At 33.6% G+C, this 72,089-nt stretch overlaps 2 protein-coding genes across 2 annotated transcripts; both read left to right on the forward strand.

The window, feature by feature from the left end:
* Positions 1–4,206: 4,206 nt before the first annotated feature.
* Positions 4,207–44,748, forward strand: LOC127852496 (hemicentin-2-like). Its single transcript, XM_052386453.1, has 13 exons — positions 4,207–4,219; positions 8,777–9,034; positions 13,348–13,605; positions 14,847–15,104; positions 16,626–16,883; positions 18,426–18,683; positions 20,199–20,456; positions 21,372–21,629; positions 23,082–23,339; positions 25,599–25,856; positions 26,975–27,232; positions 43,610–43,900; positions 44,361–44,748. Exons 1-13 carry the CDS (start codon positions 4,207–4,209, stop codon positions 44,744–44,746), a joined length of 3,270 nt encoding a protein of 1,089 aa, XP_052242413.1. The 3' UTR covers positions 44,747–44,748.
* Positions 44,749–45,993: 1,245 nt separating this feature from the next.
* LOC127852497 (uncharacterized) lies at positions 45,994–47,148 on the forward strand. The gene is made up of 4 exons (XM_052386454.1): positions 45,994–46,236; positions 46,409–46,445; positions 46,732–46,802; positions 47,132–47,148. Exons 1-4 carry the CDS (start codon positions 46,053–46,055, stop codon positions 47,146–47,148), a joined length of 309 nt encoding a protein of 102 aa, XP_052242414.1. The 5' UTR covers positions 45,994–46,052.
* Positions 47,149–72,089: the final 24,941 nt, after the last annotated feature.

Below are 72,089 nucleotides of genomic sequence, written 5' to 3' on the forward strand. Positions count from 1 at the left end.
TTACCTAGGGATCCAAATTGTTCCGCCCAGTAAGAATATGTTACCCTTGCATGCTTATATTAAGAAGCTAAAACAAATCTCGCAAAATGCTTTAGGTATTTATTTTTTAGTAGCATATTGTGGTCCTATAAGTTAATTCAAATAATGCTTACGGGACGATTCCTTATCACACCCCTAGGGGAAACATTTTGATTTTAGATTAAAATGACTTTAACAATAATTACAATATTCATTCTTTTGTTTGGCGGGGTTTCATTTTTTGTTGAAGATTTAAGATTGATAAAATGGAAAGGCAGTTTTAGACGTGTAGTACAAAAATTGCTGTCTTATTTGTATATTTACGTGTCTGTGCTGTCGTTTGGTGACATAACAGGTAAACAATTTCACAATAATTTGGGCATTAGCTTTCTTTGTGGTTGTATATTTTCTGAATTCTACACAAATTATTGAATATGATAAATTGCATTATATAACATTGATAAATCAAAAATATGTGTCGTAACTGTGTTCGTGCATATATGCAATTTTGAAACATTGAACGTAATTTCCCAACAACAAAAGTTTAATCCGATGAAATCCTGTGTTAATAATAACCTCGCATCCGCCCCCTCGTACAGGCAATAACTGTGAAGGACCATGCGTTGGTTATCTGATTATTAAGTGGTTTGACAGGCCAGACAATATTTATTGGGAGAAGAGTATACGTTATGTAAGAAATAATTCATGTACGTTATGGTTTGTTGTTGAATAACCCTCGGCCGGAAGTTTAGATGCGTAGGGATTAAATCACGAATGCGAATCCGGTTTGAACCGTTCAAAGTCGGCGATCCCAGTTATAATAATTGTATATTTATAATTGATGTTCTGTTGTTAAAGTTGTGGATAATTGTTCTTTGGATTCTGAAGTTTAATTGACAGGCATCGATAATTTGTAAATACAGGGACAAACAAAGGAAATTCGTTGGTATAAATATTTATCTACTTGTTATTTCTCTCTCAATGATCAAAATAAGCACAAGTATAAAAACCAGACATTAGAAAATGGGGAGCAAGACATGTTTAGATTATTAATTTCATAAACGCTAGCTTGTAACATTGTGACGGTCTTAACATTAAGGCTTGTTTGATCGGACTTCTTATTTCAATGACTCATCTCTTAGTAGGGACATGTTCCAGGCTGCAGTCTGGCCTCAGGCCGATTATGGCCAAGGTACCGATCCAATATGGCTGGATGACGTGCACTGTAGTGGTACCGAGACGAGTTTGTTCAACTGCCCGGCCAGAAGCTGGGGTTTGAACAACTGCGGTCATAACAAAGATGTTGGAGTGGATTGTGGCTATAGTGAGCATTCTGCTGTTTTGTTATTTGTTCTTTGTCCAGCACAAACATGATCGAATATGCAATTTCTATAAGTTATCGCTTGAAGCCTATCACTTTAACAATATTTATATTTGCAATCGATATCCTTTTGTATGTATGAAATTATCATGGACATGTATATGGAGCCAAAATGGAACAAAATACCCAGATTATGTTACAGAACAGGTTTTACTTAAATTAAAATTTACAAAAGCAGCGCACGTTAGCCATTCACTTATTTAGCAGATATATAGAAAAGACGTCCACTGCTGTGCGTTTAAAAAATATGTAGTGGTTGTTTTTATTATTTTAAATTTGTAAATCAACTTTAACATTGAACCCACGATGTCAATATACGCAACGAAAAAGCATACTGAAATAAGGTATACTATATGTAAAGAGTTTGGACGATTGTGACAAGAATAAGGAATTAAGTTGCAGCTATGTCGCTTTATCGTATAATAACGACGATAAGCTACCTAACTCTTGTACGTTATAAAGCATATATTTGTAGTATCGCTCTTAGGAAATGTGTTTGTAGTGTATAAATACATTTCACCTTCTGAATGTTTTCAGAGAAGAGATATTAACATGTGTATTTAATGGACCACATTTGACAAGAAATGAATTAAAATTGTGTCGATACGATGACACAAGTAAGGCATTTCACAGTTTATTAACTCTGGTCATTTTAACAAATGGAAAAATGGAAAATAATATATATTCCTCAACGTACAGTACTCCATGCAAAATAGTCTCGTTAAATCTTGAATTAGGTGACGATACTTTAACAAAAGTTATTCCGTATTGGAATTGAGTTTGTTAGGACATTACGTTTGAGTAAGGAATCTGTGATCGCTTGTCATTTGCTGTCATACATTATACAAATGGGAAATATATTCACGCTGTTCACGTATACCTTACATAGTCTCTATTTGTATTTGATGGACCTGATTCAACTAGTTACATTAAAGTTTGAAAAGACACGATGCCAAGAGCCAGAAATCTGACAGTGTATGTATTCTTCTATTTAAGCTAACGATTGATATAAGACATGTAATCATAGTTTGTGAGCACTCTTCTCTCCGTCACAATCTCGTAATATTTTTATTAAGAGGTAGACTGAAATAATTAAGCTGGTAAAGATACGATGATACGCATATGATATCAGTCGATTTATAATGTGGTGTAATTAAACACATTATATAATTGTGTATATATAGTATATAATGTAAAATCTTCAACTAGACAGACTCGATACAGGATTTGTCGACATGTTGACAAAATTTAGAAATCATTTTGTACAGGCATAATGCGAAGAGAAAAAAAAACCTATCATTTATTAAATCTTGCCATTGATTATATTACGTATATTAATATATATTGTTAAGTTTAGTTTCTTTGTACACTTTTCTCTCAAAAGCTGTTTACATTTATTCTCACGTGTATTTCACGCGTTTGACTTTAGATTGTATAAATGACGAATATGAAGAAATGACCTTGTCAGGCATCTGTGGGCTACAGTATCTTTATATTCAACAAATGCAAATTTGTCTTTTGTCGTATAATGGTAATTATTATACATTCATGAGGTGTGTGTTAAAATGAACAATATCATCTTCTTAAAAGTATATGCACATGTATATGTTATGTCTCAAAAATATATTCAATCTGGAGACAATTTATTTTTCAGTTGAAGTTTCTATTTTTTAAATGCGCTTACTGAAAGCTTATTTTTAATATAAAGTCAGTTGTTATAGCCACATATGAAATATAATACGATCTCATACTGATATCAAAATGCGTTTTTTTCCTGTCAAGTGTTTTGATAAGATATCGTCGATATAAATTATGTGCTTGAATTTCCAAAGTTCGTGGTTTCTGACTTGTTTGCTTCTTGCGATGTCCCGGAGAACGCAAATATTATCTTGTATTAAAGTATAGAGAATATTTATTTATTTTTACAAGTTGTTTTAGCATTCATACTGACAGAGTCCGTCCCCTATAGTCCATTCTCTTAAACTCAGGTCGGGGGGGATGGCTAATATAAAGACGCGTATTTTATTTGCATTTGATTCATTTATGCATCTTTTTTTGAATTCGCCTATCTACAGCCAATATGAATCACTTTTAGTACTAAGAATAGGATAGGTATAAGTCGTCGTATTTTCCAGAAATATGTGCAATATTTCCGCGAACGGTCAACATTAAGTTGCATGCATATTATTAAATCGCTTATTTCTACAAGACGATCAACAAAAGTGAATGTTTTCCTGTGATAGAAACATTATTTTGTGTAAATTGTGAACACTATGTTAGTGCTTCTTGTATACATTAATATATCTAATCAGTTTGGGCCAGGTAAACATTGCTTTTCGGACGAAGCAGACGTTAATTACCCGATATGTAGATATGCATTCTATTAAATGCAAGCAATACATATAAATATAATTCGTTCGAATGTCAAACCAATAAAGTATCAGTCATACTTGTACATAACGCAAAATTGTTGGCATTTATTTTAGGACGTGTAGTTTTGGCTGGTTTCGTTTCCTTAATAAGCATAAAAACCATAACCAATTCAAATGTCTATTTTAGATCAATCTGTTTCGATAACTGGCAATCGGCCGGTGATTGAAAACAGCAGCCTATCTCTTCGGTGCAAACTTTCAACATGTTCCTCAGCCGACTGTACCTACAGCTGGACTTCATCGAATGCGATATCTGGAAACACATATCAACAAAACATAACGTTGACAAATATAACACGAGACTGGAATACAGCAACAATTTATTGCCAAGTCTATGTCACCTCGCCTTTGGCATTCATCGTTGGGTTAACCACAATGAACGTGCAGTGTAAGTATATCAGTATACCTATTTAATTCATGTGCGGTATTTAAAGGACACTTATTTAACATGCCAGAAGTAAAGTGTTTCTTCTTCTGAACTTGATTCTTATTTGCTATTCATTGACATATTATCGATGTTATTTTGCTTCCATTAATTTCTATGAGAGTTTTATGAAAAAGCCGTGTTGTTGATTAGTTAAGGTGGCTAGATACTACAATATAACTATAACGTTTTTGGAGGGTTTGAAGGTCGCCATCACGACAGCTCGCCGGAACCCAAAGTGTGCGCGCCAATTCTTTTGTATTGTCGTGCTGGCGACGTTTGAACCCACCAAAACAACAGAAAAACAAATAAGAGGCACACATACGACCTACAGTGTACCTATTCGCTTTTGGCGTGTTGGAAAAGCAGGAACGAAACATGCGCCAATTGAGACATTTGTCGTTCTTTCGTGTTGACTTGGTTTAAGGGCTCAAAACGAAAACACGCTAACACGAAAGAACAAGAAATAGCACAATTGTCGAAAACGTAAAATCAGAGGCGCCAAAACGCCAAACTTAGGATGAATTTGAAAATTTATAAACGCAGTTTCTTCTTAAATCAAAACAACAAATTTCCATTGCACAATGCATGCATAATCATTCAACAATATGTATTGTTTGCAAATGTTGTTGTGCGTCATGTTTAAAGAATAAAACAGAAAAAGCATTACAGAAAAAATACAACATACAGAAAATGTATTGATATGTGATCATTTTTATGAAATTCATATTGTTAAAAGCTCAACTTAAAGTTCGACTATGTACAGCACAAACGCCCTTTCAGTCATTTCGTGTTACCCTTTATTCTAGTTAACATATCATTCGCCACAAATTTGTTCAATTCATGTCATGTTAAAAAAATCAAAACGTAAAATTGAACGCAGTATGACCATATATATTCACACAGCCTGTGATCTCTCCTCTATTTTTACCTCTGATTAATAAACGTATACACTTTTTGAAAAAGTCATAGTGTGTTCTTTTACATAAATGATGATTCTGGTAAAAGTTAATATTTTGAGCTTCCACTTTCATTCATGTCGATTTTTATGTGAACAATCTTAATAATTGTTTTAAACATAATAGAAATAAACATGGCCAAAATTGACATCAATATATTTTTGATTGGAATATTACAATATATTATTTTATTTTAGCATTTTTGTTCATAGTCTTGATTAAATACATGCAAAGGTCACGTCAAGTGCACATTCTTTTTACTTTACCGCTGTTGTATGCTGTGTACAATAAATCACTTGATTGTGTAGAGACGGAACGTCCGAAATATCGATTAATTTTACCCAAGCCACCTAACCTTAGTGTAAGGCATCATTGATCAGAACATAATTTGCAGCGTATGGGACTACTTTCCGTCTTGTCGAGTGCAGTATTCGCGTATGATATCGACAGTCAAGATATGAGCGTCAATGGTTCCGGAATTATTGATCTATTACTGTCCTATGGAACCGTTTCTAGATACGATACAAACATGTACATGAGTACAGCAAAGAACTTAGAAAGTTCCATTTAGATCAAGAGAGAGATAACCATGAGTTTGATCGTGCTTTTAAAGTTTGCTTAAAAATGATTTCCCGTCTCGCCCAAAAGATATTTGTTGTTCAAAAATACACTAGGTTTGGGACAATATGCATGTACAAAATTATAATTAAAATTGGCAAGAAACATCACAATACTATAAAACCATGTTTATTATGTTTTGCAAAAAAAAATGTATGGCAACTAAAATATCTGTGCGTTTTCTAACCTGGTCCACATCTTAGCTACCAACGCATGACATGTTCGTTTATAGAACAGGCCATCTTGCAGATGGTCCTTTGTCAGCCACCATATCAGTCAGAAGCCCATTGACCGTGACTGGGAACTCATCGCCCCGTACCGCCATTACTTGTTCAAGCCCCGTCTGCAACCCTAGCTGCAATGCATACTGGTTCAACCCAAATATTAAGCACAACGCTTTTTTTTACACCGGTCAGTCGATACTTCGCTGGATCGTACTCTTGTTATGTGTCCAATGAATTTCGGACTAAACAGTTTGATGTCATCGTTCACTGAAAGTTATTTACTTGTTGAATGTGTCTTTAATATTGTTCAAAATATGAAATGGCATGTTTATCATATTGAAACTTATTATTCCAAGCATGTGGGCCAAATATGTATCGAAATATATATAAAAAAATACACTAATGCAAAGTGGTCTACAGTTTCAACAGTCAAAGCATTGTCTGTACATAATGACATGTATGCTTCTGATTCTTCTGTATGGACAATATCATGTATTTTGTTATCTTTACGTCTCCCAATATTTACCTATTATCATAAACAATAAAACATAATTGAATTTAAAAAAATCAAAATGTAAAATTGATCGAAGTATGGTCATATATATATGTATATATATGTAATAAGCACAGTTTAGATCATGATACCACGGCATAGGAAAGTAGGTTTATTTGTGTTTAACCGTTAAATTACTTAACAATTGGGCATTGCCAAAATTTTATAAATGTATTCCATTTTTATCTGAAAATTAATCCTATTTAATTACTATTTAGATCTTTAAGTGCATACAAATCATGTTATTGTAAACACATTCATTTGAATTTAACAACACAATAAATGAATGAGTATAAATACAAACACAATTTATTAAAACAACTATTAGTACTTAACCAATCCTATGCTTCATGAACTTCGTCAAAGCAATTTAATTGTGTCCCAATTTTTAGGCCGATACGGACATTTTGTTGCAGAAGCATACATGTGTAATAAACCAATATGCAATAACACAAAAACATTTATTTGGGAATTTCAAACATTGTACATGTCCTATTTTGAAGATTTTTCGAATAAAATACGAACACTAATTTAATATTGCTGAAGTCAATTGTTTCTTCATCTGAAAGTGATTCTAATTTGTTATTCCTAGACATGTTATCGGTTTTAGTTTACATCCATTAAAATCTATGAGAGTTTTATGATATAGCCATGTTCTTGGTTAGTTAGGGTGGCTGATTTCTATCATATTGCTTTAACGTTTTGGCGGGTTTGAAGGGCGCCATCACGACAGCTAGCCGGAAACCTAAGTGTACGCGCCAATTCGTTCGTGTTGAGGTGCTGGTTTTTAAATCCGCCAAAACACCATAACGACAAATCAGAGGAACTTAGTGTGTACTTATTCATATTTTTCGTGTTGAACAAGCAGGAACAAAATGCGCCAATTTTAACATTGTTCGGTCTTGCGTGTTGCCTGATTAAAGGAACACGCCAACATGAAATAGTAAGGTAGGGCATAATTGCCGAAAACGTCAAATCAGAGGCGCCAACACGCCAAACTGATGATGAATGTGGACCTTTATAAACACAGTAGATTCGTTTAAAGCTGCAAAAAAAATTATTATTCTCAAAAAATTGTGCATACATTTATATTTTGTTTTTCATGAATTTAAAGCAATAAACATAGCCAAGTTATCACATTGCTCTACAATATTTGTATTTGTTTTATTTCATATGCCATAAATGTAGACTCAGTACAATTGCGATAATTTCTAATGCACGTATATGCAAGTCTTAGTATTGTATAAATGTGGGAAAAATGCAGGAAAATAATGTCCCTGTAAGTACCGTCCACAACAAAGTAAACAAGAATCACACAAAAGTGTTTCATCTGGAGAAAATCATTCTTCTACAGACATTTCTGACATACTAGTAATGGTAAAGAAGCATACTGAAGTAAGTTTTAATTTATGTTAAGAATTTGAGACGAATGTGACAAGAATTAGGAATTATGTTGCAATTATGTCACTTTATCGATTTAAAACGACGGCAGGCTTCTTTAATCGTATCGGTTACTAGAAAGAATATGTATGAAGTATCGCAAAAAGGAAATAGGAAATGTGTTAATATTGTATAGATACATTTCACCTTCAAAATGATTTTAATCGAACAAATATTAACATCTGTACTTAGTTATCATAACATTGTTCGGTCTTGCGTGTTGTCTGATTAAAAAGAACACGCCAACATGAAATAGTAAGGAAGGGCATAATTGTCGAAACCGTCAAATCAGAGGCGCCAACACGCCAAACTGATGATGAATGTGGACATTTATAAACACAGTACCTTCTTAAATAAAAAATAAAAATCCGTTACACAATTCAGGCATAATTATTCAGCAATGTGTATTGTTTGTAAATGTCGTTTTGCGTTAAGTTTATATAATACAACATAAACAGTATTACAGAAAAATTTCATCAGAAAGAAAACTTCTTTTCATGTGATCATTTCGATAAAGTTTATATTGTTAAAACCTCAACTTAAAGTTCGACAATGTACAACAAAAACGCGTTTTCAGTATTTCCTTGTTACCTTTTATTCTGCCTATTAAGTGCACATATCATGTACCATAAATGTGTAAAGTGTTTCAATTCATAAAACGGAGTGCTTAAACGTTAATTGTGCTTACATATCGATTTAACGTTTTTAAGTCAATGCTTTCTTTAAGATGGACCATCGTCAGCCACCGTATCAGTCAGTAGTCCGTTGACTGTGACTGAGAACACATCGCCCCCTACCGCAATCACGTGTTCAAGCCCCGCCTGCAACCCTCTCTGCAACGCCAACTGGTTCAACGGCTCGACCAAAATACTTAACACAACACTGTTTAGTACACCGATTAGTCGATACTTCGCGGGATCGTACATTTGTAATGTTTCCAATGCAGTTGGATTTTGGACTACACAGCTTGATGTCATCGTCAACTGTAAGCTATTTACTTGTTGAATGTCTCTTTGATATTTTTCAAAAGATTCAAAGAAATGTTTATTGATGTATTTAATGTAGTCGCCGTTTTGATGTTACTACTCACTTGTACGAATTATTGTAATTTTATTTCATGAACGCAGTTGAGCCTATAATGACAAGCAATATAATGCGAGAGCTCTTGATACAGTTACTAAATGATTATATACCAGTAAAAATACTATAACATTTTCTGACGTGTATAGATTGACTTTTCAATTAATGTGGGTACGATATGTATCGAAATGTATATTAAAATGTGGTATTCAGTTTCAACATTAAAAGCTCAATCTTTACATAATGATATTTATGCTATTTATTCTTTATAATGCAATAATATCAGTTTTTATTCCCCATTGACATATTTCTTTTTGACATCTACGCTTATATATTTATATATATATATATATATATATATATATATATATATATATATATATATATATATATATATATATATATATATATTTATATATATATATATATATATATATATATATATATATATATGCCATAGTATTCTAGAAAGTCCTTACAAAATTAGGTGCAATATAATATGGTTTACTTCATCTAAACAAAAAACTAAAATTTGATGCATGAGTTGATTCAGGAATAACAATTTACCTAAATTGGCAGTAAAAACAAGAAATGATTCCCACTGTATCTTCACATGTTTCCTTGATCCCTCAGCAAAAGCTCGTCTTTTTTATCCTTCCAAATCCCTACAAAGCCAAGACATCTGTTTGTCTGAAACAACATGCAACACTACCAAAGATTACAAATTGTGAAATACTTTTCTTGTACCACATGATTATAAAACTAACGTCTTTTGTAACGTCTTCAATTTTTTTTATATGGCTATCATTTAAATGGCATCTAGACAAATGATCGAATATCCTGTAATCAAAACCAAAACGTTGTACCGCCTTAATTTAACATTCGTTTAAAGCTGCAAAAAAAAAATATTATTATCAAAAAATTGTGCATAGATTTACATTTTGCTTTTCCTGAATTTAAAGCAATATACATAACCATTTTATCACATTGCACTACAATGTTTGTATTTGTTTTATTTCATATGCCATAAATGTAGACTCAGTACCATGGCGATAATTTCTAATGCACGTATATGCAAGTCGTAGTCTTATATAAATGTGGGAAAAATGCAGGATAATAATGTCCCTGTAAGTACCGTCCGCAACAAAGTAAACAAGAATCACACACAATTGTTTCATCTGGAGAAGACCATTCTTCTACAGACATTTCTGACACACAAGTAATGGTAAAGAAGCATACTGAAGTAAGGTTTAATTTATGTTAAGACTTTGGGACGAATGTGACAAGAATTAGGAATTATGTTGCAATTATGTCACTTTATCGATTAAAAACGACGGTAGGCTTCTTTAATCGTGTCAGTTTTTAGAAAGAATTTGTATGAAGTATCGCAAATAGGAAATAGGAAATGTGTTAATATTGTATAAATACATTTCACCTTCAGAATGATTTAATCGAACAAACTTTAACTTCTGTACTTAGTTATTATAACATTGTTCGGTCTTTAAAGGAACACGCCAACATGACATAGTAAGGAAGGGCATTATTGTCGAAACCGTCAAATGAGAGGCGCCAACACGCCAAACTGATGATGAATGTGGACATTTATAAGCACAGTACCTTCTTAAATAAAAAAAATCCGTTACACAATGCAGTCATAATTATTCAGCAATGTGTATTGTTTGTAAATGTCGTTTTGCGTTAAGTTTATATAATACAACATAAAGAGTATTACAGAACAAATTCATCGGAAGAAAACTTCTTTTCATGTGATCATTTTGATAAGATTTATATTGTTAGAACCTCAACTTAAAGTTCGACAATGTACAACACAAACGCGTTTTCAGTATTTCCTTGTTACCTTTTATTCTGCCTATTAAGTGCACATATCGTGTACCATAAATGTGTACAGTGTTTCAATTCATAAAACGGAGTGCCTTAACGTTAATTGTGCTTACATATCGATTTAACGTTTTTAAGTAAATGCTTTCTTTAAGATGGACCATCGTCAGCCACCGTATCAGTCAGTAGTCCGTTGACTGTGACTGAGAACACATCGCCCCCTACCGCAATCATGTGTTCAAGCCCCGCCTGCAACCCTCTCTGCAACGCCAACTGGCTCAACGGCTCGACCAAAATACTTAACACAACACTGTTTAGTACACCGATTAGTCGATACTTCGCGGGATCGTACATTTGTAATGTTTCCAATGCAGTTGGCTTTTGGACTACACAGCTTGATGTCATCGTCAACTGTAAGCTATTTACTTGTTGAATGTCTATTTGATATTTTTCAAAAGATTCAAAGAAATGTTTATTGATGTATTTAATGTTTTCGCCGTTTTGATGTTACTACTCACTTGTACGAATTATTGTAATTTTATTTCATGAACGCAGTTGAGCCTATAATGACCGGCAATATAATGCGAGAGCTCTTGATACAGTTACTAAATGATTATATACTAGTAAAAATACTATAAAATTTGCTGACGTGTATAGATTGACTTTTCAATTAATGTGGGTACGATATGTATCGAAATGTATATCAAAATGTGGTATTCAGTTTCAACATTAAAAGCTCAATATTTACATAATGATATTTATGCTATTTATTCTTTATAATGCAATAATATCATGTTTTTATTTCCCATTGACATATTTCTTCTTGACATCTACGCATATATATATATATATATATATATATATATATATATATATATATATATATATATATATATATATATATATATGTGTGTGTAAATATACGCCATAGTATTCTAGAAAGTCCTTAAAAAATAGGTGCAGTATAAAATGGTTTACTTCATCTAGACAAAAAAACTAAAATTTGATGCATGAGTTGATTCAGGAATAACAATGTACCTAAATTGGCAGTAAAAACAAGAAATGATGCCCACTGTATCTTCACATTTTTCCTTGATCCCTCAGCAAAAGCTCGTCTTTTTGATCCTTCATAATCCTTACAAAGCTAAGACATCTGTTTGTCTGAAACAACATGCAACACTACCAAAGATTACAAATTGTGAAATACTTTTCTTGTAACACATGAATATAAAACTAACGTCTTTTGTAACGTCTTCAATTTTTTTATATGGCTATCATTAAAATGGCATCTAGACAAATGATCGGATAACCTGTAATCAAAACCAAAACGTTGTACCGTCTTTATTTAAAATTCATTTAAAGCTGCAAAAAAAAAATTATTCTCAAAAAATTGTGCAAAGATTTACCTTTTGCTTTTCCTGAATATGAAGCAATATACATAGCAATTTTATCACATTGCACTACACTATTTGTATTTGTTTTATTTTATATGCCATAAATGTAGACTCAGTAAAATGGCGAATATTTCTTATGCACGTATATGCAAGTCTTAGTCTTGTATAAATGTGGGGAAAATGCAGGAAAATAATGTCCCTGTAAGTACCGTCCACAACAAAGTAAACAAGTTTCACACAAAATTGTTTCATCTTTAGAAGACCATTCTTCTACAGACATTTCTGACATACTAGTAATGGTAAAGAAGCATACTGCAGAAAGGTTTAATTTATGTTAAGACTTTGGGACGAATGTGACAAGAATTAGGAATTATGTTGCAATTATGTCTCTTTATCGATTAAAAACGACGGTAGGCTTCTTTAACCGTGTCAGTTATTCGAAAGAATATGTATGAAGTATCGCAAATAGGAAATAGGAAATGTGTTAATATTGTATAAATACATTTCACCTTCAGAATGATTTTAATCGAACAAATATTAACATCTGTACTTAGTTATTATAACATTGTTGATGAATGTTGACATTATTAAACTTAGTACCTTCTTAAATAAAAACAATTCCGTTACACAATGCAGGCATAATTATTCTGCAACGTGTATTGTTTGTAAATGTCGTTTTGCGTTAAGTTTATATAATACATGTACAACATAAACAGTATTACAGAAAAATTTCATCAGAAAGAAAACTTCTTTTCATGTGATCATTTTGATACAATTTATATTGTTAAAACCTCAACTTAAAGCTCGACAATGTACAACACAAACGCGTTTTCAGTATTTCCTTGTTACCTGTTATTCTGCCTATTAAGTGCACATATCATGTACCATAAATGTGTAAAGTGTTTCAATTCATAAAACGGAGTGCTTAAACTTTAATTGTGCTAACATATCGATTTAACGTTTTTAAGTAAATGCTTTCTTTAAGATGGACCATCGTCAGCCACCGTATCAGTCAGTAGTCCGTTGACTGTGACTGAGAACACATCGCCCCCTACCGCAATCACGTGTTCAAGCCCCGCCTGCAACCCTCTCTGCAACGCCAACTGGTTCAACGGCTCGACCAAAATACTTAACACAACACTGTTTAGTACACCGATTAGTCGATACTTCGCGGGATCGTACATTTGTAATGTTTCCAATGCAGTTGGGTTTTGGACTACACAGCTTGATGTCATCGTCAACTGTAAGCTGTTTACTTGTTGAATGTCTATTTGATATTTTTCAAAAGATTCAAAGAAATGTTTATTGATGTATTTAATGTAGTCGCCGTTTTGATGTTACTACTCACTTGTACGAATTATTGTAATTTTATTTCATGAACGCAGTTGAGCCTATAATGACAAGCAATATAATGCGAGAGCTCTTGATACAGTTACTAAATGATTGTATACTAGTAAAAATACTATAAAATTTGCTGACGTGTATAGATTGACTTTTCAATTAATGTGGGTACGATATGTATCGAAATGTATATCAAAATGTGGTATTCAGTTTCAACATTTAAAGAGTTTGGGACGAATGTGACAAGAATTAGGAATTATGTTGCAATTATGTCACTTAATCGATTAAAAACGACGGTAAGCTTCTTTAATCGTGTCAGTTATTAGAAACAATATGTATGAAGTATCGCAAATAGGAAAAAGGAAATGTGTTAATATTGTATGAATACATTTCACCTTCAGAATGATTTTAATCGAACAAATATTAACATATGTACTTAGTTGACCTGGTCATTTTACCAAATGGCAAACTATGGAAAATGTTATATATATTTCAAAGTACATTAATCCATACATCTTAAAATAAAGTGATAATACCAGAACGACAAATCAGAGGGACTTAGTGTGTACTTATTCATATGTTTCGTGTTGAACAAGCAGGAACGAAATGCGCCAATTATAATATTGTTCGGTCTTGCGTGTTGCCTGATTAAAGGAACACGCCAACATGAAATAGTAAGGAAGGGCATAATTGTCGAAAACGTCAAATCAGAGGCGCCAACACGCCAAACTGATGATGAATGTTGACATTATTAAACTCAGTACCTTCTTAAATAAAAAAAAATCCGTTACACAATGCAGGCATAATTATTCTGCAACGTGTATTGTTTGTAAATGTCGCTTTGCGTTAAGTTTATATTATACAACATAAACAGTATTACAGAAAAAATTCATCAGAAAGAAAACTTCTTTTCATGTGATCATTTTGATAAAATTTATATTGTTAAAACCTCAACTTAAAGTTCGACAACATACAACAAAAACGCGTTTTCAGTATTTCCTTGTTTCCTTTTATTCTGCCTATTAAGTGCACATATCATGTACCATAAATGTGTACAGTGTTTCAATTCATAAAACGGAGTGCCTTAACGTTAATTGTGCTTACATATCGATTTAACGTTTTTAAGTAAATGCTTTCTTTAAGATGGACCATCGTCAGCCACCGTATCAGTCAGTAGTCCGTTGACTGTGACTGAGAACACATCGCCCCCTACCGCAATCACGTGTTCAAGCCCCGCCTGCAACCCTCTCTGCAACGCCAACTGGTTCAACGGCTCGACCAAAGTACTTAACACAACACTGTTTAGTACCCCGATTAGTCGATACTTCGCGGGATCGTACATTTGTAATGTCTCCAATGCAGTTGGCTTTCGGACTACACAGCTTGATGTCATCGTTAACTGTAAGCTACTAACTTGTTAAATGTCTCTTTGATATTTTTCAAAAGATTCAAATAAATGTTTATTGATGTATTTAATGTAGTCGCCGTTTTGATGTTACTACTCACTTGTACGCATTATTGTAATTTTATTTCATAAACGCTGTTGAGCCTATAATGACCGGCAATTTAATGCGAGAGCTCGTGATACAGTTACTAAATGATTATATACCAGTAAAAATATTATAAAATTTGCTGACGTGTATAGATTGACTTTTCAATTAATGTGGGTACGATATGTATCGAAATGTATATCAAAATGTGGTATTCAGTTTTAACATTCAAAGCTAAATCTTTACATAATGCTATTTATGCTATTTATTCTTTATAATGCAATAATTTCATGTTTTTATTTCCCATTGACATATTTCTTCTTGACATCTACGCTTATATATATATATATATATATATATATATATATATATATATATATATATATATATATATATATATATATATATATATATATATATATATATATGCCATAGTATAATAGAAGGTCCTTAAAAAATTAGGTGCAATATAAAATGGTTTACTTCATCTAAACAAAAAACTAAAATTTGATGCATGAGTTGATTCAGGAATAACAATTTACCTAAATTGGCAGTAAAAACAAGAAATGATTCCCACTGTATCTTCACATGTTTCCTTGATCCCTCAGCAAAAGCTCGTCTTTTTGATCCTTCCGAATCCTTACAAAGCTAAGACATCTGTTTGTCTGAAACAACATGCAACATTACCAAAGATTATAAATTGTGAAATACTTTTGTTTGTACCACATGATTATAAAACCTATTTTAACAAATGGCAAGCTATGGAAAATTTATATATATTTCAAAGTACATTAATCCATACATCTTAAAATAAAGTGATAATACCAGAACGACAAATCAGAGGAACTTAGTGTGTACTTATTCATATTTTTCGTGTTGAACAAGCAGGAACGAAATGCGCCAATTTTAACATTGTTCGATCTTGCGTGTTGCCTGATTAAAGGAACACGCCAACATGAAATAGTAAGGAAGGGCATAATTGTCGAAAACGTCAAATCAGAGGCGCCAACACGCCAAACTGAAGAAGAATGTGGACATTTATAAACAAATTACCTTCTTAAATAAAAAAAAATCCTTTACACAATGCAGGCATAATTTTTCACCAATGTGTATTGTTTGAATATGTCGTTTTGCGTTAAGTTTATATAATACAACATAAACAGTATTACAGTAAAATTTCATCAGAAAGAAAACTTCTTTTCATTTGATCATTTTGATAAAATTTATATTGTTAAAACCTCAACTTAATGTTCGACAATGTACAACAAAAACGCGTTTTCAGTATTTTCTTGTTGCCTTTTATTCTGCCTATTAAGTGCACATATAATGTACCATAAATGTGTACAGTGTTTCAATTCATAAAACGGAGTGCCTAAACGTTAATTGTGCTTACAAATCGATTTAACGTTTTTAAGTAAATGCTTTCTTTAAGATGGACCATCGTCAGCCACCGTATCAGTCAGTAGTCCGTTGACTGTGACTGAGAACACATCGCCCCCTACCGCAATCACGTGTTCAAGCCCCGCCTGCAACCCTCTCTGCAACGCCAACTGGTTCAACGGCTCGACCAAAGTACTTAACACAACACTGTTTAGTACCCCGATTAGTCGATACTTCGCGGGATCGTACATTTGTAATGTTTCCAATGCAGTTGGCTTTCGGACTACACAGCTTGATGTCATCGTTAACTGTGAGCTATTAAATTAATAAATGTATCTTTGATATTTTTCAAAAGGATCAAAGAAATGTTTATTGATGTATTTAATGTAGTCGCCGTTTTGATGTTACTACTCACTTGTACGAATTATTGTACTTTTATTTCATGAACGCTGTTGAGCCTATAATGACAAGCAATATAATGCGAGAGCTCGTGATACAGTTACTAAATGATTATATACAAGTAAAAATTCTATAAAATTTGCTGACGTGTATAGATTGACTTTTCAATTAATGTGGGTACGATATGTATCGAAATGTATATCAAAATGTGGTATTCAGTTTTAACATTCAAAGCTAAATCTTTACATAATGTTATTTATGCTATTTATTCTTTATAATGCAATAATTTTAATGTTTTTATTTCCCATTGACATATTTCTTCTTGACATCTACGCTTATATATATATATATATATATATATATATATATATATATATATATATATATATATATATATATATATATATATATATTTATATATATATATATATATATATATATATATATTTGCCATAGTATTCAAGAAAGTCCTTAAAAAATTAGGTGCAATATAAAATGGTTTACTTCCTCTAAACAAAAAACTAAAATTTGATGCATGAGTTGATTCAGGGATAACAATTTACCTAAATTGGCAGTAACAACAAGAAATGATTCCCACTGTATCTTCACATTTGTCCTTGATCCCTCAGCAAAAGCTCGTCTTTTTGATATTTCCAAATCCTTACAAAGCTAACACATCTGTTTGTCTGAAACAACATGCAACACTACCAAAGATTACAAATTGTGAAATACTTTTTTTGTACCACATGATTATGAAACCTATTTTAACAAATGGCAAACTATGGAAAATTTATATATATTTCAAAGTACATTAATCCATGCATCTTAAAATAAAGTGATAATACCAGAACGACAAATCAGAGGAACTTAATGTGTACTTATTCATAGTTTTCGTGTTGAACAAGCAGGAACGAAATGCGCAAATTTTAACATTGTTCGGTCTTGCGTGTTGCCTGATTAAAGGAACACGCCAACATGAAATAGTAAGGAAGGGCATAATTGTCGAAAACGTCAAATCAGAGGCGCCAAAACGCCAAACCGATGATGAATGTGGACATTAATAAACAAAGTACCTTCTTAAATAAAAAACAAATCCGTTACACAATGCAGGCATAATTTTTCACCAATGTGTATTGTTTGAATATGTCGTTTTGCGTTAAGTTTATATAATACAACATAAACAGTATTACAGAAAAATTTCATCAGAAAGAAAACTTATTTTCATTTGATCATTTTGATAAAACTTGTATTGTTAAAACCTCAACTTAAAGTTCGACAATGTACAACAAAAACGCGTTTTTAGTATTTCCTTGTTACCTTTTATTCAGCCAATTAAGTGCACATATCATGTACCATAAATGTGTACAGTGTTTCAATTCATAAAACGGAGTGCTTAAATGTTAATTGTGCTTACATATCGATTTAACGTTTTTAAGTAAATGCTTTCTTTAAGATGGACCATCGTCAGCCACCGTATCAGTCAGTAGTCCGTTGACTGTGACTGAGAACACATCGCCCCCTACCGCAATCACGTGTTCAAGCCCCGCCTGCAACCCTCTCTGCAACGCCAACTGGTTCAACGGCTCGTCCAAAGTACTTAACACAACACTGTTTAGTACCCCGATTAGTCGATACTTCGCGGGATCGTACATTTGTAATGTTTCCAATGCAGTTGGCTTTCGGACTACACAGCTTGATGTCATCGTTAACTGTAAGCTACTAACTTGTTAAATGTCTCTTTGATATTTTTCAAAAGATTCAAAGAAATGTTTATTGATGTATTTAATGTAGTCGCCGTTTTGATGTTACTACTCACTTGTACGAATTATTGTAATTTTATTTCATGAACGGTGTTGAGCCTATAATGACCGGCAATATAATGCGAGAGCTCGTGATACAGTTACTAAATGATTATATACCAGTAAATATATTATAAAATTTGCTGACGTGTATAGATTGACTTTTCAATTAATGTGGGTACGATATGTATCGAAATGTATATCAAAATGTGGTATTCAGTTTTAACATTCAAAGCTAAATCTTTACATAATGCTATTTATGCTATTTATTCTTTATAATGCAATAATTTCATGTTTTTATTTCCCATTGACATATTTCTTCTTGACATCTACGCTTATATATATATATATATATATATATATATATATATATATATATATATATATATATATATATATATATATATATATATATATATATATGCCATAGTATTCTAGAATGTCCTTATAAAATTAGGTGCAATATAAAATGGTTTACTTCCTCTAAACAAAAAACTAAAATTTGATGCATGAGTTGATTCAGGAATAACAATTTACCTAAATTGGCAGTAAAAAACAAGAAATGATTCCCACTGTATCTTCACATGTTTCCTTGATCTCTCAGCAAAAGCTCGTCTTTTTGATCCTTCCAAATCCTAACAAAGCTAAGACATCTGTTTGTCTGAAACAACATGCAACATTACCAAAGATTATAAATTGTGAAATACTTTTCTTGTACCACATGATTATAAAACCTATTTTAACAACTGGCAAGCTATGGAAAATTTGTATATATTTCAAAGTACATTAATCCATACATCTTAAAATAAAGTGATAATACCAGAACGACAAATCAGAGGAACTTAGTGTGTACTTATTCATATTTTTCGTGTTGAACAAGCAGGAACAAAATGCGCCAATTTTAACATTGTTCGGTCTTGCGTGTTGCCTGATTAAATAAACACGCCAACATGAAAAAGTAAGGAAGGGCATAATTGTCGAAAACGTCAAATCAGAGGCGCCAACACGCCAAACTGAAGATGAATGTGGACATTTATAAACAAAGTACCTTCTTAAATAAAAACAAATCCGTTACACAAGGCAGGCATAATTTTTCACCAATGTGTATTGTTTGAAAATGTCGTTTTGCGTGAAGTTTATATAATACAACATAAACAGTATTACAAAAAAATTTTATCAGAAAGAAACCTTCTTTTCATGTGATCATTTTGATAAAATTTATATTGTTAAAACCTCAACTTAAAATTCGACAATGTACAACAAAAACGCGTTTTCAGTATTTCCTTGTTACCTTTTATTCTACCTATTAAGTGCACATATCATGTACCATAAATGTGCACAGTGTTTAAATTCATAAAACGTAGTGCCTAAACGTTAATTGTGCTTACATATCGATTTAACGTTTTTAAGTGAATGCTTTCTTTAAGATGGGCCATCGTCAGCCACCGTATCAGTCAGTAGTCCGTTGACTGTGACTGAGAACACATCGCCCCCTACCGCAATCACGTGTTCAAGCCCCGCCTGCAACCCTCTCTGCAACGCCAACTGGTTCAACGGCTCGACCAAAGTACTTAACACAACACTGTTTAGTACACCGATTAGTCGATACTTCGCGGGATCGTACATTTGTAATGTTTCCAATGCAGTTGGCTTTCGGACTACACAGCTTGATGTCATCGTTAACTGTAAGCTATTAAATTGTTAAATGTCTCTTTGATATTTTTCAAAAGATTCAAACAAATGTTTATTGATGTATTTAATGTATTCGCCGTTTTGATGTTACTACTCACTTGTACGAATTATTGTTATTTTATTTCATGAACGCTGTTGAGCCAATAATGACCGGCAATATAATGCGAGAGCTCGTGATACAGTTACTAAATGATTACATACCAGTACAAATATTATAAAATTTGCTGACGTGTATAGATTAACTTTTCAATTAATGTGGGTACGATATGTATCGAAATGTATATCAAAATGTGGTATTCAGTTTTAACATTAAAAGCTAAATCTTTTCATAATGCTATTTATGTTTTTTATTCTTTATAATGCAATAAGTTTATGTTTTTATTTCCCATTGACATATTTCTTCTTGACATCTACGCTTATATATATATATATATATATATATATATATATATATATATATATATATATATATATATATATATATATATATATATATATATATTATTTTTTGTTTATTTATTTATATACCTTCTTAAATAAAAAACAAATCCGTTACACAATGCAGGCATAATTTTTCACCAATGTGTATTGTTTGAATATGTCGTTTTGCGTTAAGTTTATATAATACAACATAAACAGTATTACAGAAAAATTTCATCAGAAAGAAAACTTCTTTTCATTTGATCATTTTGATAAAACTTATATTGTTAAAACCTCAACTTAAAGTTCGACAATGTACAACAAAAACGCGTTTTCAGTATTTCCTTGTTACCTTTTATTCTGCCTATTAAGTGCACATATCATGTACCATAAATGTGTAAAGTGTGTCAATTCATAAAACGGAGTGCTTAAATGTTAATTGTGCCTACATATCGATTTAACGTTTTTAAGTAAATGCTTTCTTTAAGATGGACCATCGTCAGCCACCGTATCAGTCAGTAGTCCGTTGACTGTGACTGAGAACACATCGCCCCCTACCGCAATCACGTGTTCAAGCCCCGCCTGCAACCCTCTCTGCAACGCCAACTGGTTCAACGGCTCGACCAAAGTACTTAACACAACACTGTTTAGTACCCCGATTAGTCGATACTTCGCGGGATCGTACATTTGTAATGTTTCCAATGCAGTTGGCTTTCGGACTACACAGCTTGATGTCATCGTTAACTGTAAGCTACTAACTTGTTAAATGTCTCTTTGATATTTTTCAAAAGATTCAAAGAAATGTTTATTTATGTATTTAATGTAGTCGCCGTTTTGATGTTACTACTCACTTGTACGAATTATTGTAATTTTATTTCATGAACGGTGTTGAGCCTATAATGACCGGCAATATAATGCGAGAGCTCGTGATACAGTTACTAAATGATTATATACCAGTAAAAATATTATAAAATTTGCTGACGTGTATATATTGACTTTTCAATTAATGTGGGTACGATATGTATCGAAATGTATATCAAAATGTGGTATTCAGTTTTAACATTCAAAGCTAAATCTTTACATAATGCTATTTATGCTATTTATTCTTTATAATGCAATAATTTCATGTTTTTATTTCCCATTGACATATTTCTTCTTGACATCTACGCTTATATATATATAAATATATATATATGTGCCATAGTATTCTAGAATGTCCTTAAAAAAATAGGTGCAATATAAAATGGTTTACTTCATCTAAACAAAAAACTAAAATTTGATGCATGAGTTGATTCAGGAATAACAATTTACCTTAATTGGCAGTAATAACAAGAAATGAATCCCACTGTATCTTCACATGTTTCCTTGATCCCTCAGCAAAAGCTCGTCTTTTTGATCCTTCCAAATCCTTACAAAGCTAAGACATCTGTTTGTCTAAAACAACATGCAACATTACCAAAGATTACAAATTGTGAAATACTTTTCTTGTACCACATGATTATAAAACCTATTTTAACAACTGGCAAGCTATGGAAAATTTGTATATATTTCAAAGTACATTAATCCATACATCTTAAAATAAAGTGATAATACCAGAACGACAAATCAGAGGAACTTAGTGTGTACTTATTCATTTTTTTCGTGTTGAACAAGCAGGAACAAAATGCGCCAATTTTAACATTGTTCGGTCTTGCGTGTTGCCTGATTAAAGGAACACGCCAACATGAAATAGTAAGGAAGGGCATAATTGTCGAAAACGTCAAATCAGAGGCGCCAACACGCCAAACTGAAGATGAATGTGGACATTTATAAATAAAGTACCTTCTTAAATAAAAAAAATCCGTTACACAAGGCAGGCATAATTTTTCACCAATCTGTATTGTTTGAAAATGTCGTTTTGCGTGAAGTTTATATAATACAACATAAACAGTATTACAAAAAAAAATTATCAGAAAGAAAACTTCTTTTCATGTGATTAGTTGATAAAATTTATATTGTTAAAACCTCAACTTAAAATTCGACAATGTACAACAAAAACGCGTTTTCAGTATTTCCTTGTTACCTTTTATTCTACCTATTAAGTGCACATATCATGTACCATAAATGTGTACAGTGTTTAAATTCATAAAACGGAGTGCCTAAACGTTAATTGTGCTTACATATCGATTTAACGTTTTTAAGTGAATGCTTTCTTTAAGATGGGCCATCGTCAGCCACCGTATCAGTCAGTAGTCCGTTGACTGTGACTGAGAACACATCGCCCCCTACCGCAATCACGTGTTCAAGCCCCGCCTGCAACCCTCTCTGCAACGCCAACTGGTTCAACGGCTCGACCAAAGTACTTAACACAACACTGTTTAGTACACCGATTAGTCGATACTTCGCGGGATCGTACATTTGTAATGTTTCCAATGCAGTTGGCTTTCGGACTACACAGCTTGATGTCATCGTTAACTGTAAGCTATTAAATTGTTAAATGTCTCTTTGATATTTTTCAAAAGATTCAAAGAAATGTTTATTGATGTATTTAATGTAGTCGCCGTTTTGATGTTACTACTCACTTGTACGAATTATTGTTATTTTATTTCATGAACGCTGTTGAGCCAATAATGACCGGCAATATAATGCGAGAGATCGTGATACAGTTACTAAATGATTACATACCAGTAAAAATATTATAAAATTTGCTGACGTGTATAGATTGACTTTTCAATTAATGTGGGTACGATATGTATCGAAATGTATATCAAAATGTGGTATTCAGTTTTAACATTAAAAGCTAAATCTTTACATAATGCTATTTATGCTTTTTATTCTTTATAATGCAATAAGTTCATGTTTTTATTTCCCATTGACATATTTCTTCTTGACATCTACGCTTATATATATATATATATATATATATATATATTATTTTTTTTGTTTATTTATACATATATATATATATATATATATATATATATATATATATATATATATATATATATATATATGCCATAGTATTCTAGAAAGTCCTTACAAAATTAGGTGCAATATAAAATGGTTTACTTCATCTAAACAAAAAACTTAATATTGATGCATGAGTTGATTCAGGAATAACAATGTACCTAAATTGGCAGTAAAAACAAGAAATGATGCCCACTGTATCTTCACATTTTTCCTTGATCCCTCAGCAAAAGCTCGTCTATTTGATCCTTCCAAATCCTTACAAATCTAAGACATCTGTTTGTCTGAAACAACATGCAACACTACCAAAGATTACAAATTGTGATATAATTTTCTTGTACCACAGGATTATAAAACTAACGTCTTTTGTAACATTTTCAGTTTTTTTTATATGGCTATCATTTAAATGGCATCTAGACAAATGATCGGATAACCTGTAATCAAAACCAAAACGTTGTACCACCTTTATTTAACATTCATTTAACGCTGCAAAAAAAAATATTCTCAAAAAATTGTGCATAGATTTATATTTTGCTTTTCCTGAATTTAAAGCAATATACATAGCCATTTTATCACATTGCACTGCAATATTTGTATTTGTTCCATTTCATATGCCATAAATGTAGACTCAGTACAATGTCGAATATTTCTAATGCACGAATATGCTAGTCTTAGTCTTGTATTAATGTGGGAAAAATGCAAGAAAATAATGACCCTGTAAGTACCGTACACAACAACGTAAACAAGAATCACACAAAATTGTTTCATCTGGAGAAGACCATTCTTCTGCAGACATTTCTGACATACTTGTAATGGTAAAGAAGCATACTGAAGTAATGTATAATTTATGTAAAGAGTTTGGGACGAATGTGACAAGAATTAGGAATTATGTTGCAATTATGACACTTTATCGATTAAAAACGACGGTAAGCTTCTTAAATCGTGTCAGTTATTAGAAACAATATGTATGAAGTATCGCAAATAGGGAAAAGGAAATGTGTTAATATTGTATAAATACATTTCACCTTCAGAATGATTTTAATCGAACAAATATTAACATATGTACTTAGTTGACCAGGTCATTTTACCAAATGGCAAGCTATGGAAAATTTATATATATTTCAAAGTACATTAATCCATACATCTTAAAATAAAGTGATAATACCAGAACGACAAATCAGAGGAACTTAGTGTGTACTTCTTCATATTTTTCGTGTTGAACAAGCAGGAACGAAATGCGACAATTTTAACATTGTTCGGTCTTGCGTTATGCTTGATTGAAGGAACACGCCAACATGAAATAGTAAGGAAGGGCATAATTGTCGAAAACGTCAAATCAGAGGCGCCAACACGCCAAACTGAAGATGAATGTGGACATTTATAAATAAACCTTCTTAAATAAAAAAAAATCCGTTACACAATGCAGGGATAATATTTCAGCAATGTGTATTGTTTGAAAATGTCGTTTTGCGTTAAGTTTATATAATACAACATAAACAGTATAACACAAAAATTTCATCAGAAAGAAAACTTCTTTTCATATGATCATTTTGATAAAAAAAATATTGTTAAAACCTCAACTTAAAGTTCGACAATGTACAACAAAAACGCATTTTCAGTATTTCATTGTTACCTTTTATTCTGCCTATTAAGTGCACATATCATGTACCATAAATGTGTACAGTTTTTCAATTCATAAAACGGAGTGCTTAAATGTTAATTGTGCTTACATATCGATTTAACGTTTTTAAGTAAATGCTTTCTTTAAGATGGACCATCGTCAGCCACCGTATCAGTCAGTAGTCCGTTGACTGTGACTGAGAACACATCGCCCCCTACCGCAATCACGTGTTCAAGCCCCGCTTGCAACCCTCTCTGCAACGCCAACTGGTTCAACGGCTCGACCAAAGTACTTAACACAACACTGTTTAGTACACCGATTAGTCGATACTTCGCGGGATCATACATTTGTAATGTTTCCAATGCAGTTGGATTTCGGACTACACAGCTTGATGTCATCGTTAACTGTAAGCTATTTACTTGTTAAATGTATCTTTGATATTTTTCAAAAGATTCAAATAAATGTTTATTGATGTATTTAATGTAGTCGCCGTTTTGATGTTACTACTCACTTGTACGAATTATTGTACTTTTATTTCATGAACGGTGTTGAGCCTATAATGACCGGCAATATAATGCGAGAGCTCGTGATACAGTTACTAAATGATTATATACCAGTAAAAATATTATAAAATTTGCTGACGTGTATAGATTGACTTTTCAATTAATGTGGGTACGATATGTATCGAAATGAATATCAAAATGTGGTCTTCAGTTTCAACATTCAAAGCTCAATCTTTACATAATGATATTTATGGTATTTATTCTTTGTAATGCAATAATTTCATGTTTTTATATCCCATTGACATATTTCTTCTTGACATCTACGCTAATATATATATATATATATATAGGCTTCTTTAATCGTGTCAGTTATTTGCAAGGATATGTATGAAGTATCGCAAATAGGAAATAGGAAATGTGTTAATATTGTATAAAAACATTTCACCTTCAGAATGATTTAAATCGAACAAATATTAACATCTGTACTTAGTTATTATAACATTGTTCGGTCTTGCGTGTTGCCTGATTAAAGGAACACGCCAACCTGAATTAGTAAAGAAGGGCATAATTGTCGATAACGTCAAATCAGAGGCGCCAACACGCCAAACTGATGATGAATGTGGACATTTATAAGCACAGTACCTTCTTAAATAAACAAAAATCCGTTACACAATGCAGGCATAATTATTCACCAATGTGTATTGTTTGTAAATGTCGTTTTGCGTTTAGTTTATATAATACAATATAAACAGTATTACAGAAAAAATTCATCAGAAAGAAAACTTCTTTTCATGTGATCATTTTGATTAAAAATTTATTGTTAAAACCTCAACTTAAAGTTCGATAATGTACAACACAAACGCGTTTTCAGTATTTCCTAGTTACCTTTTATTCTGACTATTAAGTGCACATATCATGTACCATAAATGTGTACAGTGTTTCAATTCATAAAACGGAGTGCTTAAATGTTAATTGTGCTTACATATCGATTGAACGTTTTTAAGTAAATGCTTTCTTTAAGATGGACCATCGTATGCCACCGTATCAGTCAGTAGTCCGTTGACTGTGACTGAGAACACATCGCCCCCTACCGCAATCACGTGTTCAAGCCCCGCCTGCAACCCTCTCTGCAACGCCAACTGGTTCAACGGCTCGACCAAAATACTTAACACAACACTGTTTAGTACACCGATTAGTCGATACTTCGCGGGATCGTACATTTGTAATGTTTCCAATGCAGTTGGATTTTGGACTACACAGCTTGATGTCATCGTTAACTGTAAGCTATTTACTTGTTTAATGTCTCTTTGATATTTTTCAAAAGATTCAAAGAAATGTTTATTGATGTATTTAATGTAGTCGCCGTTTTGATGTTACTACTCACTTGTACGAATTATTGTAATTTTATTTCATGAACGCTGTTGAGCCTATAATGACAAGTAATATAATGCGAGAGCTCTTGATACAGTTACTAAATGATTATATACCAGTAAAAATACTATACAATTTGCTGACGTGTATAGATTGACTTTTCAATTAATGTGGGTACGATATGTATCGAAATGTATAGAAAAATGTGGTATTCAGTTCCAACATTCAAAGCTCAATCTTTACATAATGATATTTATGCTATTTATTCTTTATAATGCAATAATATCATGTTTTTATTTCCCATTTACATATTTCTTCTTGACATTTACGCTTATATATATATATATATATATATATATATATATATATATATATATATATATATATATATATATATATATATATATATATATATATATATATATATATATACATATATACATTACATACAACATTAATACAGTAAACATGTTTTAATAGGATGGGAACGAAAGACAATGTCTTATGTAGTTCTTCTCCTGTCTTCTCCTGATACAAATACAATTACATGTTGTTAGACGAACATAGCTGGTTTTTATGATTACACAATAATATTGGCATGCAAAAAAAGAAAGAGAAACTCTGAGTATAGAGTTTCATTTGTTAAAAAGGAAGACAAAAGTGTTATAGGTTAACATTTGAAGGGTGAAAGAAAAGAACTGACAGAGTTCGTGGGAAACAATATAAGAAGTTTTAAAATACATGATTATGGCAAAAGAGGGAAAGAAGGTTGAGAGTCGTTCTGTAGCATATTACGAATCAAATCGATTGCTTTTTACAATATATTTGTGAACTGCATCAGCTATTTTAGTATTTGTTAAGAAGTCACGAGTGTTGTCTCCATATAGAATAGTCTTAATGCAGGGAACAGAATATACGGATATTGAGTTAAGTAATTCGTCGCGAATATGTGCATACTGACTGCATTCGAGGAAATAATGTGACGTCGTTTCACTACGTCCGCATTGACATAATGGGGATGTAATAATATTGCGTCTAAAAGATGTTCATTTAAAGCACTGCACTTTGTTCTTAGGCGCGTGTGTAACATTTGAGATCGTCTTTTGCCGTATGAAAATAGGGGATTTGCAATCGGTCGATTTGTGTTAATGAGCCTTTGAAAGAATTGATCGATTCAGCGTTTTTAGCGTCATCGGGGAGATTATTCCATTCAGATACAGTGGACGGAAGAAACGAATTTGAATAAAGTGACGTTCGCGCTTGAATTGTTTGGAGATGTGACGAATTTCTTAATGAGTAATTGTTACTCGACCCAACTGTTGCGGGCAAAAGAGACTGTAAATAGTTTGGAACATTGTTCGAGTTCATTTTGTATATTAATTTTAGTTTATGTTTGTGTCTTCGTTGACTGAGAGTTTCCCATCCTAATTCATTATAAAGTTCTTCTAATGAGAATAGACGTGTACAACCAGATGTTATTCGCGCGGCTTTGATTTGGATTTTTTTTTAGTTCATCTTTTTCATATTGCGTACAATTATCATATACAGCGTCTGAGTACTCAAGGATCGGTCTTATAAACGATACATATATTTTCTCGAGAGCTTTTCTATCAAGCATTATTTGTAATCGACGCATTATATGAACTCGTGTCCATGCCTTTTCCTTTACAAAGGATATATGTGCATGCCATGTACAGTCATTGGACATAAGAACACCTAAATGTTTATGGACATCAACAATAGGAATATCAACGTTTTGCATAGTCAATGGTGGATGAGTTGGTTTATTTATTTTGCGTGAAATCAGCATTGATTCTTATTTTGATGGATTAAAGCATACCAACCATTTTATAGCCCAGCTGGAAATTGTATTAATGTCTGACTGCAATACGGCTGCAGTAACGTTAGGTGAATTTACGACCATGAAAAGACTGGTGTCATCAGCGAACAAATTTATGTGTGCATTCATATCAGAAATAATGTCATTTATATACACTAAAAACATAAGTGGTCCTAGAATAGAGCCTTGAGAAACTCCGGCGAGAATTTCAATAGGGGTTGAGTGCGATCCTGGTAATATTACTGTCTGTTTACGATCGGTAAGATAATTTGACAAAAACGATAAAAGATTTCCTCGAATGCCTGCATGTTGTAATTTGCATAATAGACCTTTGTGCCATACTTTATCAAAAGCTTTACTAATATCAAAGAATACAACTCTAACCTCAATGCCATTGTCTAGGGCTCTGCAAAATGTATCATAGATATATGTAAGCTGATTGACAGTGGAGTCACCAGGCAAGAAACCAGATTGAGTGGGAGCAAAAAATTCATTCGCAAGAAGAAAATTAAAAATGTGTTTATGTAATAACCTCTCAAATACCTTCTCTGTAGTATTTAACAGTGATATTGGACGATAATTAGACACTAGGGATGGATCGCCTTTTTTAAAAATTGGGCACACATTTAGGCTGTTAGAGCTTGCTTGGTGCATAGGTGGAAGATAATGGTTGCTTTCATCAACTGAACACTGATTTGCAAAGTACTTATTGAGCATATCAGCTTTACTTGTATCCTCTACTACAAAAATAGTGGTTTGATCATCATAAAGAGGCGGAATTGAGTTATTTGTGTTACAGGGAATAAATTGTGTTGTCCACCAGTCTTAAGCGCAGAGATCGGATGACTTGAGTTTTTGTGCAATACTGTTAAAATATTCAATTTTCGAATTGCGTAAAAGTAGAACAACCTCATTTCTGACATGATGGAAATTTGACCAATTAGTAATACTGTTAAATTGCTTTGCTTTTCGGTATAGACGTTTCCGTTTACGAATTTGTTTCTGTATGTTATTGTTTATCCATGGAAGATCTCGAGAACGGATGCACACATTTTTGTTAGGAATACATGTACGTGTAATGTTCAATATTGTTTCAGTTATTTTTTCCGCGTAGATATCAACATCTTTGCATTTTACTAGATCCAAATTGGTATCTGACATTAATTGTCGTAGTTTAGAGTAATCCCCAATGTCGTAACGCCAGATATGACGATAAAACGTTTTACATCTTGGTTTCGTAAATTTTAATGTCACAAAAACAGGGCAGTGGTACCGAACAGTTTGGTCTAAAAAGAGTTCGCCTGTTCCAGAAAGAAGTACGGTATTCCGATTGCTCACAAATATAAGGTCAATTATGGAAGATGAATGTTCAGTATAATGTGTTGGTTCGTTTATAAGTTACGTTAGGTCATGCTGTTGACATAATTCATTAATTGTTCGTGCAGTCGATTCAGCGAGAGCATTAATGTTAAAATCACCTGTTAATATTATATCATTTATTCGTGTTTCTCTGGCTAGCGCAATGAAATCTTCTATGGAATGCATATATGATCTATCCGCACTTGGCGGTCTATAAAATACGCCAAAAAGAATAGATTTATTTCTTGAGGGAAACACTTCAATCCAAATACATTCTACGTTATTTAATTCAAGATCATGTCTGCGTTTGAAAGCAATACTTTCATTTACGTAAATAACAACGCCACCATGTGAATCGAATGGTCGATCTTTACGAATTGGTTGGTGGAAGCCATTAAAGAGGAGATCAGTAGATGAAATTGAACTATTTAACCATGTTTCAGTAAAACCTATTATATCAAATTCACGTAGCCCTGTGTAAAGAACATCTAATTTTTGCATAAGACTTTGAATGTTATAATGAACAAAACTTTGTGTTTTGTTGCTGAATCATTGGGAGTGGATAACGAACTGTTTGCATCATCTGTGTAAAGAGATGCATTAGACAAAGAGGGCCCTGGGTTCGGATGTACATCACCTGATCGTAATAGAACTAAAAAGAACCAACAGCATACTAAAACAACCAAGAAGCGTTTTAGTAGATTCTTGAGAAAAAGAATATCAGTATGTATATGTTTTCCTATCAGGACGCGTTTACATGGGTGTTCAATACTCATTGACATGTTCATAGACTGGTGTACACTTATTTGTGGTGAGTAGAGGCTGATAACATTTAGCCATAATTGACATGCATAAAATACGTGTATGAAAAGTGGAAAAAAAGCTGATGATCTATATGCAATCATGGTAGCGTTTTCTGGTCTCTGTTTAATGTACAACATAATGATAGGCTCCAATGAAGACGAGATGAGCCAGAAACGCTGACATGATGCGTTTGTTGCATTTGATCATGACGACAAATTACGACAACTCTGAGTGTACAATTTGATTACGACATTTGCTACAGAACTGCTTACAAAAAGGAGCAAAAATGAGAAAATTTTAGGAGAGAAGAGAAGAAAAAGAATAGAGTAAAGAAAAAAGCATATAAAGATATAATAATCAGGTGGTTACGCATCGCCATACTAGGGATATTTTAATCGTAAACAAATAACAGATCAGATCAAGCAGGAGGGTAAAGGAATGTTGACACATACATTAGAAAGTGAAAGGTGCTAGACAGATGTAGACTTAAAGTATCAACGTGACCTGAAATACTATGTCGGCATCTCTAAACAAATTTTGTCCGAATGTGTTATTAAACAGCCAATACCAGTATACGTGGTATCATCTGGTATACTTTTGATACAAAGAAGAAACGGCATAAGGTGTTAACCATGGGAAAGATGTTAATTTGGAATCAGCTATACACAATTTTCATCATATAACAGCATTGCATAAATATATACAGAGGCATGTACTTACATATATTGTTAAATAAGTACAAGTATGCAAGTCACAAGCATACACGCACGCACACACATACACATACACTGTAGGAAAGACACTGGAATCAACTATACACAATTTGAGCAATATAGCATCATAGTATAGTTACATTTATATAGACAGGCATGTATTCACATACATTATTACATAAGTACAAGGATGCAAGTAATAAACATACACGCACGCACGAATGCACGCACGCACATACATGCCTACATTCATACACACATATACACAATTTGCACAATATGGTATAATTATATAGATTGGCATGTATTCAAATATATTATTACATAAGTACAAAGATGCAAGTCATATACATGCACGCACGCACGGAAGCGCACGCACGCACACACACGCACCTATACAAACATACATGCATATATTGAAAGTATATAAGGCAAGTATTAGTGCTATTACTGGGGAAGCATTTATGGGAAAGTCATAAACACATAGATACATGTGTACATATTCATAATTCTAACATCAGGCATAATCTTCAAGGAATAAGATATGTATTAAATACAATTGCAGTAAAATCCTAAAAAGATAGGTGCAATATAAAATGGTTTACTTCATCTAAACAAAAAACTAAAATTTGATGCATGTGTTGATTCAGGAATAACAATGTACCTAAATTGGCAGTTAAAACAAGAAATGATTCCCACTGTATCTTCACATATTTCCTTGATCCCTCAGCAAAAGCTCGTCTTTTTGATCCTTCCAAATCCTTACAAAGCCAAGACATCTGTTTGTCTGAAACAACATGCAACACTACCAAAGAATACAAATTGTGAAATACTTAACTTGTAACACATGCTTATAAAACTAACGTCTTTTGTAACGTCTTCATTTTTTTTATATGGCTATCATTTAAATAGCATCTAGACAAATGATCGGATAACCTGTAATCAAAACCAAAACGTTGTACCGCCTTAAATTAAAATTCATTTAAAGCTGCAAAAAATATTATTCTCAAAAAATTGTGCATAGATTTACATTTTGCTTTTCCTGAATTTAAAGCAATATACATAGCCATTTTATCACATTGCACTATAATATTTGTATTTGTTTTATTTCATATGCCATAAATGTAGACTCAGTACAATGGCGAATATTTTTAATGCACGTATATGCAAGTCTTAGTCTTGTATGAATGTGGGAAAAATGCAGGAAAATAATGTCCCTGTAAGTACCGTCCACAACCAAGTAAACAAGAATCACACAAAATTGTTTCATCTGGAGAAGACCATTCTTCTACAGACATTTCTGACATACTTGTAATGGTAAAGAAGCATACTGCAGTAAGGTTTAATTTATGTTAAGAATTTGGGACGAATGTGACAAGAATTAGGAATTATGTTGCAATTATGTCACTTTATCGATTAAAAACGACGGTAGGGTTCTTTAATCGTGTCAGTTATTAGAAAGAATATTATGAAGTATCGCAAATAGGAAATAGGAAATGTGTTAATATTGTATAAATACATTTCACCTTCAGAATGATTTTAATCGAACAAATATTAACATCTGTACTTAGTTATTATAACATTGTTCGGTCTTGCGTGTTGCCTGATTAAAGGAACACGCCAACATGAAATAGTAAGGAAGGGGATAATTGTCGAAAACGTCAAATCAGAGGCGCCAACACGCCAAACTGATGATGAATGTGGACATTTATAAACACAGTACCTTCTTAAATAAAAACAAATCCGTTACATAATGCAGGCATAATTATTCAGCAATGTGTATTGTTTGTAAATGTCGTTTTGAGTTAAGTTTATATAATACAACATAAACAGTATTACAGAAAAATTTCATCAGAAAGAAAACTTCTTTTCATGTGATCATTTTGATAAAATTTATATTGTTTAAACCTCAAATTAAAGTTCGACAATGTACAACAAAAACGCGTTTTCAGTATTTCCTTGTTACCTTTTATTCTGCTTATTTAGTGCACATATCCTGTACCATAAATGTGTACAGTGTTTCAATATATACAACGGAGTGCTTAAACGTTAATTGTGCTTACATATCGATTTAACGTTTTTAAGTAAATGCTTTCTTTAAGATGGACCATCGTCAGCCACCTTATCAGTCAGTAGTCCGTTGACTATGACTGAGAACACATCGCCCCCTACCGCAATCACGTGTTCAAGCCCCGCCTGCAACCCTTTCTGCAACGCCAACTGGTTCAACGGCTCGACCAAAATACTTAACACAACACTGTTTAGTACACCGATTAGTCGATACTTCGCGGGATCTTACATGTGTAATGTTTCCAATGCAGTTGGATTTTGGACTACACAGCTTGATGTCATCGTTAACTGTAAGCTATTTACTTGTTAAATGTCTCTTTGATATTTTTCAAAAGATTCAAAGAAATGTTTATTGATGTATTTAATGTAGTCGCCGTTTTCATGTTACTACTCACTTGTACGAATTATTGTAATTGTATTTCATGAACGCTGTTGAGCCTATAATGACAAGCAATATAATGCGAGAGCTCTTGAAAAAGTTACTAAATGAGTATATACCAGTAAAACTACTATAAACTTTGCTGACGTGTAAAGATTGACTTCTCAATTAATGTGGGTACGATATGTATCGGAATGTATATCAAAATGTGGTATTCAGTTTCAGCATTCAAAGCTCAATCTTAACATAATGATATTTATGCTATTTATTCTTTATAATGCAATAATTTCATGTTTTTATTTCCCATTGACATATTTCTTTTTCTAGTCTTATATATATATATATATATATATATATATATATATATATATATATATATATATATATATATATATATATATATATATATATATATATATATATATATATATATATATTTATATATATATATATATGTATATATATGCATATGCCATAGTATTTTAGAAAGTCCTTAAAAAATTAGGTGCAATATAAAATGGTTTACTTCATCTAAACAAAAAACTAAAATTTGATGCGTGAGTTGATTTAGGAATAACAATTTACCTAAATTGGTTGTTAAAACAAGAAATGATTCCCACTGTATCTTCACATTTTTCCTTGTTCACTCAGCAAAAGCTCGTCTTTTTTATCCTTCCAAATCCTTACAAAGCTAAGTCATCTGTTTGTCTGAAACAACATGCAACACTACCAAAGAATACAAATTGTGAAATACTTTTCTTGTACCACATGATTATAAAACTAACGTCTTTTGTTACGTCTTCAATTTTTTTTATATGGCTGTCATTTAAATGGCATCTAGACTAATGATCGGATAACCTGTAATCAAAACCAAAACGTTGTACCGCCTTAATTTAACATTCATTTTAAGCTGCAACAAAAAATATTCTCAAAAAACTGTGCATAGATTTACATTTTGCTTTTCCTGAATTTTAAGCAATATACATAGCCATTTTATCACATTGCACTACAATATTTGTATTTGTTTTATTTCATATGCCATAAACGTAGACTCAGTACAATGGCGAATATTTCTAATGCACGTATATGCAAGTCTTAGTCTTGTATAAATGTGGGAAAAATGCAGGAAAATAATGTCCCTGTAAGTACCGCCCACAACAAAGTAAACAAGAATCACACAAAATTGTTTCATCTGGAGAAGACCATTCTTCTACAGACATTTCTGACACACAAGTAATGGTAAAGAAGCATACTGAAGTAAGGTTAAATTTATGTTAAGAATTTGGGACGAATGTGACAAGAATTAGGAATAATGTTGCAATTATGTCACTTTATCGATTAACAACGACGGTAGGCTTCTTTAATCGTGTCAGTTATTAGAAAGAATATGTATGAAGTATCGCAAATAGGAAATAGGATATATGTTAATATTGTATAAATACATTTCACCTTCAGAATGATTTAAATCGAACAAATATTAACATCTGTACTTAGTTGACCTGGTCATTTTACAAAATGGCAAACTATGGAAAATGTTATATATATATTTCAAAGTACATTAATCGATACATCTTAAAATAAAGTGATAATACTTTTACCAAAGTTATTAGGAATAAGAATTGAGCATGTAAGGACATTATGATCGAGTTAATGAGTAAGGAATACTTTATATTAAATAACATATGTCTACATCTCAAAGATCGCTAAAATCCTTTCTTTTGCGAAACAGCCTCATTTCCCGTGGTTAAATACGTCCCACGGCCGCCATATTCACGAATGCTAAGACTGGTATCACCCAGTCGTATTTTTAATCAAAAATCTTCCATCTTAGCTGCGATTTCTTTGTTAAAACGGCTCACGGTACTTACGATTAGCGTACGACAGAATCTTACGCAATGTTTCGTAAGATCCAACTAAGATCTATTTATTAAACGGCCTCTTGGTGTCTATGGGGAAGATCTAAAGAACGCTGCCACAGTGGGGATCGAACAAGTGACCACCCGGTCGCTAGGCGGACACCATTTTCGCTACGCCACGGAGACCGTCATAAATCATACATATGGTTGGCTTACTTAACAATGATGTATGTTGATACTTTCGTACATTAAAATACAAGTGCATTCAATTATAGTCACCGGAAGTAAACAGCAGCAGGGAAGTAACTTGGTTTTGGGGAATACCTAGTAAAGATAAATAACGTATTCATAATTATAAGTTTATCAAAACTGCCTTAACATTTAAATGGCTTGCATGGTCAGGCCAAAGATCAAATTAAAAAATTCAAATTTTAACAAAGCGAACAAAGATTTTATTTAATTAACAAGATTAAGACGTCATTTAGAATTATTCTTAAAAAATATGTGCACAGTTATTTGATGCGATTAAGTTTTAAACTGAGAACTGTTGTAGTTGTAGGTCATGAGTTGTTAATGTCATATCTTATTATTCAAATTTAACAATCAAAATAGTAGTAGGTTATTATTTATTTTATTTAGTTAGTTGAATCTTATCCACGTCATGCTAATTGAAACTATGCTATGGACTTTTTGTGCCACAATAAAAACGTTTAATGTTTGATTCAGTGATACTTTGCGAAGTTTTTAATATGCAAGATAACATCTTTGTTTCAAACATTCAAATTGATTGGGCCAGAAATCTTTTGCAGCATCGATAGGTACTTGTGGTGGCAGGTATTACGGAAACGGGCAGATTGTTTCTCCAAATTTTCCGGATTACTATAACAATTCAATTTATTGTTCCTACTACATATCAGGGCCGTCATACTCCAAAATATGTCTGTATTCTGAATCCTTCAGTACGGAAATTGGATATGACTTTGTTAAACTATACAATGGACCAACTACGATTAACCTACTTGGAAGGTATTGGAGTGATTTAAGCATGGAATTATTGTAATAAATTCCTAACAAATCAGGTCAATATGCCTACCCTATATTTGTACAATACCCATATTCTAACAATTATTTGTTACGGTTAAATTTCAATACAAATGTAAAATGTGTTTCAACTATTCTAGACTCGTTACTATACCATATGTTTGTTCTTCTGTATTCAATATGACAGTCCTGTTTACCTCGGATATCAGTTTAACTTTTCAAGGATTCCTTGAATCATTCTATTATGTCAATGATACACTTGGAAGTAAGTCATGGGGTGTTTATGTTGAATTATATTTTATGACTACGACGAAATTTCAAAACATTATTAATTATACATATTTATCCTATATGTAACATAATGTAATAACACATGTATTAACCGCAGTTATTTCTTATGTGTTTTGTGTCATTTCCTTTGGAATAAGGATATGTTTGAATTTGCAACACACTAAAACTCTTTTTGAAGAAATGCTTTTGAATCAAAGGCTTACTAATTAAATGTTACATTTCATTGGGTACTGCACTCTCTTGCAATATAATATGTTCTTTAAAGTCGTTTCTGTACGGTTCTTACAGGTGGAAGTGTATTTCTACATATGTCAAGAAGCATTATTAAAATGCATAGCAATGTACTAGGTTTCATTGTTTCTTTACATCAGGATTCAAAAACATGAACGGGGGCTTTATCGGCTGTTCAACACCAGCTATGCGGCAGGGCTTCTTTCTTCCTCGCATGTTCAAATCCGAACGATAACTTCGCGCTAGATATTCATCAAATGTTTGAATAGTAGCGCATACCTAGGCACTTAGTTTTCATCAGGTATTCAAATCATAGTGAACTACCATGCTATAAAACGTAATTTTACGTTGTATCCGAATGCATAGAAATGCGCTATGTTTTATAAGAGCTTTATATGTAACTATTTATAAGTATTTACCAGATGTTTTCCCCAACATGGTCAGTTATTTAGTTGGTCTTTATCAAATGTTTTAAACAGAATGAATAGTTCTGCGCAAAATCACCCAATCGCTCTTAAATCTTAATTCATAGCTTTGCACTAGGTTGTTAATTGTTTTAAAAATCAAAATGAATATCTATACTCAAGGTTTCTATCAGATGTCGAAATAAAATGCATTTGCTATGCACTAGTTCGTTTCATGTCTTTATATAAAAATGCATAGCTATACGCTAGGTTTTCTTTACACGTTTAAAGCGGTACGCCTAAATATGTACTATTTCATTTTCATATGGTTTAATCCAAATTCATAGTTTAACGTCAGGTCTACGTCGTGTCTTCAAATCATAATGCATAACTGTACGCTAGGTTTTCTTAACACGTTAAAATCACAATGCCTAAATATGTACTATTTCCTTCTCATATGTTTTAATCCGAATGCAATGCTATGCGCAAGGTCTTCGTCGTGTCTTCAAATCAGAATGCATAACTATTTACAAGATCGGTATCTTTGTTTAGTTTAGTACAGATTCAATTCTGATAGATAAATTGTGGATTATGGTCAAATACAGTAAAACGATTTATTTGTCAATTTCAAATTTTTAATTTAATAAAATGTGCCTTAATGAAGTTGCATGTTGTTTTATTTGACAAAATAAGCATTGCAGTTTTTATTGTATTCAATATAAATCGATTGATTTTTAGCGTAAACCAGCATCTAGCATATGTTCTTTGACTGGAAAAAACATACAAATTAATTGTGTATTTTTTGTCACGTTTAGACTGTGATACTATTCCCTCAATTCTGAACGGAGTATACACACATTTTGAACACAACAAATACCACGTACATACCGTTTGCAAATGTGATATGTGATGCTGGATATAAATCGAACTTTAGTCAGATTGTGTGCCAGGCCAATGCTACGTGGTAAACAGCAATTTGCAACCCAAAAAATAGTATACAGTATGTTTACTAAATGGTTCCTCATAAATTACTTAATTCAAGACACATTCAATAAGCCAGTTTTAATTCAGTCGATTAAATCAAAATATTTTACGTGTAAACCGTTATTTTATAAAGGCGTTTAAATTGAATTACAGATCATATTTATTTTGGGTATTGTATGTGTTAGATTGTGGTACCATACCCGCAGTTCTGAATGGGGCATACACGCTTCTAAGCCCAAAACAAATCACGTACGGATCGCTCGCAAATCTTACATGTGATGATGGATATGAATCAAACGTTAGCCAGATTTTGTGCCAGGCAAATGCTACATGGGGACATGCACTCTGCGTGCCAAAAGGTTAATATCTATCGCATTACATTTGCGATGCTTTCTTCAATTGTTTGCATAAGTCTGTGTGATGCAATCGTTTAAAACGTTATGATTACTGTGTGAATATATATGCAACATGGGATGAAGTTACCAACGTGTATGTCTCTCCACGCATCCGTACGTTCCAACGTACGCACGGCCGTACATAAGAATGCTGCTACTCCCCGAAGCTTAGTTTTGATCTCTTCTATAAGTAGTTGGCTGATTTTGCCCAACTTTCACATTTAAATGATTCGACAATAAAGGAGAAACGCATCTTGGCTCTGAATAGTTTTATCATGGACCTTTATGTGTGTTGCAGATGCTAAGCATTAAGACATGTTTGCTGCGACAAGTGATCGCAAATTATGGCCCTTTGGTTCTTATATAGAATGCATATTCCCCTCATGTTTTGTTTAACTATTCTCTGTCTCTATTCAGTAGGATATTGCTCAATTTTTCACATTTAAACGGCCGTAATTTGTAGTTTATCGTGAACAAAGGCATTTAGGCTGCGATGAGTTTTCCCTTTTTAGAATGTGTTTGCCCAATACGTCGTGTTAATAAACCGCCTCTCAATACGAGATGAATCTCGCTCACAAACGTTTACAGATGAATGTGCATATGATCGTCCCGAAAGAAACTTTGTCTACGACTGGTTGTGGCTGAAATAGGTCTCTTTGTATGTTTGTCTAATGTAGCATATATAGTTGATTTGTGTAATCATGTGTTATGGGAGCATAAGCGTGTGTGACACATTTCTAGTTCATAATGATATAAAGTTGTGGACTGGTAAATGTTTTCGTCTACGTTAAAACATCATTCCTCTTTTAAGCTCGAGTTTACACCGAATAGTGCGAGCTATACTACTCGATACATTTTGTTGTCTGTGTTCGCGTCGATGCTTGCTTCCAAGTAATGCTCTCTCGATCTCACTGTTTCTACTACAGGTGTTCAAATAAAACTTCACCAGTGGTCGGATTTATTTTGTAAGGTCACTGACCAACTGTGGCAGTCCATTTTTTTAGGCAATCCTTTGCTTTAAACAACACCACATCTTATTGTCTATTAGAGATGTTAATATTAATCTGTACAAATCTATTCAGTTTATGTATGCATCTAGATTTCTTACTTTAATTCAGTATAAATTGTACATGCAACACGTACATTTCGATTTCATTTAGGGCCAGTTGAGTCAACGGCAGAATGTAACATAAAATAGGAAAATGTTTTCCGCTTAATAACTTGAGTTTTGCTGGAAGTATTGTTCTGTAATTGTGTGTGTAATTTGCTTATGTGCTGATTTTTCTTTCAAAGCAAATAAACTTAAACTAACGTTTTGGTTAAAGTGGAGATTAACTTGCTTGTCATGGTCATAATTCTGGTTTTAAAATATAATCATTTAGCTTTTAAGTTTACAAATACTATATAACTGTGACATATATTTAGTTTCTTATGTATCTGTGTTAACGTTATATCGGATGAATTACAGAAAATGTACATTTTATAATCAAAGTGGAAGAATATTCTCGGGAACGCTTTAGTTAAAGTAAGAATTTAGGAGACAATAATATGGTTACAAAATACTTTGCTTGCACAAATTTTCATCTTTGAAACAACAACATCCCGATGTGCCTTATTTGGTATGGAACAATGTATATTGGCCGTCTATTTATGTTCATGAAACAATACCTTTGGCCAAATCTTTCCACACATAGGACATCAAATAGCTTATATAGACTTATACTCCAAAATAACTTAATTTATTTGTTTGCTGAAACCACAAAGCCCAAACTTTTCTCATCATCATCATCATCATCATCATTATTATCATCATCAACATCAACATCATCATCATCTTTATCATCATCATCATTATCATCATCATCATCATTATCCGCATCATCATCAGCAGCAGCATCAGCATCATCAATCCCTTGACCGGTTTTGCCGTAAGGGAGAAATGAGGGACGAAGATACAGAAATCCTCCTCCAGTCAGGTCTATTGCGTGCTGCTGAGATTAATTCATCCATGGGAAGAGATGTCCATTCCTTTACATTTTCCATCCAGCTTTTCTTCTGACGGCCTCGACGTCGACCTCCCTCTAGCGTGCCCTGGGGAAGAGTCTTGCACAGAGAGTCGTACCTGGTGACATGCTCAAGCCAAGCCAATTCGTCGTTTGACGGTCGCCAGTATGGGCTATTCTGGACTAAAAATTGTTGCAGTCATGATCCGGACGTACTCGTTGGTCTTGTGCTCCGTATAGGAGATGCGGAGCAGTATTCGGAGACATCTACTTGCAAATGCCTGTATCCTGTGTTATGTGTGAGCGTGAAGCGTGCAGGTCTCGCAGCCATGGTAAGGATAAAGACTTCAAGGGACTTGCAGAGTTTGTACCTCGTGGGGAAGCTGACGGAACTGCTTGTCGAAAACCTGCTCAGTCTGGCCATAGCTGCCATCGCTATGGCAATTCTTATTTGGACCTCAGCGATACTGATACCATCATTGGACAGGGTTGCGCCCAAGCACTTGAAGCTGGTGACTTCCTCTAGCTTCTCGTCGTTCATGGTGTTGTCTGTGATGGTGTTGGTCGTGCTGTTTACCATAGTCTTCGATTTCTCCGTGTTGACCTCCATCCCGTTAGATCTTGCTCTTTCATAGAGTCTATTGGTGAGATCTCAAGTAGGAGATGGAGATGGAGATAGAGGTGTGATGGTCATGGAGAGTCTACTGCATTATCTTCTCAAGGAGAAGGTTGAACAGGACGGGAGACTACTACCACTACCAGTGCAGTACTTCTCAACGGAGAGCAGGGGGACTTCTTCAGGACATCAGTGGGCCTCCGTCAGGGATGTCTGTTCTCCCCGGTCCTGTTCAAACTTTTCATTGAGATGTTAAAACAATGGTTTTATTATTACCTATGCCAAAAGGGGAAGATGCATATGTATTTTGAGGTCACCGTTCCAAAGGGCATGGTTGAAATGTCCTGTAACGACAAATTATCATATTTACTATTTTTTAGACCGATTTGTTATAATAAGTATACAGGTTACATGACAGGAAAAAAAGATTTTGAGTTCCTCACGTCAAAGCTCAAGGTCACATAATTTAATCATCATATGTAGATACATATTTTGACCTACGATGATTTAAATCAGTTTTCTTGTCAAATAGATCTAAGGTCAAGGAAACGCGTAAATAGTAATATTTTAGAATAAGCAGAGTGACTTACTTGCCAAAACGTATCGATTTAATAACAGGGTTACAAATGATGATACTTGAGAAATTTAGTTATTGATTTGTTTATCATATACTTTAATGCATTTTCATTAGCAGATAGCAGATTAGTTTCAATTTGCACTTATTTTAAAGATAGAAATCAGCATTCATGAGGTATAGAAGAATATTGTTACAAATCAAATTTTGGAAATGTTTTAGTTGGATTATTTTATCATCTCAACGTTTAATTGTGTATATCTAGTTGTTGTATTACCTTTGAGCAAAATGTAGTTTTTTATATTTTCAAAAAATGATCAATATTCTCGATTTCAATCTAAATACTATCGCAGCAGAATTACAAAATCAGAGAAATGTGCACACCATAAAAGAATTTACAGTTTGTAGTAAATGACGAATGGATGATTGAAGGTCTGAATCAATTGGGATTTTTAATTTTACTTACAATGATATGATTTGAGTTGATGTTTTTTTACCAGTCAATGAGAATAACCATGTGTTAGCTGTTTTTATTCTTTTTAGCAACAAAGTATTAGCAAGAGTACAAGCTTATTAATTTATACCCCGAAAAGCTCTATTAAGGTTCTTAAATATGAAATTGTTAGATATCATTTTGAGGGGAACCGATCCACTTAAGCTTGAGATGCCTTCACACTTCCCCGAGTAATACTCTGATATAAAGATAATACAAATTCATATTGTAGTCCCTCCAGATGTCACCGTGAGTACCGCCAATACTACAAGCTCATCCCAGTCTACTTACCTGCACTGCAAGGCCTCAGGTATTCCCAAGACCTTCACGTACCAGCAAACATGGACACATGAATGGCCTGGATATGGACCAGTAAGGAACCTGACGGGGGATGAACATCTAACTATAAATGAGCTGTCATATGCACATTCTGGCGTGTATACTTGCTCAGCAAGCAATGGTATCAGTGTGTATGGGACGGATACACACTTCATGAAGGGGTCCGGATACCTACTTGTGAAAGGTTTGTATGAACTTGTTATTGTTTTAAATTTCACTTGAAAAATGACTTAACGAAGTTTTAACATAGTAACGTTTAAATTAGGATTATCAATTTACCTTGTCGGTCAATTTATTGAGTCGCATATTGACATATCCAATTGAAATAAATCATCGTAATCATGTTATGTGAATAAAATGAAGCTAGATATTCTTATAGATCTCGAGCACGAGGAGTTTCTTTTGGGGTGGTGGAATGGCATAACGTAGATTACTATACATTCTAAATATCAAAACAAAAAACATAAATTTGCTTGTATTTTAGGTTGGTAATGATGCCAACGCCGAGGTTAATTATTTACATTGCATTGTTATTTTTATAGAGGAGATGTTCATGTATGCATTCATAATCTTATGAACGCAATGCCTTATCAGAGTTGTATGAAAATCTATAAAAAAATAATATGGAAAATGACTATTTACAGACCGACCGGTGATAACGTCGCCTGTTCTGGCTGCTGAGTCTACTTACAGGATTGCAACTGAACTTGGAAAAAATGCCTCTATCAACCTTCAGGTGTTCTCTAATGGAGGATCAATCAAAACCTCAGTGTACAAAGTAACAAATGGTACCCGCACTGCAACTTTAGTGGGGACTGTTAACACGTCATCAGCAATGGTCCAGCTGCCTGTATTCTTGCACGTGGTTCCTACACAAGGTGTCCTCATTGAAATCTCTCTATCCATGAAGCATGAGAACGACTTTGGCTTTTACGATGTTGTATTGCTTAATGAAGTTGAAGAAACACGTCTACGGATTAATATTGATGCTGAAGGTAATTTAACTAAACTAAAACGGTATATACGCTGATTCTAAAAATCTGATGTAGTATAGGCAATATTTGCATGTAGATGGGATATGCTTTCTTGCTTGTAAGCAGCGTTAATGGGTTATCCGCAGCATAAATGTGCCAAGCATTACTTAATTTTCAAATAATTTGCCAGAAGCGTAAAACACGGTGTTACCAATTGTCACCAAATGTACCAAATGTAATGGTTGAGATCAATATTTAAGGTAAAAAGTCCGATATTCAAAATAAGGGTTGCTTTGTGCGAAGCATAACTGTGTCCAGTATATTTTGGGAGAACGAATTCAATATTAAAAATCAATTTTAATCCCTTATTTCATTACTTTTTGTATGGATCAAACATTTTCTTTGAAAGGTGGATCTGCAAGTAACATGGCACAGGTGAGCAACATCTTTAGACGGAGTGTACTGCACATAACTGATATAAAATGTCCATGTTATACTTAAAGGTCATCAATAATTAATCAATATTTAGCTTTTTTCGATGGACTGTTTTGCACCATTTGTTCTGTAATTTGGCCACAGTGTTAAGCACAAAAGCCACTTGGAAAAATGACAAGGAAATAATTCCACGTCAAGTAATAGAAATCAATCCTTATTATTTGAATTAATGCTCAAAACCATAGCCATAGGGACACGGTGTTTTTGCTAAAGAATACGTTCCATAAACCCAAGGTCATGGTTTGAATTCAATGTCAAATATTAAGTTTCAATACTGAATACATAAACCACATGTTGCACACAATTAAAAAAAAGAAGTAAGCACTGAATGGCATATTAGGCTGAAGAATCGAATCAATGGTTCTAATTCCAAGTTATTCGAAGACCAAATAATCTACACCACTGAAGGCATAATATTGTCATTGATTTTCAAACAAGTTTAAACATATTATTACCATCATCACATGATGCAGTGAAGCCTGTATTGTTACCTTCCCACAATATGTATATACAACTTGAATTAATCCTTAATACTATAGTCATGTATGTATTTAAGCAGGCATTTTGCATGTGTCATACTTAATTAATAGAATTGTATTTATATTATATATTATTATATTAGTAAGCATATTATTAAGCATTTGTATGTATATGTCCAGTGTTCCCATCATTGGTTATAATAAATAATGTGTTCAATCTTTGGAATTAACACATCTTAATTCTAAGAATCATCCAGATAACTTCACACAATTGTCAATACAGTAGATTTAAGTATGTGTTAAAGGGTGAGTGTTATTTTCTCGTAGTGTTACGCATTGACCACTTTCTGTTTAATATTTAAGTATCAGAAGTGACTTGTATTTGACAATGGTAGTTCTTACTCCTATGGATGCAACACTTTTTGTAGATGAAGTTTTATCCGGAAGTAGTGTCAACGCTTGGGTGATTGCTGGAAGTATTTCTGGAGGACTAATTGGACTACTTGTCGTTGTTGTGACTGTGGTTACACTCAGAAAGTACGAAATCATCAGTCAATGCTTTCGTAAGCCAGGTAAATACATTAAAACTTGTTTAATATGTGAATATTTAATTGCATACTTTTTCCATATTAATAATAGTGTGCTTATTTCAGAATCCATCGGTCCGGACTTTATTAGATATAACAGAATATATACATTGCATTTTGTTTCCAAGAGTGTATATTTCATTTTTTAACATTGTAGAGGAACATAAAGCCCTTGGGGATTCAAATAATATGAGGTACGTTAAACTGCGTATAAATTGTAGCATTTTAACATATTTTATCGAAACACACTCATTTGAAATGAGCATTTGTCACGGAACAAGTATTATTAAATGTAAAGTATGAGTATTTCATACGTAATTCTAAAAATACTATATTATTTCAGCAATTACTTACAAATACAGCAATAATTAAACCTCTGCTGCGTCACTAGCAGAAAATGCAGTCAAAATCTCAATTGTATTGTTAAAGGCATCTACTAGTTAATTGTATAATAATTACATAAAAATGATCTCTGTTTAGATCAATCCAACCTGACATCAACAATACTGGTTACGACTATGAACTGGAAACGAATATATACGAAAGTTTAGGTACATTTTACATGTTGTGTGAAACAGTCAGTTTCTGAAATTTCCACCTGAGCAAATCTCTTACTCTGCTCATACAACAAATATATTTACTATATTACTAGTGAATGAATTGTTTTCTTTCAATATACTTATCGAGAATTCGGACTCAAAACAAAAATCATGTATAACTTCTTTTAAAATATAGGTAATGTAATATTAATAAGAACGTTGGTCTGAATTTATCTATCATTGTTAATAACAGAAATTTTAATATAACGTCAAAATGCACAGTGGAACGCTTTCATATTCAATATTTACAAGTTTTAATGCTGTTTTTTTTTCTTTTTCAGATGGTGATGAGAGGTAACAAACAAAAATTTCATAACTTGCAATCGATAACTTTCTTTAATATCGAGCAAACAAATTAATAATCAAATTCGTTATAAAAGTCTATGATTAGATCAATGAAGTGTACATGTAATCAATGTCATGTTCTTTTTACATAGCTGCGAGCATGCGTACTGCGAATCAGGGCATCGGGCGGGAACAGATCAAACATGTCTTCCTGAGAATACTGCTGTAGATCAAGATTCAGGTGACAACATTATAATATTAATATCTATTTTAACCCTCTCATTTGCTTGCATTAAACTAATGTAATACTCGTAATCCACAGGACGATAATATTTAAATTTATCAAATAAGCAAACAATGTTTCTGCATTGCAGGAACAGCAGTGTGTGTTTGTGAACACACTGTTTGAAAGGGACAAGCATGATTTCCACCCATGGTTGCAAAGAAGACCTACCGCGCTGTTGACGTTTTGGTGTTATATGTATGCCAAAAAAAATTACAATTATTTGATTCTATGAAACGTATGTTCTTCACACAATAAATATTTAGCAACAGCAAATCGACATACATTTTTGGGGATCATTTTTATTAAATGCAAATGATTATTTATAATAAGTATGAATTTTATGTTTGATAGATCGGTACCAGTTATATAAACGCTTAGTTAAATTAAATAGCATAATCAAAAAAGGTTTCCTTTTGACAATTTCTGGAAGATCATCCGATAAAGAAAGTATCGTTGTTCATAACGAAACTGTTCTTGATATATTAATAGTAATATATTTACCGTTTGCCTCCGTGATAAGTACGTACATGTCAAAGTGTATTATTTAAATACGAGCTAATGTTTCAGGCTTATATTTTAGAAATGCCAGAGCAAACAAGTTTTATTATAATTACAGAAAATGCCACTTAATAATTTGAAATAATTGTATACATTAAAACTTAAAGTACTTTGTTTCTTTTTAAATAAATGCATATTAGTTCAGTTTAGTTTTTATTTGTTTTTTAATTCTATTAGGATGAACAGTTTATTGATCGTTGTGAATTCATATGCGTTTTAATAGATTTAAGAGAAAATAATGTCACTTGGAAATTCGATATATGACGACAATACATTGCTATTCAAGTGAAAAATTAAAGTTTTCCAAAATTATATTCATTCCTTATACCTAGCTCCGTTTTTCCTCATTGAAACCTATAACACTTTCCCTATAAACCTCTCTTTAAAGTGTAAGCACTCTGTACCTACATTTTACACACACGCACACCAACACACACACACACACACACACACACACACCCTCACACACACACACACACACACACACACACACACACACACACACACACACACACACACACGCACGCACGCACGCACGAACGCACACACACACACACACACATATATATATATATATATATATATATATATATATATATATATATATATATATATATATATATATATATATATATTGCATTATATAGTTTAGTATATGTACAATTTGTATATTTAATACACGCAAGTTTAGAATAAATTACATTTGAATATATATATATATGTCTATATTTAATAAATACAACATGTTTTTAATATTGAATTATATAAATAAAATATATCTCATTTAGTATTAGACCTTTAGAAATACATGTTCTGTCGTCCATTTTTCAATAACATTACATGGACTGCGGATTTTATTGATCAGAACTTAACATCAAACATTCTTAATTTGTTTTCTGTTCACAATGTCCAACTATTGCATATTTTCTCTCGGATTAGTGGTATTTTTGCAAATAGTTATAAAGTCTGCACTCTTAATTCAAATTGTCTTCTTTCATAAATGATCGAGTTTGGTACAAAACAGTATGTGTTTTTATTGGAAACTGTTCATTTACCAGTTTATATTGATCACATGGCGAAAAAGTCATTGTCTTAACGTTGAATTCGGTGATGGTCTGGTCCGTCAGCATTCCGTTTGCAGAGTTTTGCCCTTTCAGAATATTCAACAAATTTTTGGTGTGTGAGTTTAATTGCATGAGTTCACGTTTGTTCCGGTCCATTGATTTGTGCGAAGTTACGTGCCGTTGACATTTTCTCTAGAGTAAAAGTTTTTTTTTCTTATACGCTTTTTGATATTTACCTGATTTTTGATGTGCGAGCCTATATTCAAAACGTGAAGGTTTTTATATGAAGATAATGTGTGCCATTTTTTGCAAGTTCATCATGGGTGTTTTGTGAGCAGGGAAATAATTTTGTCATTATATTTCTTAATTGTGATGTTCTTTAATCACTCAATTAAAGTATCAATTATGACTATAGGAAATGTAGTAATTGGATCTTGTGGGAAGTAAGCCTTTATGCGACAGTTTAATAAAATAGCTTTAAATAACGATATAACAAGGCGTCACAGTTTATTTTCTACCATTTCAATGAGTTTTAATTTGCAGTTTATGTACGACCATAAGAAGGCACATTTTCGGCCCCTTTATGACGACTGTTTTCCCATTGGCCACTTTATATAGGCCGACTTACCTCCGGCTGTCTGTCGGTGTGACTAAGTTTAGGGCCAAATTTTAAATTAATCTATTGGTCAGGGGTGAACATCCATGCCTAGTGCGTTTATTCCGGTCAGTGGATATGCACTTTAATGAAACCTTTCTGACTAATAAGAGTTATTAACCGGTAATAGTGCAAGCAGTCCTTCTGTTGTCGGTGTCATGGGATGTAATAAACCCCTTGAATGCGCACAATTTGATAACTTTTTTTTCAAATGTTCATAGGTTGTGGTTCTTGTTATTGGTGTAATCCCGAGTTGAACTGGAACTGGGTACAATTTATCCTAAAGGCTAAATTATTTTGTAGCGGGAATTACGAGTTGTTATATTATAAACTTGTACTTCACACTCCTACTGACTTTTACACTGCTAGTACAACATGTACATAGGGCATACTTGTTTGCCTTTTACTTCTGATTTAAGATCAAAAATTGTGAAGACTTGTAGACGATTTAACTTGTTAAAATATATTAACATCCTCATGCATTTGTCAATATATACATGCATCGAATATTAATTAATTTTTAATCATTGTACCGTATAACAATAAAGGTCATTAATCCAATACAGCGTTTTTATTGATTTTTTATATATATTTTTTTTTACGTGAAAGCAAAACACATCGCCAAACTTAACGCGCGTGTTTGCTGACATAGCGCCACATGACTACATCATTCATTAAGTTCAGGGACGCGAGTGTCTGTCTTTTGAAGCGCAGGTGCATAAATATATGATGTTTATGTTTGTCAAGGATGGACTAATGAAATTAACAGTGAATACACGGATTGGAAAATATGGCTGGAATAAAACCAGTGAGATTGCATCGTAGATTCATTGAATAATAGTAGAATGAACCCGAATAACGTGATGCTTTACATTACGTGTTTTTGTTGAACAATTTAGTAATTATTTACGCATTGAGAACGGTGTCAGTGACGGCAATTGACATAGTATTTAAAGGGTAATGTTGTTGATGAATAGGTCGTTCCATTGTTGGTTGATCAAATAAGGTCCACCAAGAATTGCCTGCTGACATAATATTTTTTTAATGTAAGATGAATCAGGCGATGAACACATTAATCATGTATGCCGCTTGCAGATTTTCAACTCACCATGGAAGCAAACAAAACTGGACGAAAATAAACATTATATTTTTATGCATACAAAACTTTGGTGAGTAGAGACTTATCCTGTAGAGGTTAAACTTTTATAAGCCAGTTATCGAGTCACAAGAAAAGTTTCTTTATGGAATATTTACCAAATCGGCAGAGATAAATGCTGCATCATGCTTAACGTAGGAGTAGACATTATGTAAGTTCAAAAACGTCATCTTTGTCTTTGGTATTTTGCTTGGGTGAAACGAGTATTTAAGTTTGAACAAAACTTTCTGTGTTCTACTTGAGTGTGCTACAATTGAAATGCTGATAACAATGAATCGACGCATATAGCGATATAATGTCTTGTTTCTCTGCTTTTTTTATACAATTATTATAGACTATTTCGCATGGTGTAACAAAGAAAGATCCCAACTTCTATTGCTATTTCTACTCAAGGTTCTTCGGTTTATTAAATCTGTTTTGCTATTTTAGGCATTAAACGTTCATATTTGGATCAACACAGATTTTTTATAAATATTGTAGGACAATAGAATGCTATATCAGTGTCGTTAGATGTTCTTGAAATGATCCGTTTCGTCTCATAAAGGCTTACACAGCTCGGTAAGCCTCGCCGTGTAAACTTTTCTTTAAAACGTCGGATGAATTGAAGTACACAATTATACTAACAAAGTATTCACTATATTTGCTATGCTGAGAAATGCCTAATGCAATACTGCAGTATTAAATCAAAGCGATGTAGGCGCTGAAGGCCTTGGGCTAGATTAGTGTGACGTAAAATGCGTTTAGGATGTTTTGGTCGAATTTCTTCCTTTGTCCGAATTTATACGGATTGACCCTAGCGGTTGAGTGAAGAAGCTCAGAGACTGTAAGAAAAGACAATATTTGTGTATATTCCTCAGTGTACATAGAAGGTGGAGGACAACACGATACTGGTTGAGGGAACGATAACCTTTTGTTCAACTCTACAGATCTTGTAGAGGTTCGTCTACATAGGCGGTGAAGATATACAACATCAACAACATGGCCGCAAAAAACTGTTGTTGTTGGCGTCACATAAATCACTTTCAATAGCCTAGAACAGCTTTCTATTACATAATTAACAGATCAGGAAAACACTCATACTTTCTTTGTAATGTGTATACAAAAGAAAATCCACGTAAGCCCAAGTCTCACTATTGCCGGTAGAGCCCCGGTCCATCCCGGTTTGCTAACGCCGGTCGACAGGCGATGGCCGGGATGATTCGTGGAAATTGTTTAACGCAGTCACACTATTACCCGGTGCCGCCCCGGTTGAAGCCTGTCAACAGCCCGGAAGAGTTCCGGTCAACCCGGACTGGCTACGGTTTATCTCGGTGAAGCCCCGGCAGAGCCCCGGTTGTCGCCGGTATTGCCCCGGTTGAGCCCCGGTGAAAGCCGGCAGCGTCCCGGCATAGCCCCGGTTGTCGCCGGCAGTGCCCCGGTTGAGCCCCGGTGAAAGCCGGCAGCGTCCCGGCAGATCCCCGGTATATCGTAACACCGCCGGCACGCACCGGGGCTTTACCGGCATCAGACCCCGGCAGAGCTACGTCAACGCCCCGGTTTCACCCCGGTCGTCGCTGGTATGCCCCGGCGGAGCCCCGGTGAATGCCGGTGGCGTCCCGACAGAGCGCCGGTTTACTTATGTACCGTAGCTTTACCGGGACTCTAACGGCATTCACCGGGGCGTTGCCTTAGCTCTGCCGGGGTCTGTATTGGCCCCGATGGAGCTACGGTGCCCTCCCGGTTGTTCCCGGTGCCGTCCCGGTTGTTCCCGGTGCTGCGCCTGTCGTTGTCGGTCCTTCCCGGTGACTCCCGGAGTTTTAAACATTTTAATACTTTCCCGGTGGAGCCCCGGTTTTCCCCGGTTCTTCCTGGTCGTCCCCGATGGAGCCCCGGTTCATCCCGGTGGAGCCCCGGTTCATCCCGGTAGATCCCGGATCACGCACCGGGGCTCCGCCGGCATCTTATTGAGACTGAGCCATTACCCTGATAAAGAACGGTGTACAGATTGTGTACAATGTCTCACGCAGAACTTTTCGCGCTCGATTTGCGCGCTCGATCTGCGCAGTGAAATATCATATCCGGTAACTTCGTATATTTCCGAGAATGATCATGAATATTTGTTGTTGTTTTTTTCATTTTCTTTTTTCTTGAATGTCTCGTTGACGCAAAATAAAATAACAATATCTTAAAATATTTTTATAAATACCAAATATCATGTATTCAAAAAATGTATCACGAACAAATTCTTCTTACTGTCTCCGTAGACACTCGTATATTTTCGGCCTAGACCGTCAAGTGAGGAATTTATTCTCGCATGAATATGCAAACAATAGAATGCTTAGCAATTTTGCTTCAAAAATATTTTTTACAACTTTTATGACAAGGTCATGTTATATAGTGATATTCTGTATTTACAAGGCGGATTATTGAGATCTGCGAAGAACTTCTTCTATTGCGCACGAATTAAGGGGTAAATTGGAGTTTTGGGAATTCGGTTTTTGGCAGCCAGCCAATTCTGACTCGCTCAGCAATTTGTATCATTACTATGGACTTGGGGCTACGCCCCAGGCCAAAAACAACTGAAATGTTGCATATTTGGGCAAATACAAATTAATTTCTACGCCAATTGAATAAGGAAAAGAGAAGTTTTCTTCGGATATCGAGGTTTTACAAGCATTGAAATATAATGATAACAATTAGGTATGCAGTGATAAGCAAGTACATCTTGCCGTAAGGTGAGGAGACATAACTTTCGATGCATTACGATAGCATATGACTAAAATATATATCAGTCAACTTCAAATACTTTGATTAGTATATGTTTGGGAGTGTTTCAAAAAATATTGCAATAATAAGTGAACGCATCAAATATTCTATTTTAAAAACAACACACGTTTTAACCGAACAAGGGTCTTCATAGGAGGAAAAACATTATTTATTAAGAAAATTTGAAAATGTAACTTATGCCACTTAAAGGTAGTTTAGTTTTATTGTAAACTATCTAACATAAATATTTTCGTAAACTGCAACTTACAATTCTGATTAAAATCGCAATAAATAAACACTTATTTGTTAACGTGATGTTTTCTGCGCAACATTTCATTTACTCTATATGTTGTCCTATTCCACAAGACTATATAATGGAGAGTAAGTTGGTTCCTTTGGCCTGGATCCTAATTCCGTTTTCGAATAAGAAATAAGGAACAGTTCCGTATTCCTCATTGAAGCTTAACATATTTGATATATGGTTTTGAAAGACTACGTTACTTTATGCATTAAGGTACATATTCAGATTTCTCTTCGCGCTTGGCATAGGATTTTTTGTTAAACAGAATCGACATTTATATTCGAATACTAACTTCCCAACACCCCCCCATCAAGGCATATATATTATTATGTTATGTGATAAGTGCAATCTTGTACATTTCAACTTTTTTGTTTTTTTATTATAATGCAGTCCCCTTTCGCGGAGAGAGAGAGAGAGAGAGAGAGAGAGAAGAGAGAGAGAGAGAGAGAGAGAAGAGAGAGAGAAGAGGAGGAGAGAGAGAGAGAGAGAGAGAGAGAAGAGAGGGAGAGAGAGAGAGAGAGAGAGACGCGCTCGATATAGAGCGAGCAGAGACGTCTAGAGCAGCTGGGAGAGCCGCGCGGCTAGAGGATAGAGATAGAGGAGAGAGATTGTATATTTAAAATCCTACTTATCGCAATACATTTCTATTTCTACTTATTTTAAGTAATGATATCCGTTCCTTATTCAGTTTGATGAGTTTGAAATCACTTGCATTATTGATCATATCCCTTAATAACATTTTACGCATGAGAACGGAATGAGATATTTAAAACATTTTACGTATTCAAATATCATATAGTCTTGACCAAAGGTATGGGTCAGATAATACTTCAACGAGCTGTATCAGAGATATATATAACATGAAACATCGCCAAAAATACCGAAATAAAGCTGTGCTAATGATGCGAAAAAGATCCGATTTTGAAAATTCGAAATTAATTCCTCTGAATAAGGAATTGGTAATAAGTTAGTTCCTCATTAGAAAGCCTGTAATTTGGACGATCACTTTCGGATATGTTATTTTTGAGATGTTGAGTGTGTTATTTAAGCTTAATTATGTTATATGGATATATTCTGTCACGTTTCTACATTTCTATTGTATATTCTATTTTACGATTAACGCTGAAAACACAAATTATGAAAACAATAATAAGGATATGGTATTGTCTTACTCAAAAATAAATAAAAAAATAACCAAACAATACTAAATTTCCTAAATATAGGATAAGGCGCCGAATGTGTTAGGCTGCTAAATCGTATTCTCTTACACATATTTGATTTTGCGTGAGAAAAAGACATTGTACTGACTTCATTTTTGCTGTGGATATTATTAAATATGTGCGCATCATGAATATCAACTTTGTTTTTGGAATTTTAATCGTGTTTACAAAGTATTTGTGTCTAAAACAATTAGACAATAACAAAGATTTGTGTTGTAACTGGGTGAACACCTTTTTAATGCATACAAACACGGATTACACTGGAGGCTCAGATGGATTATCATATACCGCAAGTGAGCTGATGAGTTTTCGCTCCCTACCTAGACAATGGGTTACGCCTGAACAACAAGTTTTAGCCAGATTAAAAGGTTTAGTTATACTGAACTTTAGAAGAACCCGGTCAGGGGCAAAAAGATACACTCTTCACAACAGAAATAGAGGACAAATTGGTGTAAATATTTCAAATTTGATATACCCCAAACGATGCAATAATCTTTACAATTTTACATAGAATGTTACCCTTCTGATTTTAAAATTGCCGTTCATTAGTCAGGAAAGATGTACTCGTTGGTCAATTTCTCCGTTAAGACAAAACTGATTTTGCTCTTTTAACTGAGTCTTGTTATTAAGACGAAAAACAACATCATTTCGAAACATCAGATTTAAATCAAAATGGTTATAAAATTAGTGTCGCAAATCGTAGAAATAAGATAGGGTGTAGTGTTGCTCGCACATGCAAAATTAGTGTCATCATGCGTAAAATTGTATCAAGCACAATCCAAAGCTTTGAGTACGGAGTTTGGCAGCTGATTTTTAAAAATATTACCATAAACTGTGTTGGTGTTTACAGACCTCAATCTTTGGCTACACCTGTACAGTTTGTGAGCAATTTCTTTCAATTTCTAGAACACATAGTCGCACAATATTCAAACCTTTTGGTCGTGGGCGATTTCAATTTGCAAATACATGAAGATAGTATTGCAATTTCAGAATTCAATAACTGTTTATTTGCCATGGGATAGAAACAACATGTAACTTTCCCTACACATGTACATGGCCATAGTCTTGACCTAGTGATAACTGAAGTTGCAAATGGTGTAGCATTACTTCCGTGTGAACCTGGCCCTTTCATCTCTGATCAATGTGCTATCAAAGTAGTCACGAAAGTGAAAAAATAAAATATAATCAGAAAAGCTGCAGTTTTAAAACAACTTCAAATACATGGATAATTCCGAATTTGGTAGTGATCTGGCTAAATGGTCAATCGAATCTGAATCTGTTGAAACTTATGTCTATCAGTTTGAGGATGAAATCGGGGGACTTCAAGATAAACATGCTCCTATGAAAGAAAAATACAAATTTATAGATCCCCAAAACCGTGCTTCAGTGAGAATATTCTTTGCTTAAAGCGACTTTTACCTAGGTCGGAAAAAAATTGGCGAAAATATCGTAAACCACAAGACTATGAAAACTACAAAGTATCGCTTCATAAATATCACCATGAATTAAAGCATGAAAAGCAATTGACACTCAGCCAGAAAGAACTTGAATCTTAAGGTGATTCCAAAAAGCTGTACAAATTTGAGTCGGAGCTTACGGGAAGCAAGTATGAGAACCCGTTGCCAACTGTTCAAAATAAAAATACTTTAGCTGACACATTTACTGATCATTTTATACAGAAAATAGAGACAATACGAGAGATTCTTTAAAACCTTTGACAACTACACGCCGATTGCGAAACCGGTCACACAATTTGGAAATTTTTAACAACTCACAGAAGATGAGATCAGAAAGCTAATACATCAATTACAAACAAAGTCCTGAGAAATTGATATCTCACCAACGAAAGTGTTAAAGTTGTTTTTGAATGAGCTTATTCCAACCATTTCTAAATAAGTAAACCTTTCCTTGGCACAAGGTGTATTCCCTGCGAAGTGGAAGCAGGCGGTAGTTAGACCTCGGTTAAAAAAAGCCGGCCTTGAATTGACCTTTTCAAATTAAAGACCAGTGAGTAATTTGCCATTTCTGTTAAAATTAATTGAAAAATCAGCACTCTATAGACAAAACAAACATGTTAGTGAAAATGACCTTCTCCCAAAGAACCAGGTTGCATACAGACAAAATCACTCTTGTGAGTCGGCATTGCTAAGACGTGTTAATGATCTAATAGCTGCAATGGAAAACCAAGAGGTAACAGCACTCATTGTACTAGACCTTAGTGCTGCTTCCGACACCGTAGATCATGACATACTCTTAGATGTCTTGAAAAGTCAATATGGCGTTTGTGGTGTGGCGCTGGACTGGATAGACTCATACTTGCGGCCGCGAAGTTGTTGTGTAAGTGTGAACGGATGCATGTCAAAACCACGTGAGTTGAAATGCAGTGTCCCACAAGGAATTTGTTTGGGTCCTTGGCTCTACCTCACCTATGCAGGAACAAGTTTTGACATAATACCCCCTTCCATCTCAGTCTATGGCTTCGCAGACGACCATACCGCTATTTGATCGGTTATCACGACCTTTAATCGTGGGTCTGTGTTAAAGGTCGCCGGATGTACCGTTGGCATCAAAGATCGAAAAGACGCGTTTACGGAGATAAAAAAATGTATTTAAATATAAACACCCATTTAAAGCTTGTATACGCTTTTGCTTTTTAATTCTAAAACATAATACAATGGCATCTCGATGAAACTTTCCAGACTACTAGAGGCACTTGTGCCGCTACCTCCGGTGCAGTCTCGACATTATGGTGTCGTCAGTGACGTCGCAATGACGACAACGCAGTCTGAAATATTGGCCTTCGGTACGAATACAGAGAGGAACTGTTAAGCTAAGATCGACGAGGAACGGTTCACCAACGAGGCCATCGCTGTTTTGTAGATCCCATGGTCAATTGTCGTGTGCCGAGGTTAAAGGTCGCCGGATGTACCGTTGGCCTGCACAAGCGCGTTTTTGCACACAAACATCAAAGAAGAAATCACACTTTTACAGCTACTATGCGCGCAGGTGTTTCAATTATAAAATAAAATATTATGGCATCTCGACTTAAAGAACTGCCTCAGATATATAAATAACAAATATTACTTTAAACGTCGCCAATAATAACGAATATAAAGCTGTGTTATGCGAGAATAATCCGAATTTAAGTGTCCGAAATTATGGCCTCTGAATAAGGAATTGGCAATGAGTAAGTTCCTTATTCAGAACCTGTATTTTGGACGATCACTTTCCGGTCTACAAGAGGCGCGTGGACCGCTGCCTCCTGTGCAGTCTTACTTTTATGATGACGTGTTGAAAGCACTTTGCATCCTTAATCATATCTTTTTGTAACTGTTTACGTATGAAAATGGAATGAGTTATCTAAGAATGTTTATTTTTCTACCTATCATAGACTTTACCAAAGGTCAGGGTCAGAAAAGACTTAAAGAACTGCCTCAGAGATATAAATAACAAATATTTCTTTAAACGTCGCCAATAATAACGAATATAAAGCTGTGTTATGCGAGAATAATCCGAATTTAAGTGTCCGAAATTATGGCCTCAGAATAAGGAATTGGCAATAAGTAAGTTCCTTATTCAGAACCTGTATTTTGGACGATCACTTTCGGAAAACAAGTATTATGAAGACGATAATGAAATACAGACTTCCGAGTAAGGAACTAACTTAACATGCCTTATTCGGAGGCCATAATTCCGGATACTTAAATTCGGATCATTCTCGCATAGCGCAGCTTTATATTCCTTATTATTGGCGATGTTTCCAGTATGATTTGTTATTTATATCTCTGATACAATTCTTGAAGCTTTATCTGACCCTAACCTCTGAAGAAGGCTATCAGAACGATAGCTTAACAATAGACATGTTTCAGCTATCCCATCATATCCCTTCGTAAACTGTTTCGAAGGAGTATTATTAAGAATGCAAAGCGTTTTTAATACGTCACCAAATAAGCAAGTCTGCTACTGAAGCAGCGGCCCAGGTGCCTTAAGTTGACTTTAAAGTTTTATCAAGATGCCTGTTAAAGTAAGAAAAGTTCCTTATTCGGCTTAAAATGGTTCTTTTTTCCTTATTCAGCCGCGAAAAAGGAATTGGATTATAAATAAAAACGAATATGTTAAAATTTACAAAATTGCGTTTTTATATCAAATTTATCTAAAATTATGCTATAGGCTTTGTTGGTGTGAATTAGCATTCGGAGTAGAAAATGCCGGTTTGGTTTAAACAGAGACTTATTTATGCAAGCGCGAAGAAGAAACGTGAATTTGTAACGTAATAAATAATGTAATATATATAAGAGTTAGTTTGTTTTGATTTACTTAAGAATTGTAGGCATGATTTTCTTTAACACGTATCACGCTTGAATAAGGAATAAATTTATTTTAGATCTGTAAATATTGCCGCTAAATATAAACTTGTCATGTGTATGTATTTGTTTTGCACCAAATATGATAAAACATGTGATAGTTCATTATCTAAATAGCACATACGGATTGTTAAAGTTCTTCGTAACTTCTTTCCATTATTTGACATAGTAATCAAGCTTAGGTATGAACAAAAACCAATATTAACCTTCATTCATAACTTTGGCTACAACGAGATTCGAACCGAGGTCTTCAGGCTGTCGTCTAAATGTATAGGTCATTTCAAAATATCTATTGTAATGTGCTTATTAAAGTTAATATGCTTAAAAAAAAACAAATTTAATCAAACAAAGAAAAAAAGTCACATGTACCTCAGTATGTTTTGTTAGTGACACAAATGCAAAAATAAATATGTGCCTATAAATTGTGTTCAACAGAGATTCATATTTCAAGAAAACGGAAAGAAATTTAAAGAACTGTTTGGTAATTTGTTTGATTTCCAAACATAGCTATTTGAACATATTTCCTCTGGTTCGTTTCAAAAACTTAATCAGACGATTGACCTTTTCATGTCGTACATCTATGCAAATACCGCTTTCTATCAAAGATCCATAGTGTATGGTTAAATGCAATTTTAATAAGCGTTAATTACTATCAACGTTTATATCGTTTATTACACAGCATTTAACTCATCTAAGCCAAAATAATAATTTTGGAAACGTTCGGTTATATTTCCCTGTAATAAATTGCAAACAATAGTGTATTTGTCTTAAGTGGCTTAATTGCCGAGCGTCTTTTTTGTATTGAAGATAATTCTGTAACTGTATATGTTATTTGTGTATACCTAAACGGGCGTTTGGATCACTTATTAATTGAAAAAAATGCATATTCCTAATGTGCACGCTTACATTTATCAAGCTCCTTTTGTTTAATACACCCTCCCTTTATTCACTGCACCGCTCTATTTTAATTGCACTCCTCTTTTATTAAGTTGTACACTCCTCTTTTTTTCTATCTTGTGGCCTCGACTTAGAAACTCGTTACCACGAGTTAGTAAGTCGTGGCCTCGAGTTTCTAAGTCAATGCCACGATATAAAAAGAGGATTGCAATTTAAAAAAGAGGAGTGAATGTCACCTCTATGCCAACGTACAATTCAATGCGTTTTTTCACAACACCAAAGTAACCACGTATCCAATAGGACGTAAAGCGCCACGTCATGAACATATCATTCACAACGATTGTTTTATTACTCTTTATTTGTTCACTCCTTTGAAAAGTTCTATGGACATTATTTTGTAATATGTGTTTTTTTTTGCTCATAGAAACAAACATTTAAAATAAACATATTATCAAATATCTTATTTAGAAATCGTACACTATAGAACTGAATTGTCCGTCGACATATCCTTTTATTGTCTTGAAACGGATTTGTGTATGTGACCGTGGGTGTAACAAGCTATCTGTTGTGTTCTTTATACAAAGTCCATATTGTGCAAACAATGCACGTGAGAAGTAAAGGGAAATATCGGCGCTCTTGTTTAAAAATGCAATTTATAATGTTGATGAAAATCTGGTCACAAAACAACAATACATGCTTATTTAGCCAAAAGGCATTGGATAATTACCTCTTCTGGCTATATGTTTGCATGTGTTACTCTTACCATAATAATTCATTATGTAAACAACCGATTCATGTATACCTCATTGTACATGTTTTGTTAATCAACAAATGAAAATGCTGTCACAGTGAATAACATAATAATAAAACACACCGTTATTAAGAGAATTTTAAATGTGCGATGCACTTTGGTTTAATAAGATTTATTGTAAAATAATATGAAATAAAAATAGATCTCACCTCCTTTAAAAATGACCTAATCCGATTGTCTTATAGCGGTCAGTGTATGGGGTGTATTTTCCATACACCCCGAGTAGTTTCAATACACCTCTCAACGTAGAAAATGGTCTCTGTTAGATAAACTTCTAGATAAGTCTTGTCACTATATGATGTTTTTTGCATGTGTACGGGTTGCTAATCCTAAACGGTTCTCGTCCTGTAAGCCTATCTGAGACAAGTCGGATACAAGTACACACTGAAATTAACATGGTATTTTATTTATCGCACAATATTAAAAAAACTGCCATGGGACAATCAATTTAAATATATACTAAATTGAGTATAAACGACACGCTTACCTTAACGACAACTTTAATTCCATTCTTATAACAATAAAGTTACAACGATATGCACTTCCGCTGTCTGTTCTTTCAGCTTTTTATCGGAATTTATTTTTTGATAACGTTTGATTTTTTTTTAATGCTAACCATTCTGACCAAAAAATACGATTGACGAACTTTTTATTATGTCGAAGCGAGTTGTTTGATTTCTATTGAAGTTTACAATTGAACATGACAAACACAAAATCCGAAATACGTTTTGGATTCGTCCTATACTTTTGAAAACAATAAATATGTTACTTTTTAATAAACTAACATGTCCAAATTGCTAACATCCAGTCGGTCCAACTTAATCTGGCGTCTTCCGTCATACTAGATGCGTCATAAATTGTGTTGTCAAATGAATGAAAATAAAAGTACGTAAAGCTGGTTCGGTAATAAAGTTAAGTGAATGAAAAAAATGGGATGCTATATTAAACACAACCAAGAAAACCGTAATACACAAACACACAAATACACAGCTATAGGCATATTAACATATACAATGGTTTATTGAACTCATGTTAAACCGTAATAATTATAAATAATGCTTTCTTATTTAAAGGGGAGTTTCTGTCTGTTTGTTTTTAAAGCGCACTTTGACATAAAATAGTTCGCATTTCCCATTTTAAAACTTCAATTTATCAAGTTTCACCGGATAAATCATTAAATCCTTACAAACATTTGTTTCATAATAAATGTTTTTAATAGACGCCTCCAGCGGGATTCGAACACATTCCGACATATTATGCGCATTTTAATTACTTTTTTAAAACACTCGTAGCACCATTATCAATAGTGCTCTTGCGTGTAGCGCCATTGCATGTACATATCATTCATAACGATTTAAATACTTCTAGTGATTTTCCCCGCTTCTGTCCTGATGATATCTTTTTATGATATTTATTTATTTTGCGTTAATAAACACGAGCATGTAGCAAACACTTTTATAATATAATATCATTTTAGAAAATGGACAATATAGCTCTGGATTGTCAATTTACTATTTTGACGCTCTTTTTTGTCTCAGAAAATAAGTATAAGAAGCTATTTGAACATAACTTGTAAAAAATATCTTTATGGTGCAGAAAACCCATATAAGCAGCCTAGAGGCATCGTGGCGCCTTTGTTAAAGAAATGAAATCGATAACTGGTTATGACAATAAATGCTGATTAATTCCAAGGGTATCGCTAGTAATCGCATTCAGAATAAGATATTATTTATTAATACGTTTTTGATTACCAATGAAGAGGTGTCATTTCTTGTTAGAGAGGCTAATTAGAAAAAAAATGTGCATTTTGTTTTTACGTATTACTTATTGAAAAAAAAAACAGCTTTAAAATAAACAAAAATCAATATCAACAATAACATACACACAAACGTTACAATCATTGATATACGTCGTTTTAATAAATGTTTGGTGAAATCTTGATGTTTTGAATTATTGTGATTGTCTTAAACGTATATTAAAACCTATGATAATGGAAACATCTAAGCTAACGGCAATGCTTGAACATTTCAGTTACATAAATATTCACGGATTTGATTTTGCTATTTAGTCACGAGGCGTGTTGTCTTTAGACAAATATGGAAAACAAAAGTACATTTTTCTCCACTAATTATGAGCGGAGTCGATCATTTTCAGAAAAGTTCTGAATAATGCAGGGAAACTGTACAGTAATTGTTCAGTAAAATGAACGAAATTAAACACGCTTTATAAAAATCGTAACACAGTAAAAGGTATACAGAATAGGATGAAACACTATGTAATTGTTTAAACAAAAACTGTAAATGTTAAAAAATGTTTTATTTTTAATTGTGTTAACTGGCATGTTAGATTCAATGTATTATCGATTATCATGGTTTCGTTTTAAGAACTCGGATCTGTATTAATCAATCGACGTCTTTCGCTATAAATGACTTAGCATTGGTGTATTATGCTAAGATGCATTCTACGCGCGAAATAAAACACGATTTGGGTAGAGGGGTGGATAAAAACAAATAATAGTTGACTGCATTTCCTGGACATATAAAGACTTTGAGAAAATAAGATCGTGTTGGAAAAGAAATAGATCATTTTATCATAAATCGGTGTATTACATTTCACGCTAAAAAGTATAGATATACTTTATTGCATGCATATCCCTGATAAGGGGTTGTTTAAAAACAACGAAATTTTCCTTTGATTTTCCTCTGAATATTTTCGTTATGTTAGCGAAATCCCATTTATCCATAAGATGTGACGGAATCGGAGCTGATCTAAAACAGACTATCGAATTGTGTTGAGAGCGTTTTCTGTAGTGATGTCTTTGAAGATAGAATATTCATAAATTTAACAGTTTTAATGTTATTTTGTACACTATTACAATGAATGTCACTGTGCATAAAAATTTCGTTGAAACAAATCGTATGCATGCATTGAATGTAGTCTTTTGATATCTACTTTTACGAATATGTGATAATACATTGTTGAGTTCTACTCAGTATACACGGGGAATATAAAATACACCACAAACGGTCCAGATTGCTACTAAAAAGGGGCATGGCGACAACCTAGACCACTCTGAATACATCTTTCATAATTAGATACATCAAAGAAAAAAATCTCCGAACATACATTTAATACATAATTTAAATCCGATGGTTTGCATATATGCCAATGATACGTGCAAAACTAAATTAAAATTAAATACAAATGCTGAACTAGATTATAATCAAACTTCTTTTGAAGAAAGATTATTGAAATGATTTACAAAAATGCATCAATCCAAATTATTTCTTGTTAAAATCTAATGGCTTTGATTCAACATCAAGCTTATATAAAGAGTTTAATTTTAAGGAAATACCTTTTAAACCGGGTAGTGAGTTTTAATGTCGGTCCGAAATGGACCCTAGAATGCACTGTATTTATATTCGTGTTAATCGTTACAAATTAATCTTCAACATGTTTGGGTACGAAAAACAAAGTTTCAATCACAATGCGGTGATCACATTTGTGTTTCGATTTCAAGTCATTTTTAAGTTTAGTTTGTGCTTTGTGCTTTATCGTTGTGTTTAAAATTTGTATTTGCCGACAAAAATCCTTTTTTTAACGGAACATTCAACTTTTTTTCACCGTCACTATTGCAGTTTAAAGCGTCCTCAAAATTTCTATTTCTATTTTCCCGGTACTCTTAATCGTAAAAATCCATATTTTCCAATCGCTTTCGATGAAATCGAGCAAAACTAAGCTAACATATTTAAACTCATGTACATGTGCTGAACCTACTTCATAGTTAATGTTTTTTATACAAAATATCGATGTGAGTATTAAGTGTATTCAATACATAATGAACCACCACATAGAAACATAGTCATTGCCAAGAACATGAATTATTTTATTATTATACCACATTTATATAGCGCCCTTTTCATACTCGAGATGTGCGTTCAAAGGCGCTTTACAATTTTTCCCTGATCACTGGGTCATAAGTCGGCCGTTCACATCTTGGCGCAGTATGCAGCCACGGCACATTGGCTTATTTTCCTCACAGGTACCCATTTATACACCTGGGTGGAGAGGAGCAGATGTGGGATAAATTTCTTGCTCAAGGAAATTCCAGTGGTCGGGGCGGGATTCGAACCCGAGACCTCTCGATCCCTACGCCAGCGTCCTACCATTAGACCACAGCTCCCACGTAATTCCATACATAGCTTTAAATATTGGAACAGCAAATCAAAGATTATATGGTAATATGTCGGAATGTATGTGATTCGGACTAATTTTTTTCGAGTAGACGATGTGATTATATGTAATGTATTTCGGCTAAAAAATGCCTTATGATTTCAATCTTCAATAGATTTAGTCAATATTGGAATATTTTAGTCTGTTTTTTATCCAAATGTACAAATACATTTGCCGTAAATAATAGATAGTGAGCTATAAGCTCTCCTAATAAGGATTTTGATTTTTTTTCTGCATCTGATCTAACTTTGCTTCAGAGAAGACCATATTGCATTCCGAGTTGTGAAAGAATAAACCTTTGAGCGTCGAAATTTGTAAAAATCGCATTTAGAGTTATTTTTCCATTTAACTGACTCCAGTATGCATTTTGTTTCTTCTTGACACAGAAAGTTGCAGTTATGTGGTGCTGGTGATTTAAACCATCGAGTAATGAAATTAGTAAATTAAATAGAAGTGATATTCTCTATAATTGCAATGCAATGGGTGTGGTGTTTTTTTAATTAATTTCTATCTTTTGCGTGAGCTTAGGCATGCATGTTGACCAGTGTTCGCCCGTTCTGATTTGCATCCACTTTTCCAATGTTATGTCCCTATTTTAAATCAAGTCTTTGAGAGCGATTTAATTTATGGTGTTTTATGATCAAGCTTTGCAAAGGAACTTGATCCCTTGAATAAAAGACCGACTACCAATTGTGAGTATTTGTGTATTGTATACACTTATGTTTATTATACCCGCAGCGATTATTTCAATAAGAATGAAGAAAAACAAAATATATCAATAAAACAGAAACTTTATATGGGTTTGAACTATCACGTCTGTTGATGTTTCTGGAATTGAGTATTTCTATAATAACGATAAACAATCATTAAACAATTTCAAAAATAGCAAACAATGAAACTTAAGCAGGAGTGAAATTTTTGTTCTTTTCATCTTCTTTTATAACATAACATAAAACTATAAAAATGATTTAAACAGGGATCATCGGATTGAAAGGATAAATGTTAAGTATTTGAGTTTTAACCGGTATTATTGAGAGCAAAATAACACTCTTACACAAAATTAATTACAAACTAAAGGCTCGTCTGAAAATTTCTCAATCAAATGCTCACATGCAAACACTTAATCTGCCGATTTGTTTTTGAGAACTCGTTGCATATGTATAAAATATTGTTCTAGCTCTAGAAGAAAAGCTGCAGAACGAGAATGTTTTAAACATCACATATCGACTTGTAATATGTCAAGTTTACTCGTTTGACATCGTTCAATTTACCAAAACCTCAAACCGCAGAAGAGAAGTTTAATGTCGCGGATACGAAAGCGTCTATTACATGTAGAGCAATTCAGCAGTGATGTCAATTGTTTGCATTAACATGTGTTTATACCTTACATCCTTTCAGTTTTCAGATAGCATATTGATTATTTAGATGCAAAACTTCCGTGAAATTTTATGCAATTCCGAAATGAAATTATTAACATGTTATGTTACTGTTTATGTTACCTCGGTGTTAAATTAGTAAACCCCAATGATCACAATAAGAAAAATATTTAGTCTTAAATGTGTAACTCCTAAACAGACGTTTCGATCAATACCATGTCCTTGGCAAAGAGTAAAATGACAAATTATAAAACATGTAAGTAAGGACATGAAACGCAATCCGGATCGAGTTTTGTATAAGATTAAATGTCTTGGAAAATGCTGCAAAAATGATCGGTGGATTGTTATGCCATTGTCGTAAACCAACGGATGTATCAAATAAATCCGAAAACGTGTTAATCTTGATATTGTACTTTAATACACATGCATTCAAAAATTTACAGAAGTTTACTAAATGGAAACTTTTTAAAATGTGTAACCATATAGCATAAAGGTTTATAGATGCTCAATATGGACGTGCTTATATATATATATTACAATGTTCAATATGATTAATTAACAATCTTTATATGGCAAAATCAATAATTCTTTTATCCATCATTTCAAATATTTAAACATACTTTTGTACCAGTTAATTTTTTTTAATTCCGAATATGTATGAGCAGGTGATGAATATGAACTGATCAATATGAACATTTTCTTGCCCATTTCATTCACAAAATATTTTACTTCATGTTATACATACTTTGTAAGCAGATAACTTTATGATAGGTCTTGTGACTTTTGCCGCGAATACTGACGTCCAGTAGACGTCATCATTATTATTGTTGTTTATTATTGTCAGTTATACATTTGACCGTTGTAAAAAACAGGTCGAACCTGGCTTGCGCTTCTATTCTCATTAACCAACAATTAACAATTATGATTCGATCGCCGACATTGGTACCGAGACCAAACAAAAAAATATGATTTTACTAAAGCAAATTGTTTTTCGAAAAGCACAGAAAAAAGTAGTTAAATATTTCTTGAAGAGTAAATATCTACCCCAGCATTGCATTGCATGATACATCGTCCGGTTTCGTCTACACCTTCATATACGCGGTACGTAAGCCGCAATACGTCACTTCCGCATGATGCTTCGGTTAACGACATGAGGGATGTCAACACCTACAAGCCATGACATAATTCACGCGCTAGTTATGGGGAAAGCGTTATTTATACAGCATTTTTGGTTGATGGAAGAAAGCGTAACTTGCAGTCCTTCGTGAACATCATCGAGTATCCGAACCACATGACCAGACGATACTGGTGATGCCGAACAAAGTCCAGGCCAACAACAATTATTATATACAGACAGTTGTATATGAATATTATAGTTTAAATAAAGCCATGCAACATCTAAAATTCGGAATTGCAGCATAGTTATGGGATAGTAATTTGTTCAAACCTTGGAACCCTTGCAAGTGAAGTTGGAACTTAAAACGCGTGTGGTGAAACAAAAATATTGTTAAATGTTTCGATTAAGGAGACATCAAAGAAAAAGTATATGCTCTAACCTTGTAATTTCCGAGTACCGTTTTTGTTTTTAGAAATAATATTTCGAATGATTTACTTTTTAAGATGTTTATTTTTGCTGGTTTTCTCAGGAGAGATAAAACGCTTGGTTGCATATTTTTCTTTATTTGACTTATTAAACCGTATGTGCTATCATGAATGCATATATTAGGCATTTATGTATAAATATACGCCAACTATTTTTTGCTTTATCAATATTAAAGCTCATACGAGTGAATTGTGAATTTAAATGGTTTTGACACAAAATGGGGGACTTGGTTTGTTTTCAACTTTGAATGCCTGAGAATTCTTAATTATTCGGTAAAAATTGTCTTATACTTTGATTTTAGATACCCATACCATGTCCGTAGGAAATATTCGAAGCCTTGACAGTAAATCAAATTGTCGTATTAAAGTAAGAAAACCTAAATTAAATGTCATATCAGCCGTTCTTAACATGTTAAGGTTTAAACTGGTTACATTTTATATGGTAATAACGTAATGCCGTTACTGGCTGCCAAAACACACGAATGAATGAATTCCCAAAAGTCCGATTTACCACTTGGCGGTAATTCATGCGCAATCAAAGAAGTTCTTCGCATATCTCAATAACCCGCCTTGTAAATACAGAACATCACTATATAACATGACAGTGCCATACAACGTGTTAAAATAGTATTGAAGCAAAAATTGCTAAGCATTGGCTACGACATAGTTTTTATTATTGTTTGCATATAAGTTCCTCACTTGACGGTCTATGCCGAAAAGATACGAGTGTCTACGGAGACAGTAAGAAGAATTTTTTTCTGAATTTTTTTTGAAGACATTACATTTGGTATTTATAAACATATTTTAAGATATTGTTATTTTATTTTGCGTTAACGAGACATTCAAGAAAAAAGAAAATGAAAAAAAAACAACAACAAATATTCATGATAATTCTCGGAAATATACGAAGTTACCGGATGCGGTATTTCACTGCGCAGATCGAGCGCGCAAATCGAGCGCAAAAAGTTCAACGTGAAACAACGTACACAATCTGTACACCGTTCTTTATGAGGGTAATGGCCCAGTCTCACTATCATGCCGGCGGAGCCCCTTTGCGGGATCCGGGATGAACCGGGGCTCTACCGGAATGAACCGGGGCTCCACCGGGGACGACTGGTATGAACCGGGGAAAACCGCGGCTCCACCGGGAAAGAATTAAAATGTTAAATACATCCGGGATGAACCAGGAGTCACCGGGAAGGACCGGCAACGAAGGGTGCGGCACCGGGAACAACCGGAACGGCACCGAAAACAACCGAGACGGCACCGTAGCTCCACCGCGGCCCATACAGACCCATGCAGAGTTACGGCAACGCCCCGGTGAATGCCGTTAAAGCCCCGGTATTGCTACGGTATATAATAACAGGCGCTCTGCCGGAACGCCACCGGCATTGACCGGGGCTCCGCCGGGGCATTACCGGCGACAAACGGGGTAAACCGGAGCGTTGCCGTAGTTCGGCGGGATCTGTTGCCGGTATAGACACGGTGAGTGCCGGCGGTGTTGCGGTATACCGGGGCTCTGCCGTCTTTCACCGGGGCTCAACCGGGGCACTACCTGCGACAACCGGGGCTATGCCGGGACGCTGCCGGCTTTCACCGGGGCACTACCGGCGACAACCGGGGCTCTCTCGGGGCTTCATCGGGATAAACTGTAGCCAGTCCGGGCTGACCGGGACTCTGCCGGGCTGTTGACCGGCTTCAACCGGGGCGGCACAGGGAAATAGTTTGACTGCGTTACAAAATTTCTACGAATCATCCCGGTCCTCGCCAGTCGACCGGCGTTAGTGAACCGGGATGGACCGGGGCTCTACCGGCAAAAGTGAGACTTGGGCTTAAGTGGATATTCTTGTGTATAACTATTACAAAGGAAGTATGAGTGTTTTACTGATCTGTTAATTATGAAATAGAAAGCTATTTTAGGCTATTGAAAGTGATTTATTTGACGCAAACAATAACAGTTTTTTGCGGCCATGTTGTTGTATATCTTCAACGCCTATGTAGACGAACCTCTACCAGATCTGTAGAGTTGAACAAAAGGTTATCATTCCAAAAGCCAGTATCGTGTTGTCCTCCACCGTCTATGTACCCTGTATTATATACACAACTATTGTCTTGTCTTACAGTCTCAGAGCTCCTGCACTCAACCGCTAGGGTCAATCCGCATACATTAGGACAAAGGGAGAAATTCGGACAAAACATCGTAAATGCATTTACGTCACACTAAACCTAGCCCCAGGCTATCAGCGCCTACAGCGCTTTGATTAAATTACTGGCATTCCCCAATGAACCACAAAAAGCATTTGATTCAACAAAAAGGTTTATCAAGCATTAATTTTTGGAAACGGTCACAATCGTATTTTTAGTAAATTGTTATTATAATTCAACTGAACCAATTACTAACATGCATATCTACATCACATTGACAGACTGTTTAAATTGTGTTAAGGCTTCAACATATTGTTTATCTTTCATATCAACAACTATGCAATATTTGAAACGATTTTTTTACAATGATAATTTAAGAAAATTAAAAAATTTGCGATCAATGCATAAATGCGCTTCCTTCCAAACATGGCCACTTTCAACATAAAATTTCGAGGACCTTTTTTCAAATATATTTATCTTATTGTAACCTTTTAATATAACAATTCGGTATTTTATCATTCGTTTCTATTAAAGAGAAATGTGGTAATTCAAGAAAGGCTGGTTTTGCTTATGGCGTATCATGCAAATTGCATTAATTGTTAAAATTGAATAATTGACTTTTTTTAATTCAAACATAACTATGAGGTTAACACATTAAACACGATGACATAACACAGAATATTTATTGACATAAAAACATCCTGAAACAAAGCCTTTGTCAATAAAAACAACACATATGATAATGAAGTAGATAATTAGTACATAGATTGATACAGTTTTAAACACACACGGTTATAATTGAAGATTAAAAAACGTTTTATAATTAAAGCATACCGTATCAAAATAACAAACATCAATTCAATTTTCTAAATAAAATGATAAATGTGGTTGAGATACGTGTTCAAGTTGAATGATTATCATTTAGAAAAACCAACAATAAATATTGGGTAAACATATTTAACAAATGACATTATCACAATAATAATTATTATTATCATAATAATAATAGTACATAGATTGATACAGTTTTAAACACACACGGTTATAATTGAAGATTAAAAAAAACGTTTTATAATTAAAGCATACCGTATCAAAATAACAAACATCAATTCAATTTTCTAAATAAAATGATAAATGTGGTTGAGAAACGTGTTCAAGTTGAATGATTATCATTTAGAAAAACCAACAATAAATATTGGGTAAACATATTAAACAAATGACATTATCACAATAATAATTGACATCAAAAACAGCCTGAAAATTGAAGGACAAAACAATCGTTTATAAGCACGACAAATATGATACAGAGGTAAATACTAAGTATATATATTGATTCAGGTGTAAACACATACGGTTATAATGGGCAATTAAGTAAAAAAGTATCATAATAACACATAACAATTAAATTGTCTCAATACATTGAGGTGGATAAACATCTATATAAAGGCGTTGAACATTTTAGTTCGTAGTAACCTGAGACCATTCAAGTCTGTAACTAGTATTTTGCTACGGGATCCATTTATTCAATTATTACAAAAATA

The sequence above is a fragment of the Dreissena polymorpha genome, chromosome 12 (genome assembly GCF_020536995.1).
Source record: "Dreissena polymorpha isolate Duluth1 chromosome 12, UMN_Dpol_1.0, whole genome shotgun sequence".
NCBI lineage: Eukaryota > Metazoa > Mollusca > Bivalvia > Myida > Dreissenidae > Dreissena > Dreissena polymorpha.

What these genes read in the sequence shown, in the direction of transcription:
- LOC127852496 (XM_052386453.1), top strand. An exon ending in GCTTGATGTCATCGTTAACT is followed by an intron (nt 15,105 to 16,625) that starts GTAAGCTACTAA and finishes GCTTTCTTTAAG; the next exon opens with ATGGACCATCGTCAGCCACC. An exon ending in GCTTGATGTCATCGTTAACT is followed by an intron (nt 21,630 to 23,081) that starts GTAAGCTACTAA and finishes GCTTTCTTTAAG; the next exon opens with ATGGGCCATCGTCAGCCACC.
- LOC127852497 (XM_052386454.1), top strand. Translation starts at nt 46,053, where the DNA reads ATGGTAGTTCTTACTCCTATGGATGCAACACTTTTTGTAGATGAAGTT. An exon ending in TCAATGCTTTCGTAAGCCAG is followed by an intron (nt 46,237 to 46,408) that starts GTAAATACATTA and finishes TTAACATTGTAG; the next exon opens with AGGAACATAAAGCCCTTGGG. An exon ending in GGGGATTCAAATAATATGAG is followed by an intron (nt 46,446 to 46,731) that starts GTACGTTAAACT and finishes ATCTCTGTTTAG; the next exon opens with ATCAATCCAACCTGACATCA.